The 63,651-nt window shown below is 42.6% G+C and overlaps 2 protein-coding genes across 2 annotated transcripts; one reads left to right on the forward strand and one right to left on the reverse strand.

Moving 5' to 3' along the window:
- The first annotated feature begins 3,651 nt into the window (after positions 1-3,651).
- LOC121567053 (osteocrin-like) lies at positions 3,652-29,843 on the forward strand. Its single transcript, XM_041876993.2, has 5 exons — positions 3,652-3,762; positions 24,123-24,221; positions 25,633-25,853; positions 28,859-28,980; positions 29,470-29,843. Exons 2-4 carry the CDS (start codon positions 24,123-24,125, stop codon positions 28,941-28,943), a joined length of 405 nt encoding a protein of 134 aa, XP_041732927.1. The 5' UTR covers positions 3,652-3,762; the 3' UTR covers positions 28,944-28,980; positions 29,470-29,843.
- A 4,249-nt stretch (positions 29,844-34,092) lies between these two features.
- LOC121556849 (vitamin K-dependent protein C-like) lies at positions 34,093-43,771 on the reverse strand. The gene is made up of 2 exons (XM_041870749.1): positions 43,656-43,771; positions 34,093-34,699 (listed from the first exon to the last, which is right to left on the reverse strand). The coding sequence occupies exons 1-2, from the start codon at positions 43,769-43,771 to the stop codon at positions 34,093-34,095; spliced, it is 723 nt and encodes a 240-aa protein (XP_041726683.1).
- Positions 43,772-63,651: the final 19,880 nt, after the last annotated feature.

Raw genomic sequence — 63,651 nt, forward strand, 5'->3', positions numbered from 1 at the left:
GTGAGCCGGGTGTTTCTATCTGCGATGGTGTGATCAGCTGCGATAGGGAGCATAGCTCATAAAGCATAATAGCCCGCCATCAGGAAACTAAATATAGATGGTGTTTTGATTGCGTGAAAAATGACATTTCAAAGGAGATTAGGATCAGCACCACTAAAACAACAGTGCCAAGAGCCAAGGGGCAGAGCTCTGTCACCCCTGCCCCCCTGCCCTCCCGCCCGCCCGCCAACCTGCCTGCCTCACACAGCTCTTACAGCAGGTATCCGCAATTATCCTCAGGGCCGTGTGTCACTTTTTCCAGCGCAGGGATTCTATGTGTGTGTGGGATTGTGTGTGTGTATGTGTCTTTCTGTGTGTTTGCGTGTGTGTGTGTCTCTTTGGGAGTGTTGTGGGGGGTCATAGGTCAATGGTCCGGGTTGGCTCCTTCACTTGGCTTCTTGTCGCCCCTAGTCACTGAGTGGCTGTGACCCCATGACCCTGTGACCTCATCTCCTTAGCTCCCTCAGCCCTCCTTCCATAGCAACCGCAGGTTGAGGTGCATGACATCATGAGCTGCGGTCTTCGCTAATGATGGGAGAGCGGGAGGCGGAAAGTGAACGGGAAAGGGGAGGGGGTGTAGTGGGGTGTGATCCGGAGCGCGGATAATTTTTTCCGACATTATTCGAGTATTAGCAGTGTCATTATTAACGCAGGTGTGTTTTCTCAATGACCAAATTATTCTTATGCTTCGCTGAATAGAGCCTGTCAGAATCCAGCTGGGAGATGTGAAAGGGCGTTGCTGCCGGCAATAGATGACCCCCGCGGAAACACACACACACACACACTCGCCGTCCCTGTCTAGCTGGCCACAACACCCCATATATCCCAAACACTTTCCCCCTGTAAAGCATAGCGTAGCATAGCATAGCATAGAATCCCCGCTTCATGCTTTATTTTTACAAAATCCGAACACACGCGGAGGATCAGGATATGGCCGCTTACATGATTTAATTAGCACAGGCGAAGTACTGAGAGGTCAAACTCCATTCAGAGCAGAAACTCTATCCACTCATTGATTCTATTAAAATAATGTGTGTGTGTGTGTGTGTGTGTGTGTGTGTGTGTGTGTTTGTGACAGACCCTCCTCCTTCCCCCACACACTCCTTCTCCCCACCCCCGTAAACCCCACCAGTGGGCTCTAACACTGTCAGCTGAATACAACCCTGGGGTTCAATGGCACGCTTAAAAGTAATGCAACAATACACTGTACATACTTATAGGGCACTAGTGTGTACATGCAAACACATAAAAAGACAAAAACTAAGTAAAATAAAATAAAATGTTATTTGTCACATGCTTCGTAGACAACAGGTGTAGACTAACAGTGAAATTATTTATGTGTCCATTTCCAACAATGCAAAGTAAAGATAAGATCACAATGAAATAAAATATTGAAATAGTGACACGAGCAATAAATACACAGTGAATAACAAATGAAATGTTTGTGTGTGAGGTGCAAAACGGGACGGAGTTAGTGATGTTAGTTCCTGCGTGCGTTCCTGCGTGCTTGTGTCTGACCATGCTCATGTGGATGTGGGTGTGTGTGAGGTGAATGAAGCTATGCCTGCTGTGAAAGCCATTAGGTGCAATTGAAGTGGGAGCGATCATTGAGCGTGAGCCTGCCAGCCGCGGATGTTTGGGCTTTGGTAGAATCAGTGGTCTCTGCTTAAAAGAGCATCGTCTAGGAGACGCAGTCCGGGGTTTACGACACCGTTCAGCCTCTAATGGACAGACGTCCACGCACCCAACACAGCGGTCATTCTTCGCTCTCACACACACCACACACACAGACCTACACACACACGGCCCAGGGCTTTTAATAGAATCAATGAGTTGATCGAGTTTTTGCTCTGAATGGAGTTTCAGAGCAGCACTGGGGTCATGACTGGGGTGACTGGGTTCATTCTTCACTCACACAGACCTACACACACACACGCACATTCTCTCCTCACAGTTAGACATACACATACGCCTGCAATCAGAAACTCCCTATACATGCATGGCATGCAGACATACACTTATAGCACACACACACGCACACCACACACACACACACACGTCTTACTGCACTGATGTAGGGTGGGAAGCCATACTGTGGCACAGTACTCCAGGTGAGTTGTTATCATGTTATGGTAGATTGTCAGGAGGATGTCCTTGGAGACGAAGTCCCTTGCCATTTTATAGCGCCAAGCCCAGACAGCAGTTTCACTGTGGGTCCAACTTCGTCCCCAGGTACTTTATGTTACTCTTGTGACACTTTTGCCTATGTGTCTCAGCTTTGGTGGGTTGCCAAACAGCATTGCGTTTTTACTATCCTTTGCTCCCTCTGAGGATCTTGATATAACTTGTTGGCAATAAAAAGTGGTTGGTGGTCTGTTTGTATTTAATTATAGTGTGTGATATGTCAGCTGGATTTGCTGCAGATTGCCCTCATTCTAAGGAGAGAGATCCAGAGGGGCTATAGATTGTGTCTCTCACTAGCGCTGTCTTATATAGTTCAAACCTGGGAAAACATTGATTCAGAGTTGAAACAGAAGGGATTTCAAACAGTTAGAACCGATTTTGGACCCGTTTTGGTAAAACAGGTAGAACTCTTATGGACCAGTTTTTGCAATGGTTGGGTTTTGGTTTGGTCAAGCCTGGATTTGAGTTGAGATCAACCGACATGAGATGTGAGTTTGAACTGAAGACAAGTTAAGTTGGAGGTCCAGGAGTTGGACATAAGGGGACACAGGATCCACAGGTTTAGCTCAGATAGACAGACAGACAGAGACAGAGACAGAGACAGAGACAGAGACAGAGACAGAGACAGAGACAGAGACAGAGACAGAGACAGAGACAGAGACAGACAGACAGACAGACAGACAGACAGACAGACAGACAGACAGACAGACAGACAGACAGACAGACAGACAGACAGACAGACAGACAGAGACAGAGAGACAGAGACCTACACGGTTCATCGGGCATGATATTAGGCTACACTATGTACAGTCAGTGTATAGGTCAGCAGGATCTGACTTTAGTTTAGACAAGGAGTAGCTATTATGAGTCGAATTCGGACAGGGGAGATACGAGCCTGGGCTGCAGACTGATCCCTGTGAAGTGTATGGATCTGAGAGAGATAGAGAGAAAGGGGGAGAAAACGATCTGATCATCCGCAGGCGGAATGGAAAGATAAACTGTGCCTGTCGCCTACACACTCTCCTCCTCTGATCTCTCTCTCTCTTTCTAGCGGCTACCTCCATTGCCCGCTCGCCTCTGTGGCTTTAAGGACCGTCATTCCAACAGCATGCACCTCATCGGGCAACTGGACCTGACTTTTCCCTCTGATTTCTGGGACATTGACTCTGTTGCCCAGCGGAGGGAGGGGGGCGGGGGGGGGTCAACAACCCTCACCTCCCCCGGCCGCCCAGCTACTCCCCAGAGTTCCCATTAGCAGGTAATAGCCCCAGCCCTGGGGTGATGAGGATGAAAATGTCAGAGTGAGAGGGTTTAGGGCAAGGAGCAGTGGAAAACGAGGAGAAATGATGTCAGAGGAATCGCGACCACCGATTGGAGTGGAGATTCCAGAGGAGAGCCTATAAAACGGGGAAAGTCAACACCAGGAACAAGCAAAGGGAGGGAAAAGTTGGAACGTGAGAAATTCCAAGAACTTTTCAACATCCTCTCTCTCCTCCTGTGTGTGTATATGTGTGTGTTCCAGGCTGTCTATAACTAAAGGTGAGTACAATAGAACAAACAAGTACAATAGAATGAACGGGGCTCTCTGTGCACAAATGGGTGCTCAGACATGCATGGATATATGTATGCATAAATGCATGAATGTAGTGCAGGTGTGTACACTCTTAGAAAAAGGTGCTATCTAGAACCAAAAAGGGTTCTTTGGCTGTCCCTTAGGAGAACCCTTTGAAGAACACCTTTTGGTTCCAACTAGAACCCTTTTGGTTCCAGGTAGAACCATTTTGGGTTCCATGTAGAACCCTTTCCACAGAGGGTTCTGCATGGAACCCAAACGAGTTCTACCTGGAAACAAAAAAGGGTTCTAAATGGAAGCAAAAAGGGTTCTCCTATAGGGACAGCCGCAGAACCCTATTGGAACCCTTTTTTTCTAAGAGTGTATGTTCATCACACCTATGTGTATTTGTGCAGGTGTTCTTGAGAGATGTTGTTTATGTGTGCAGTATAGAATACAGTAGAAGAATGATTAGTGAATGATGAGTGACAGTTTTGTTAAATAGTGGTTGTAGACCTTGCATAAGTTCACAATTAGTTTGAAAATGAGTTTGATCTTTGAATTGTATCTGTATTTTTGTGAATGGAAGAATTTGAGTGTCTTTGTGTGTGTGTAAAGAATGTTTGTGATGTATGCTAAAATTAGCTGATGTGGCTGGACAATACCCTTTGCCAGTCAAGTCTAAAACATACACTGTGAGAACCTTGGGGGAATTGAACACGACATGGTTTCAAACAGGACCGCTTGATTTTACAGTCTGAGAAAGGTGTTCCAAAAGGTATTCTATGGACCAATAGAGACATTTAGTTATTTTTACCAGCTTTTCAGTTGATTTACTGCTTGGTCATTTGGACCAGGATGCAAGTGCTCTCGGGGTGGACTGATAGACTGATACACTAGGTATAGATAGATATAGACTAGATAATGATGAGATATCCAGGTGTGGAACTATGTTTTTGCTTATTTTTAAAGTACATTTAATGATGGGAGTGTACAATTGCTCAAATCATGTGTATAATTGCTCAAATCCCACACATCATGTGTTATGGGTGTTTTCCATTGTTAAATTGGACCATCAAATGTTTCTCTCGTTAGCTCCAAAGGTTGGTTATGGCTATTGGAAGCCAGTGAGGGGTGTTGAAAGTTGGGACAGCAGCAGTGTGTTTGTTGTAGAGGGGTCCTACTGTTTTGGGTAGCTGTTTTGAGTAGTTTGGGGTTGTTTTGGGGTTGTTTTGGGTTGTTTTGGGGTATTAGTTGGACCCTTGTAGAGTGATAGGGATTGGAATAGTACATGTATGGTAAAAACAGTGTGAAAGGGTTTTAATACCCTATTGGTATTCGAAAATAGGAAATAGTTATTTGAATTCTACAGTGTTTTTATTTTATTTATTATTTTATTTAATCTTTATTTTGACAGGGAGTAATGCTGAGACCAAGGTCTCTTTTACAGATGAGCCCTGTATCATGCATACACATCAATACACATCAATGTACACTATACACATCAATATACATCAATATACACATCAATACACAAAAATCATATAAAACAAACACATTCTTCAATGAAAATGTCCTCAATCAGCCTTCTGAATTTCTCTGGAGGCACCAACTCTTCCAAATTTAGAGAGCTTTGGAGATTATTCCAGCTCTGCAAATTGTTTCAAATAAAGGGCGCAAAAAAACTAAAAGCAGATTTACCTAACTCAGTGGAGATCGAAAGGATCTCCAAAGTTATCCATCCCTGAGACCGGGTCTGATAGCTTGTGTTGAGTAGTAAGTGTTGGACAAAGGACGCATGTTAGCACCAGGTATAAACGGGGCTATTGTGTGGAGTATTAAGTGAGAATGGGTAGAGTAGTGTGTGTGTACATACGTGAATCTAGACAGTGTTCAGAAAGCTTGCCACTAGCAGTAGTAATAGTACATTGCCAAGTGTGTGTAGGGGAGAATGAGGATCAATAGTATACTTTTTTTATATGACAAACTATTTCTTTTTAAATACTTTTTTCAAAAGAAACATTGAATATGTAATAATAATAATAATATAATATGCCATTTAGCAGTCGCTTTTATCCAAAGCGACTTACAGTCATGCGTGCATAATTTTTTTTGTGTATGGGTGGTCCCGGGGATCGAACCAACTACCTTGGCGTTACAAGCGCCGTGCTCTACCAGTGAGCTGGTTCTCCTCTTTTTGGCCATTTTCTGTTGTTTTGAAATGGAAAACTGAGCGGGTAGAGCATAACACGTCAACCCTGTTTCCCATAACAATAGAAAAATTATTGTGAAGCTTGCATTCAATTGCCGCTTCCTGTTGCACACAACACGATTCCATTCCCACGTCAAATCAAATCAAATTTTATTTTATAGTAGACTTAACCGTGAAATGCTTACTTACGAGCCCTTTCCCAAAAATGCAGAGTTAAAAAGTAAGAAAATGAGCAAATAAAAATAGAAAATAGTAACACAATAAATAGCAATAACAAGGCTGTATACAATACCAGCACAGACAGAAGGGGTAAGTAACCCAGACACATCACAGGGGCTATAAAGCTGAAGCATCCATTTAGAACTTTTCCTCACCACCAAATGTGACCCACCACTTGGATTCGGTCCTATGTAGCAAAATTATTATTATTATTATATATTTTTTTTACATTGGATAAAAGTAGAGACTCAGAGCTAGAAAATGTTACATCATACACTGCAGTTGAGGAACAATGGGAAAGTAATTCTGCTTTGAAAGTTGATAAACTAACCCCACTTCTGAGAAATTGGCCCTTGAATGTTTTGGTACACCTCTTCATTGTCTACACCCATTTAACATTGTTCACACCCTCTTAAGCCCCACCAATCTCTTTAAGGATTCACATGTGAGGCCATGTGCTAAACAGAGTGAGTAGTGTAGTAAATAACCAAAGATTTCAAAACTAAAAGTAGTAGCCTACAATAAGAAAAATAATCCAGGTAAAAATACACTTTATCTAGTCCTTGGACTATATCCTAATCTGACTTTGGTGTAGGTCAAGTTGTTCTTCACATTAGCGTCTCTGGTAAACACACACTATATCAAATACAATCGAAGTTTTTTTGTCACATGCACAGGATACAAAAGGTGTAAACAGTACAGTGAAATGGCAGTGGTGTAAGTAAAGATACTTTAAAGTACTACTTAAGTAGTTTTTTGGGGTATCTGTACTTTACTCACATTTTTATATTTTTGACAACTTTTACTTTTACTCCACTACATTCCTAAAGCAAATAATGTACTTTTTACACCATACTTTTGCCCTATCTGTAAAAAAAGTAATTAAAAAACAATTGCCGTCTGGTTTGCTTAATATAAGGAATGTGAAATGATTTATACTTTTACTTTTGATACTTAAGTATAATTTAACAATTACATTTACTTTTGATACTTAAGTATATTCAAAACCAAATACTTTTAGACTTTTACTCAAGTAGTAATTTAGTAGGTGACCTTTACTTTTACTTGAGTCATTTTCTATTATTTTTACTTTTAATCAAGTATGACAATTGGGTACTTTTTCCACCACTGTGAAATGGTTACTTGCATAGTAGCAATATCAAAAACAGAAAGTGTCCAGATAAAAATATTTTATAAATATTTTATCATTATTAGATGACGCTTACCTGACACACCTGTCTAAATTGATGGGTCACGTGAAGAAAATGCTATAACCACCCCCAAGCCACATCTAGCTAAGTGGATGGGTCACTATTGTCTAGACATGTACACATGTTCATGAAATACAATAGATGGCCATAATCACCCCCAGACACACCTGGCTAATTTGATGGGTCATGTAATAATCTGGCCGAAGTGGAGTCTTTTGTTTAGATAGCTAAACAATGAACCAGAATAATCCCAACTCTTACTACTACCAATACAAACATTGTCATACCTGTAGTATGAATCTGCATGCAGCTAAAGCTAACAAATTAGCTAGCTAACATTAGGCTATGACTAGCAATGCAAATTGATTTCTAATTCGAATAATATTACTACACAGATCATACACGTAACGTTAGCTACCGAGCCAGCAAGCTAATGTTTGCTAACTAACTAACAGTACACTTTAACTTGCAATAAAAATGTATCTAGACCTCTTACCCGTATACATGGATGAATGCTTCATGGCAGACTGGAACCATTTAACTCTGTTTTGTTTGTAGCTACATCTTGTTTGGCCAGCGTTGTGTCAAGTCACTCCGGTTCACATATTTTCAATTTAAGCCTACTAGAAAGTGTGTGCCCCTACGCTTGGAGGGAAGCAATAGCCATTCTGCTACCTAAGAATAGTAAACCCCCCTTTACTGGCTCAAATTGCCGACCAATCAGCCTGTTACCAACCCTTAGTAAACTTTGGGAAAAATTGTGTTTGACCAGATACAATACTATTTTACAGTAAAAAAATTTGACCAGAAACTTTCAGCATGCTTACAGAGAAGGACGTTCAACAAGCACTTACACTAATGATTGATGATTGGCTGAGAGAAATTGATGATTCAAAGATTGTGGGGGCTGTTTTGTTAGACTTCAGTGTGGCTTTTGACATTATCGATCATAGTCTGCTGCTGGAAAAACGTATGACTTTACACCCCCTGCAATGTTGTGGATAAAGAGTTACATGTCTAAAAGAACACAGAGGGTGTTCTTTAATGGAAGCCTCTCCAACATAATCCAGGTAGAATCAGGAATTCCACAGGGCAGCTGTCTAGGCCCCTTACTTTTTTCAAGCTTTACTAATGATATGCCACTGGCCTTGAGTAAAGCCAGTGTGTCTATGTATGCAGATGACTCAACACTACACATGTCAGCTTCTACAGCGACTGAAATGACTGTAACACTTAACAAAGAGATGCAGTTAGTTTCAGAGTGGGTGGCAAGGAATAAGTTAGTCGTAAATATTTCTAAAACTAAAAGCATTGTATTTGGGAAAAATCATTCACTAAACCCTAAACCTCAACTAAATATTTTAATAAATAATGTGGAAATTGAGCAAGTTGAGGGGACTAAACTGCTTGGAGTAACCCTGGATTGTAAACTGTCATGGTCAAAACATATTGATACAAAAGTAGCTAAAATGGGGAGAAGTCTGCCCATAATAAAGCGCTGCTTTACCTTCTTAACAACATTATCAACAAGGCAGGTCCTACAGGCCCTAGTTTTTTCGCACCTGGACTACTGTTCAGTCGTGTGGCCAGGTGCCACAAAAAGAGACTTACAATGTTTTACATTGTATAATATAGTGAACACATCAAAACTATGAAATAACACATATAGAATTAAGTGTTAAACAAATCAAAATATATTTTATATTTCAAATAGCCACCCTTTGCCTTGATGACAGCTTTGCACACTCTTGGCATTCTCTCAACCAGCTTCATGAAGTAGTCACCTGGAATGCCTTTCAATTAACAGGTGTGCCTTCTTAAAAGTTAAGAAGTTATTAAAATATTAAGTTCTGCTTTTCTGATGTATCAAATGCTTATGTCATGCAATAAAATGCAAATTAATTACTTAAAAATCATACAATGTGATTTTCTGGATTTTTGTTTTAGATTCCGTCTCTCACAGTTGAAGTGTACCTATGATAACAATTACAGACCTCTACATGTTTTGTATGTAGGAAAACCTGCAAAATCGGCAGTGTATCAAATACTTGTTCTCCCCACTGTATACAACATACTAGGCTCATCCATACTGCAAAGGCATCATCTAATGCCCAAGTGTTTTCCCCCACAATTCAGCCTAACTAAAATCTGTGCCACTCCATTTAGTATGATATGTTACTTTACGTTAGGTTACATTTAATTGGTGTACGTAAATCCGGGACACTGAAATTATTATGATACTGTAAGTTACATTAGGCATGACTTTAAAAGTCTAAACCGGGTGGGGGGAGGACACATATTTAACCTCTTATTTTTGTTGGCACAAACTACCTCCATACTTCCATTAATTTGTATGTCTTACCTTCAGACGAGTCCCATGATACTTGTGGGGGTCGTAGAGCAAAACGGAGAATGCCATCGTGTTTGTGAGAGTTTCCCCTTTCCACAGTGGCATATTAGTTTTGTAAGCCAAACCATCAGGGTGGATGGGCAGTCGTATAACCAAACGTCTAGCATCCCAAAGGTTGCGTGTTCAAATCACATCACAGACAGTTTTAGCTAATTAGCAACTTCGCAACTACTTACTATTTTTTAGCTTAGAATGTTAGCTAACCCTTCCCCTAATCCTAACCTTAACCCTTTAACCCTTATCTTAACCCTTACCTTAACCCCTAACCTAACGTTGCATATCATACTAAAGCAGTCAAACCTAATATTTGTTTTTGTATTTATTATGGAACCCTATTAGGGATGCCAAGTCAGCAGCTACTCTTCCTGGGGTCATGCACATTAAGGCAGTTTAATACAATTTAAAAACATTACAATACATTTCACGACAGATTTCACAACACATTAAGTGGGTGCCCTCAAGCCACTACCCTACTACCACATATCTACATATCTAATCCGTATGTACGTGTGTGTATAGTGCATATGTTATCGTGCATATTTGTGTGTCTGTGCCTGTGTGTGTGTCTCTTCACAATCCACGCTGTTCCATAAGATGTATTTTTAATCTGTTTTTTAAATCTGATTTTACTGCTTGCATGAGTTACTTGATGTGGAATAGAGTTCCATATAGTCATGGCTCTATGTAGTACTGTGTGCCTCCCATAGTCTGTTCTGGACTTGGGGACAGTGAAGAAACCTTTGGTGACATGTCTTGTGGGGGTGTGCATGTGTGTCTGATCTGTGAGCTAGTAGTTTAAACAGACAGCTCGGTGCATTCAACATGTTAATACTTCTCACAAATACAAGTAGTGATGAAGTCAATCTCTCCTCCACTTTGAGTCAAGAGAGATTTATGTTAACTCTCAGTGTACATTTAAGGCCAATTGTAATTTTCCTAAGTCCCTCTTTGTGGCATCTGACCACACGACTGGACAGTAGTCCAGGTGCAACAAAACTAGGGCCTGTAGGACCTGCCTTGTTGATAGCGTGGTTAAGAAGGCAGAGCAGCGAATTATTATGGACAGACCTCTCCCCATCTTAGCTACTGTTGCATCAATATATGACTAGTTTCAGGAAAATATGCTATGTCGTGCGCCACTACTTCACAGGAGAGGCATTTGAACGTAAACTTTTTTAAAAATATAAATGCGTGTTTTGGCAGAAATGTCTTCTGGAACATATTAACTTTCATGTGACTTAATAACAAACTTGTATGCCATCTGTAAATACGAATAAAATTGTTAAATTACGAGCCTAGTTGGTTTAGCCACGGAAAAAGACAGGAACCTTCCCGCTAGCCATGATTAGCTGAGATAATGGATGGGCTAGACATGCCGAGAGAAGAGTTCGGATTGGTCTGCCATGTAGCACGCTTCTGTCTATAACATGAGCTGGTCAGTATGTGTAGGTAATCCTTTCTAACATGGCTTTTTTGAAAGATATCACGTAGTAGAATTGCAAAAATATTTCTAATTTTCTAATTTTGTCAGAAAGTCATTTTCATTTCAAGTTAAAGCGTACTGTTAGCTATCTAGCTAACGTTAGCTGGCTGGCTAGCTAACGTTAGCTGGCTGGCTCGCTAGCTAACGTGACATGTATGATCTGTGTAGTTATATTATTCATATCTCAGAGCCATTTGCATTGCTAGTTATAGCCTAATGTTAGCTAGCTAGCTAACATTAAACCTGATTGGTTAGCTATCTGCAGATTCATGCAAGGTAGTAACGTTATGAGTTGGGATTTTGGTTCATTGTTAGGGGTTATTGGTGTTAAAATACACTAGTTATACTATTTTGGACAACCAGGCTGCTGATGTCATGCAGCCTCTAGTTTTTGTGTTAATACTTTTTCATAACGACAACTACAAGTTTGATGTCGGACAACAATAGAATGCTCATGATGTCACTGCGACAACTATTGATAGACGTAGTATAAACCAGCCTTTAGTCTTGAAATTTTGGTTGTTTAGTACATGGCCACACGTGACTCCTTAAAGAGATGGGTGGGGCTAAGGCTTAAGAGGTTGTGAATGATGCTGAGTGGGTGTAGACAATTAAGAGCTCTCCAGTAGGTTTACCAAAACATTCAACTGCCATTTTCTCAAAAGTGAGTTTACAAATTTATCAACTTTCAAAGCAGAATTACTTTCCCATTGTTCCTCAATTGCAGTGTGTGATATACAATTTTCTAGCTCTGAGCCTCTACATTTATCTAATGTAAAAAACACAATTTCAAATTTAGCTACATAGGACCGAATCGAGGCGGTCGGTCACATATGTTTTGTCATGAGAGTTTACAATCCAAGGTTACTCTCTACCTCAACTTTCTCAATTTCCACATTATTCATTATAATATTTAGTTGAGGTTTAGGGTTTTGTGAATGATTTGTCCCAAATACAATGCTTTTAGTTTTTGAAATAATTAGGACTAACTAATTTCTTGCCACCCATTCTGAAATTGACTGCAGCTCCTTGTTAAGTGTTGCAGTGATTTAACTTGCAGTGGTAGCTGAAATGTATAGTGTTGAGTCATCAGCATACAGTACATATAGAGACAGGCTTTACTAAGAGCCAGTGACAGGTCATTAGTAAAAATTGAAAAAAGTAAGGGGCCTGGACAGCTGCCCTGGGGAATGCCTGATTCTACCTGGAGTATGTTGGAGAGGCTTCCATTAAAGAACACCCTCTGTGTTTTGTTACACAGAAAACTCTCGATCCACAATATAGCAGGGGATGTAAAGCCATAACACATACGTTTTTCCAGCAGCAGATTATGATTCGATAATGTCAAAAGCTGCACTGAAGTCTAACAAAACAGCTCCCACAATATTTGTATTATCAATTTCTCTCAGCCAATCATCAGTCATTTGTGTAAGTGTCGCCATACGTGTTGAATGCCCTTCCCTATAAGCGTGCTGAAAATCTGTTGATAATTTGTTTACTGTGAAATAGCATTGTATCTGGTCAAACACAACAGGCTAATTGGTTGGCTGTTTGAGCCAGTAAAGAGTGCTTTGCTATTCTTGGGCAGCGGAATAACTTTTGCTTCTCTCCAGGCCTGAGGGCACACACTTTCCCGTAGGATTGAAGAGATGGCAAATAGGAGTTACAATATCGTCTACTATCATCTTCAGTAATTTTCCATCCAAGTTGTCGGACCCAGGTGGCTTGTCATTGTTTATAGACAACAATAACGCTGCACTTGACACATTTATGAAATTGCTTATTCCAGTTACTAATAAATCAAATCAAATTTTATTTGTCACATGCGCCGAATAAAACAGGTGTAGACCTTACAGTGAAATGCTTACTTACAAACTCTTAACCAACAATGCAGTTTTAAGAAAAATAAATGTTAAGTAAAAAATAGATATGTAAAAATAACAAATAATTAAAGAGCAGCAGTAAAATAACAGTAGCGAGGCTATATACAGGGGGTACCGGTACAGACTCAATGTGTGGGGGCACAGGTTAGTTGAGGTAATTGAGGTAATATGTACATGTAGGGAATGTTAAAGTGACTATGCACAGATAACAAAGAGAGAGTTTATTAAAAGAGGGGGAGGGGGGGCTTCATCTGACACCGCCTGGTATAGAGGTCCTGGATGGCAGGAAGCTTGGCCCCAGTGATGTACTGGGCCGTACGCACTACCCTCTGTAGTGCCTTGTGGTCGGAAGCTGAGCAGTTGCCATACCAGGCGGTAATGCAGCCAGTTAGGATGCTCTCGATGGAGCAGCTGTAGAACTTATTGAGGATCTGATGACCCATGCTAAATCTTTTCAGTCTCCTGAGGGGGAATAGGCTTTGTCGTGCCTTCTTCATGACTGTCTTGGTGTGTTTGGACCATGTTAGTTTGTTGGTGACACCAAGGAACTTGAGTACAGGAGGGGACTGAGCACGCACCCCTGAGGGGCCCCTGTGTTGAGGATCAGATTGGCAGATATGTTGTTACCTACCCTTACCACCTGGGGGTGGCCCGTCAGGAAGTCCAGGATCCAGTTGCAGAGGGAGGTGTTTAGTCCCAGGGTCCTTAGCTTAGTGGTGAGCTTTGAGAGCATTATGGTATTGATCGCTGAGCTGTAGTCAATGAAAAGCATTCTCACGTAGGTGTTCATTTTGTCCAGGTGGGAAAGGACAGTGTGGAGTGCAATGGAGATTGCATCATCTGTGGATCTGTTGGGAAGGTATGCAAATTGGAGTGGGTCTAGGGTTTCTGGGATAATGGTGTTGATGTGAGCCATGACCAGCCTTTCAAAGAACTTCATGGCTACAGACGTGAGTGCTATGGGTCGGTAGTCATTTAGGCAGGTTACCTTAGTGTTCTTGGGCACAGGGACTATGGTGGTCTGCTTGACACATGCTGGTATTACAGTTTCAGTCAGGGACAGGTTGAAAATGTCAGTGAAGACACTTTCCAATTGATCAGTGCATGCTCAGAGTACACGTCCTGGTAATCCGTCTGGCCCTGCGGCCTTGTTAATGTTGACCTAATTAAAGGTCTTACTCTCATCGACTACGGAGAGCGTGATCACACAGTCGTCCGGAACAGCTGATGTGCTCATGCATGCTTCAGTGTTGCTTTTCTCGAAGCGAGCATAGATGTAATTTAGCTCGTCTGGTACGCTCGTGTCACTGGGCAGCTTGCAGCTGTGCTTCCCTTTGTAGTCTGTCATAGTTTGCAAGACCTGCCACATCCGACGAGTGTCGGAGCCGGTGTAGTACGATTCAATCTTAGTCCTGTATTGAAGTTTTTCCTGTTTGATGGTTCGTCGGAGGGCATAGCTCATTGAAGCTGCAGCTCTACCTTTTACCTCAGTGCGTATGTTGCCTGTAATCCATGGCTTCTGGTTGGGATATGTACGTATGGTCACTGTGGGGACGACGTCATCAATGCACTTATTGATGAAGCCAGTGACTGATGTGGTGTACTCCTCAATGCCATCGGAAGAATCCCGGACCATATTCCAGTCTGTGCTTGCAAAATAGTCCTGTAGCTTAGCATCTGCGTCATCTGACCACTTCTTTATTGACCGAGTCATCGGTGCTTCCTGCTTTAGTTTTTGCTTGTAAGCAGGAATCAGGAGGATAGAGTTATGGTCAGATTTGGCAAATGGAGGGTGAGGGAGAGCTTTGTACACTTCTCTGTGTGTGGCGTAAAAGTGGTCTAGAGTTTTTTCTCCCTCTGGATGCACATTTAACATGCTGGTAGAAATGAGGTAAAACAGATTTAAGTTTCCCTGCATTAAAGTCCCCGGCCACTAGGAACGCCGCCTCTGGATGAGCGTTTTCCTGTTTGCTTATGGCCTTATACAGCTCATTGAGTGCGGCCTTAGTGCCAGCATCGGTTTGTGATGGTAAATAGACAGCTACAAAAAATATAGATGAAAACTCTCTTGGTAAATAGTGTGTTCTACAGCTTATCAAGAGATACTCTACCTCAGGCGAGCAAAACCTAGAGACTTTCTTAATATTAGATTTCATGCACAAGCTGTTGTTTACAAAAATACACAGACCGCCACCCCTTGTCTTACCGAAGGCAGCTGTTCTATCTTGCCGATGCAGCGTATATCCCGTCAGATGTATGTTATCTATGTCGTCATTCAGCCACGACTCGGTGAAACATAAGATATTACAGTTTTTAATATCCCGTTGGTAGGATATCCGTGATCGTAGTTACTTTATTTTGTTATCATATGATTGTACGTTGGCTAATAGGACTGATGGAAGAGGAAGATTACCCACTCGCCATCGGATCCTTACAAGCCACCCCGACCTACAGTACGTCCCCGATATCTCTGTCTCTTTCTCATGCGAATGACGGGGATTTGGGCCTTGTCGGATGTCTGAAGAAAATCCTTTGCGTCCGACTCTTAAAATCTTCGTCCAGTATGAGGTGAGTAATTGCTGTCCTGATATCCAGAAGCTCTTTTCGGTCATAAGAGAAGGTGGAAGAAACATTATGTACAAAATAAGTGACAAACAACACATAAAAAAACACACCATCTCCTCCGGCAACATTCCAATTAGCATGCACCCATTAAGAAAATGACTGTAAAAACGGATTAATCCCCTTCGATTGATGAGGAATTCAAAAATTGTATGGTTGAGAGGGATGAGGCAAAAGGTATGGCAAATGGGTCTGGCAGCACAACCGATTGGCAAACATACTGCAAATTGAGAAATCATGTGACTAAACTAAATAAAATGAAGAAGAAACTATACTATGAAACAAAAATAAATGATATAAAGACTGTAGGTAAAAAGCTTTGGAGCACCTTAAATGAAATTCTGGACAAAAAGGCACACTTTGCTCCATCATTCATTGAATCAGATGGCTCATTCATCACAAAACCCACTGATTTTGCCAACTACTTTAATTATTTTGTTCATTGGCAAGATTAGCAAACTTAGGCATGACATGCCGGCAACAAACGCTGACACTACACATCCAACTATATTTGACCAAATTATGAAATACTTGTAATTTTGAATTCCGTAAAGTGAATGTGGAAGAGGTGAAAAAATCATTGTTGTCTATCAACAATGACAAGCCACCGGGGTCTGACAACTTGGATGGAAAATTACTGAGGACAATAGCAGACGATATTGCCACTCCTATTTGCCATATCTTCAATTTAAGCCTACTAGAAAGTGTGTGTCCTCAGGCCTGGAGGGAAGCAAAAGTAATTCCGCTACCTAAGAATAGTAATGCCCCCTTTACTGGCTCAAATAGCCAACCAATCAGCCTGTTACCAGCCCTTCGTAAACTTGGTGTTAGACCAGATGCAATGCTATATTACAGTAAACAAATTGACAACAGTCTTTCAGCACGCTTATAGGGAAGAACATTCAACAAGTACAGCACTTACACAAATTACTGATGATTGGCTGAGAGAAATTGATGATAAAAACATTGTAAAACGTATGTGTTATGGCTTTACACCCCCTGCTATATTGTGGAGGGTGTTCTTTAATGGAAGCCTCTCAAACATATTCCAGGTAGAGTCAGGAATTCCCCAGGGCAGCTGTCTTGGTGCCTTACTTTTTTCAATCTTTACTAATGACATTCCACTGGCTTTGAGTAAAGCCAGTGTGTCTATGTATGCAAAGAGCTGCAGTTAGTTTCAGAATGGGTGGCAAGAAATAAGTTAGTCCTAAATATTTCAAAAACTAAAAGCATTGTATTTGGGACGAATCATTCACTAAACCCTAAACCTCAACTAAATATTGTAATGAATAATGTGGAAATTGAGCAAGTTCAGGTGTCTAAACTGATTGGAGTAGCCCTGGATTGTAAACTGTCATGGTCAAAACATATTGATAAAACAGTAGCTAAGATGGGGAGAAGTCTGTCCATAATAACGCGCTGCTCTGCCTTTTTAACAACACTATCAACAAGGCAGGTCCTACAGGCCCTAGTTTTGTCGTAACCTGGACTACTGTTCCTGTGGTCAGGTGCCACAAAGAGGGACTTTACAATTGGCTCAGAGCAGGGCAGAATGGCTGGCCCTTAAAAGTACACAGGAAGCTAAAATTAATGATATGCATGTCAATCTCTCATGGCTCAAAGTGGAGGAGAGATTGACTTCATCACTAATTGTTTTTGTAAGAAGTGTTGACAAGCTGAATTTACCGAGTTGTCTGTTTAAATTACTAGCACACAGCTCGGATACCCATGCATACCCCACAAGACATGCAACCAGAGGTCTCTTCACAATCCCCAAGTCCAGAACAGACTATGGGAGGCACACAGTACTACATAGAGTCATGGAACTCTATTCCACATCAGGTAACTAATGCAAGCAGTATAATCATATTTTTAAAACAGGTAGAAATACACCTTATGGAACAGCGGGGACTGTTAAGAGACACACACACAGGCACAAACACATGCATACAAACACACAATAACATACGCACTATACAAAATATATAATATGTATAACTGCCTTAATTTTGCTGGACACCAGGAAGAGTAACTGCTGCCTTGGCAGCAGCTAATGGGGATCCATAATAAATACAAATACAAATACACTTTGTATTGCAGATATGTAGTAGTGTAATAATGTTACAGTGCATTCGGAAAGTATTCAGATCCCTTCATTTTTCCAACATTTGTTACGTTACAGCCTTATTCTAAAATTGATAAAATACTTATTTTCCACATCAATCTACATAACCCATTATGACAAAGCAAAAACAGGTTTTTGGAAATTTGGGGAAATGTATTAAAAATGTAAAACAGAAATACCTTATTTACATAAGTATTCAGACCTTTTGCTATGAGACTCGAAATTGACCTCAGGTGCATCCTGTTTCCATTGATTATCCTTGAGATGTTTCTACAACTTGATTGGAGTCCACCTGTGGTAAATTCAATTGATTGGACATGACATGGAAAGGCACTCACCTGACTATATAGAAGAATGGCGCCGGAGAAGTTGGCTGCCGTTTTACAGCCCTCTAACCAATTCTACTATTATGTGTGTTTTTCCGTGTTATTTGTAATTTATTTTGTACATAATGTTTCTGCCATCATCTCTTATAACCAAAAAGAGCTTCTGGATATCAGGACAGCGATTACTCACCTCGTATTGGACGAAGATTTTTTTTCAACGAGGCGGCCGCAAAGGATATCCTACAGACACCCGACAAGGCCCAAATCCCCGTCATTTGCATGAGAAAGAGACGGAGATATCGTGGACGTAGGTCGGGGTGCCTTGTAAGGATCCGACGGCGAGCGAGTAAACTGCCTCTCCCATTAATCCTATTAGCCAATCTTCAATAATTTGAGAATAAATTGGATGACCTAAGATTACGGTTATCCTACCAACGGGACATAAAAAACTGTAATATCTTATGTTTCACCGAGTCGTGGCTGAACGACGACATGGACAACATACAGCTAGTGGGCTATACGCTACATCGGCAGGATAGAACGGCTGACTCCGGTAAGACAAGGGGTGGCGGTCTGTGTATATTTGTAAACAACAGCTGGTGCACAAAATCAAATACTAAGGAAGTCTCGAGGTTTTGCTCGCCTGAGGTAGAGCATCTTATGATAAGCTGTAGACCACACTATTTACCAAGAGAGTTTTCATCTATATTTTTCATAGCTGTCTATTTACCACCACAAACCAATGCTGGCATTAAGATTGCACTGAATGAGCTGTATAAGGCCATAAGTGAACAGGAAAACGCTCATCCAGAGGCAGCGCTCCTAGTGGCCGGGGACTTTAATGCAGGGAAACTTAAATCCGTTCTACCTCATTTCTACCAGCATGTTAAATGTGCAACCAGAGGGAAAAAAACTCTAGACCACCTTTACTCCACACACAGAGACACACACAAAGCTCTCCCTCGCCCTCCATTAGGCAAATCTGACCATAACTCTATCCTCCTGATTCCTGCTTATAAGCAAAAACTAAAGCAGGAAGCACCAGTGACTCGGTTAATAAAAAAGTGGTCAGATGACGCAGATGCTAAGCTACAGGACTGTTTTGCTAGCACAGACTGGAACATGTTCCGGGATTCTTCAGATAGCATTGAGGAGTACACCACATCAGTCACTGGCTTCATCAATAAGTGCATTGATGATGTCGTCCCCACAGTGACCGTACGTACATACCCCAACCAGAAGCCATGGATTACAGGAAACATCCGCACTGAGCTAAAGGGTAGAGCTGCCGCTTTCAAGGAGCGGGACTCTAACCCGGACGCTTATAAGAAATCCCGCTATGCCCTCCGACGAACCATCAAACAGGCAAAGAGTCAATACAGGACTAAGATTGAATCGTACTACACTGGCTCTGACGCTCGTCGGATGTGGCAGGGCTTGAAAACTATTACAGACTACAAAGGGAAGCACAGCCGCGAGCTTCCCAGTGACACAAGCCTACCAGACGAGCTAAACCACTTCTATGCTCGCTTCGAGGCAAGCAACACTGAAGCATACATGAGAGCACCAGCTGTTCCGGATGACTATGTGATCACGCTCTCCGTAGCCGATGTGAGTAAGACTTTTAAGCAGGTCAACATTCACAAGGCAGCAGGGCCAGACGGATTACCAGGACGTGTACTCCGAGCATGTGCTGACCAACTGGCAAGTGTCTTCACTGACATTTTCAACATGTCCCTGACTGAGTCTGTAATACCAACATGTTTCCAGCAGACCACCATAGTCCCTGTGCCCAAGGACACTAAGATAACCTGCCTAAATGACTACCGACCCGTAGCACTGACGTCTGTAGCCATGAAGTGTTTGAAAGCCTGGTCATGGCTCACATCAACAGCATAATCCCAGAAACCCTAGACCCACTCCAATTTGCATACCGCCCCAACAGATCCACAGATGATGCAATCTCTATTGCACTCCACACTGCCCTTTCCCACCTGGACAAGAGGAACACCTACGTGAGAATGCTATTCATTGACTACAGCTCAGCATTCAACACCATAGTGCCCTCAAAGCTCATCACTAAGCTAAGGATCGTTGGACTAAACACCTCCCTCTGCAACTGGATCCTGGACTTCCTGACGGGCCGCCCCCAGGTGGTAAGGGTAGGTAACAACACATCTGCCACACTGATCCTCAACACGGGGGCCCCTCAGGGGTGCGTGCTCAGTCCCCTCCTGTACTCTCTGTTCACCCATGACTGCATGGCCAGGCACGACTCCAACACCATCATTAAGTTTTGCCGACGACACAACAGTGGTAGGCCTGATCACCGACAACGATGAGACAGCCTATAGGGAGGAGGTCAGAGATCTGGCCGTGTGGTGCCAGGACAACAACCTCTCCCTCAACGTGACCAAGACAAAGGAGATGATTGTGGACTACAGGAAAAAAAAGAGGACTGAGCACGCCCCATTCTCATCGACGGGGCTGTAGTGGAACAGGTTGAGAGCTTCAAGTTCCTTGGTGTCCACATCACCAACGAACTATCATGGTCCAAACACACCAAGACAGTCGTGAAGAGGGCACGACAAAGCCTATTCCCCCTCAGGAGACTAAAAAGGTTTGGCATGGGTCCTCAGATCCTCAAAAAATTCTACAGCTGCACCATCGAGAGCATCCTGACTGGTTGCATCACCGCCTGGTATGGCAACTGCTTGGCCTCTGACCGCAAGGCACTACAGAGGGTAGTGCGTACGGCCCAGTACATCACTGGGGCAAAGCTCCCTGCCATCCAGGACCTCTATACCAGGCGGTGTCAGAGGAAGGCCCTCAAAATTGTCAAAGACTCCAGCCACCCTAGTCATAGACTGTTCTCTCTGCTACCGCACGGCAAGCGGTACCCGGAGTGCCAAGTCTAGGTCCAAAAGACTTCTCAACAGCTTCTACCCCCAAGCCATAAGACTCCTGAACAGCTAATCATGGCTACCCGGACTATTTGCACTGCCCCCCACCCCATCCTTTTTACGCTGCTGCTACTCTGTTAAGTAAGTATTTATGCATAGTCACTTTAACTCTATCCACATGTACATATTACCTCAACTACCTCAATTAGCCGGTGCCCCCGCACATTGACTCTGCAACGGTACCCCCCTGTATATATAGCCTCCCTACTGTCACTTTATTTTACTGTATATATAGCCTCCCTACTGTCACTTTATTTTACTTCTGCTCTTTTTTTCTCAACACTTTTTTTGTTGTTGTTTTATTCTTACTTTTTTTGTTTAAAATAAATGCACTGTTGGTTAAGGGCTGTAAGTAAGCATTTCACTGTAATGTCTGCACCTGTTGTATTCGGCGCATGTGACCAATAAAATTTGATTTGATTTGATTCGATTTGATTTGATTTGAAAGGTCGCTGGTTCAAATCCCCGAGCCGACTAGGTGAAAATCTGGCGATGTGCCCTTGAGCAAGGCACTTAACCCTAATTGCTCCTGTAAGTCGCTCTGGATAAGAGCGTCTGCTAAATGACTAAAATTGTATGTATCAGGCTTGTGGTCAGTTCTATCTCAAGTCAGTCAATTCACAAAGTAAACTGAAATTCCAATTCTAATAAAAAATTATCTTCATCATTACAATAGGAATTTCAGTTCTTGAATTGATTTAATTAAGATGAAATTGACACCACACCCTGGTAAGTATGTAGAACTATTCTAAAATTCACAACAGGAGCACACATGCGTTGTCATGGTTCTAGTGTTATTACACATAGTAACCAGAAGGGGGCAGGATAGACCAAACTGGCCTATGATGGAACCACCTCCACGCAATTCCCAGGAGACACCACCCCTGTGTGATCCAGTAGCTGAAGAGATCAGTGATACCGGATAGGTGAGACACAGACAGACAGTTGGCATGTGTATATTGAACTAAGTCCCATGTTGCTCAGTTGGTAGAGCATGGTGTTTGCAACGCCAGGGTTGTGGGTTTGATTCCCACGGGGGAATAGGATTTTTTTTTACATACCCTGTTACAGAGGTCCCTTGTTACTTTTGTCCCCACTCTCCCCTATAGTCCCAACAAGATGTGCTTCTTTCCATAGCAGAGTCAGCTGAGGGACTAGCCCGGTCACTGATCCAGGCTAGGGTTAGGGGAGACTGGGGTTGGCTGTTACATCCTGTGGTCATGTGTTTGTGTAAAGGGAGGGGATGAGGTGTGTCCGGGTCCACGTCCACCCCGTTCTCACATTCAGGGCGGCGAGCCGTGCCGAGCTCCCAGTATTTTCACAGATGGAGGCTGGGTAAAGGTAAATACCCGGGCCCTATATCGCAGTAACCCAAAACGCCCAGTGTGTCTGCGTCTGACATCGTGGAGAGGGGTACACACAGACAGTACACGCACGCACGCACACACACACACACAGAGAGAGAAACACTACTGACTTCATAATTAGTGTATCCTGGTGTGTGAATGTGTTAGTTTTTTTAATCGCTTTGGTACTATTTTCACAAGTATGTGGGGAATTTCAAAAACTTAGTGCAAAACTCCAAACTGGTAACACTTGTAATGTAGCATTCAAAACCTTTGCATGCAAAAATCATTGCATGCCTCATCCATGGCCTGAAGGAGGGTGGTAAGCTAATGGGGATGACAATCACACATCTTCCACATATATTGTAATTGTGTATTGCAGGGATCTGTAGCTCAATTGGTAGAGCATGGCACTTGTAACGCCAGGGTAGTGGGTTTGATCCCCGGGACCACCCACACGTAAAAATGTATGCACACGTGACTGTAAGTTGCTTTGGATAAAAGCGTCTGCTAAATGGCATATTATTATCAACTACATTCCGTTTTTTGATGGTCGGGGGGGGGGGGGGGACATAATTACAAATAATTTGTAGACTGCAAATTGATCGCAAGAAGCACAAACAGATTTAACATTTGACTAAAGCGTAATAATTTCAAACCTTGCTTACATTTGTAAATGATCACGTCTCTCTATTATGTGTGAGAATACCTTGGAACAGATTTCCCAAATTAAAATCACTTGGAGCTGATTTCCTGGTGTTTTTACAGTGTTGCATGTCCAACAATAAAACATATATATATGTTTTTACTTGGGGGGCCAAATAAAACCACATTTGGCCCTTGGGCCACCAGTTGGGGAACCCTGGTGTATTTTACAGTATTGTATTGTAGTTATGTATTGTAGTGGTCCTGTATGAGGTTCAGTTCATAAGAGCATGGCACTAGCAACTTCATTTTGGACCCATGTTTACTGTACAGGGGATGCATTTCTTGCTTGTTTTGGGCTTTCTGAATTCTATAGGTTTACCAAACATTTAAGTGATCATCAATTAAGAGCAGTCGGATTAAGTAATAGTAAAATGTATTTTAACAAAAGAGAAAATAATCATATCTAAAGTATCGTGAACATTGTATTGTGAAAGGCAATTATTTTATATGAACATGTATTGCAATGTGAAAGATGTATTTCTAGATACGTTTGGTGAAAAAGTGACTGTATGATTTTGTGATTGTTTTGAAACAAGAAAACTTCCTTTTTGATGATCGGTTTTGAGTTTTGTACTAAGATTTGTGAAAATGTAACACATACTTTAGCAAATTGCACCAAAGCGATAAAAAAACTAAGTGAGAACTATGTATGGGACATACTGCTTAAATGTGTATAAAGTGTGTATTGTATGCTTGTGTTGGAGTTAATGAAATTGTATGTGACAACTATTATTGTTATTTGTGAATATGTTACAACGTTATAGCTTTTATTTCATGTTCTGTACACTGTAAAGTGCAGATGTGTATGTCTGATGCTGATCTGTGTGTGTGTGTTTCAGATGCTGGGGTGCGGTTGTGTGCTTCTCTCCTGTCTCCTGACGGTGACTCTGTTCCACTACAGTGTAGACAGCCTTCACCTCACCCAGGAGAGCCCAGAGGTGAGATCAGGATACTGTGTGTGTGTGTGTTATATGGGTTCACCTGGTCACACATCAGTTCCATGTATCAATAACTACTGTATAACTGGGGGCAAGTGACCTGACCAGGAACAACCCCTGACCCTGACCCTGAACATAATAATATAATAGAATTGTAGAACTCTCCTAGCGCCTGCGTGGTCTAGACTTGGGTTCAAATAGTATCAAGCTGTGCTTCATTGAGCTTGCGTGGTGCAATGACACGCATGGAATAGTCCCAAAAGTGCAAACTAAGTCCATCTGGCATGCAGGCTTAAGCAAAACACTCAAGGTATTTGAAAGAAGGCAAATTCTATTGGAACCCAGGTGTGGTGTGCTCCTCGTTCCCACCCCAGGATAGTAAACTGGCTGAGGGGAGGAGCTCCCCCCTTCCCCTTAGCCCTTGATCTTCGTTGTTTGCAGATCTGTAAGGTAGAAGTAATATGGTGGAAGCGCCATCATTACACTGCTTATAACTATCCAGACCGTTCCGATCTACAAACACTGAAGGGGTGAAGGGTTAGGGCCAAGGGGAAGGTGCAGGGAGCAACCTTGATCCAGCTGAGTAAGTGCTGTTAGTGAGTGAGTGAGTGAGTGAGTGAGTGAGTGAGTGAGTGAGTGAGTGAGTGAGTGAGTGAGTGAGTGAGTGAGTGAGTGAGTGGGGTCACTCACGCACGCAGAGTGAGGGAGGTCCAGGCTGAAGAGTTGGGGAAGGTATCTGCATGGCCACGGCCGGTGGTGGCTGTGTTTATTCTGGCTTTCCTCGGGATGGTCAGAAATGCTTCTCTCCCTGATCTGATTATGTGGAACGAAATGGCGAGATGACGGTCTGTCATCGCCGCTGTGGCGCTGCCTGGGCTGAGCTATAAATACCACCCGCCGCTGTTCCCAGGAGAGGCAGAAACAACAGCCACGTCAGAGAGGGACAAGGGAGGGGGAACACTGGGACATTCTGTCTGTCTATATATCTGTCTGTCTGCCTTCTTGGCTCCCTGTCTGTCTGTCTGTTTGCCTGCTTAGCTATCTGTCTGTCAACATGCTAGCATATACTATAGACTTCCAGTCATTGCGCTAATTCTAGTTAGCAATTGCGCTAGCGCTAGTTGGCAACTTACTTCAAACTGCACACAGAGACATAAACATGGTATCCACAAGTTCATCTGACTCTGGGGAAGTAGATAAAATCCTTAAGTATCCCTTTAAGTATACCACAAAGAAAAAAATTGTGTGACAGCTAACGCTAATGAGAGCATTATCTTGGCTAACCATCCACTTTGACCTTGTGGTAGAAGTTCCTTTAGACCTCATTATGTTCTCCCATTGTTGACTTCCAACCTAGTATTAGAAGTTCCTATTGACTTTCTGTGTTTTCCCGTTGTTGTTTTTGTTGTAGTACCTGGACCCGGTGGTTCAGGAGGAGTCAGGCCTGCAGGCCCGGTCCAGTGAGCAAAAAGCAGCAGGGGCTTTGACGGCCAAGTTGCTACTACTTGACCACCTGGACCGCCTGGAGAATGACGTCATCGAGACCAAGATGAAGAGGAGCTTCCCAGGGTCCAACACTCCACTGGACCGCCTCTCCATCAGCACCATGGACCCTAAGGGCTCCAAGCAGAGGTAGGTACTAACCACTTAGAGAGAGAGACTACTTTTGATGCTATTTATTGAGACATCATCAGTGAAGCACTTCCATACTCCACCCTGATGCACACACATGAACAGTCATACACACATATACTTATTGGGGCAGTTTCCCGGGACACAGAATATTAATGGGGCATTCACATGCTTGTGGGAAGTTGGAAACTGGGAAGATGGAAGTCATGATTCTGCTCAAGTGGTTTTGAAGTCGGAACAATTCTTCAACCAATAACATTTTAGCTAGCTTGCTTAAAATTGACAATAGTCAAACTAGATACATGATCCATATTGATTTGATTTGTTGTCATCTTTTGGTTGAAAAGATGAAAGGTCACTGGTGAAACGTCAAAGCGCGGCAACTCAGGTAAAAGCATTTTCTCTGAGTTTCCCACCTGTAATTATGACTTGGAGGGTCGTTCAAGTGAAACTTTCCAGTCGGAACTACAAACCTCTGATGACTCCGATAGCATGTGAACGCTCCATTAGCCTAATCCTGGAAAGCATTTTCAATAGAGATTCTCCATTGAACCTGCTTTTTAGTCCAGGGCTAGGCTTAATCTGTGTCTAGGAAACTGCCCCTTGACTGCTATGAGGGATAATGCCATCCTATCGTGGCGTTTTTGTAACATACTAAGTGCACCGCAGACAGAGAAAAACAACATGAATGTCAACCTATCTGAATCAACTTTAAGTGAATTACATCATCAAGTCAGCCGGTCCACAATGGCCCAAAATCTCATTAGCAAGATGCATAAATAGAACATTAACAGTTCATTGTCTTGGATCTCTCTGTTAGAAGGTCTGCTTTTCCTAAATGAGGAAAGACATATACATTTCTTCTCAACTCTTACTTATTACTTAACAACATTACATCTATCATACCTTATCTTTCTATCGTAGCCCAAACACTGGCCATTTTGATTGGCCGAGGGTCAAAACACTGGCCACTTTTTTAATTGGCTGTAGCCTACACACAGGCAGCTTTGATTGATTGAAGGTCAAACAATTTGGGATTTTCAACACATTAATGTTTCTTATAAAAAGAAGAAGTGATGCAGTCAGTCTCTCCTCAACTCTTAGCCAAGAGAGACTGGCATGCATAGTATTTATATCAGCCCTCTGATTACAATGAAGAGCAAGACGTGCCGCTCTGTTTTGGGCCAGCTGCAGCTTAACTAGGTCTTTCCTTGCAGCACTGGACCACACGACTGGGCAATAATCAAGATGAGACAAAACTAGAGCCTGTAGAACTTGCTTTTTGGAGTGTGGTGTCAAAAAAGCAGAGCATCTCTTTATTACGGACAGACCTCTCCCCATCTTTACAACCATTTAATCTATATGTTTTGACCATGATAGTTTACAATCTAAGGTAACGCCAAGTCATTTAGTCTCCTCAACTTGTTCAACAGCCACACCATTCATTACCAGATTCAGCTGAGGTCTAGAACTTAGGGAATGATTTGTACCAAATACAATGTTCTTAGTTTTAGAGATGTTCAGGACCAGTTTATTAGTGGCCACCCATTCCAAAACAGACTGCAACTCTTTGTTAAGGGTTTCGGTGACTTCATTAGCTGTGGTTGCTGATGCGTATATGGTTCAATCATCAGCATACATGGACACACATGCTTTGTTTAATGCCAGTGGCAGGTCATTGGTAAAAATAGAAAAGAGTAGAGGGCCTAGAGAGCTGCCCTGTGGTACACCACACTTTGGCATTAGAGAAGCTTCCATTAAAGAAAGCTCTTTGAGTTATATTAGATAGATAGCTCTGAATCCACGATATGGTAGAGGTTGAAAAGCCATAACACATACGTTTTTTCAACAACAGGTTATGGTCAATAATATCAAAGGCTGCACAGAAATATAACAGTACAGCTCCTAAAATCTTATTATTATCAATTTCTTTCACAGAGAAATAGCATTGTATTTGGTCAAACACCATTTTTTCCAACAGTTTGCTAAGAGCTGGCAGCAAGCTTATAGGTCTACTGTTAGAACCAGTAAAGGCCGCTTCACCATTCTTGGGTAGCGGAATTACTTTGGCTTCCCTCCAGTCCTGAGGACAAAGACTTTCCTCTAGGCTCAGACTAAAGATATGACAGAGAGGAGTGGCTACAGAGTCAGCTACCATCCTCAGTAGTTTTCCATCTAAGTTGTTAATGCCAGGAGGTTTGTCTTTATTGATCGATAACAAACAATTTTCCACCTCTCCCACACTAACTTTACAAAATTCTAACTTGCAATGCTTTTCTTTCATTATTTGTTTTTTTTATGCATGAATACGATGGCTCACTGTTCATTGTTGGTATTTCCTGCCTAAGTTTGCCATCAGGTGCTCATGTCAGATGACAACCGTTGTCATAACAGAGGTAGCAGGTTGCATTATGACTGTACTGATGTAAGTAGCAGGTTGCATTATGACTGCAACCTTCCTATTTCAGTGCATGGTAGACTAAATGTCAAAGGGAAACAACACTGTCATATGCATTTAATAGTGAAGTATTCAATTAGAATGAAAAAACAACGTCATTTGTCCACTCAATGTGAACATTTGGCTTCAGCTTCACCACATAAAAATAGACATAAATCTTTTTTATTTACCAGGTCATGCAATGTAATGTAATCACATTTTTTGCCAAGAGTGTGATTCAGTAAACACAAATAAAGCTGATTTGAAATCCATTTTCAATTTGCAAGTTTATTCAAATTAGATTGACGATAAATTTAAATAATGTTCTAAATGGAATATTCATATGTAAAATATCCACTAGGATTAGACTGTTACACATACAGCCAGTTTCCCAGACACAGATTAAGTTCAGTCCAGGACTGAAAAGCATTCTCAATGGAGATTCTCCATTCAAAGAGCTTTTTAGTCTAGGACCAGGTTTAGTTAATCTGTATCTGGGAAACACCCTGCCCATAGGATAAGTGAAAGGTAAATGGTGACGGTTTATTTCCTCCATCTCCCCCAACAGGAAAGTTGTTGAACTGCCACGGAGGCGAGTGAGTGTTCCTATTGACCGGATCGGAGTGGGCCGTCTACCTAGCGGCCGAGGGTAAACCCTCCCCCCATCCACCCATCCCCTTACCTGGACAGGTAAAGGACAAACCCACAGAGGTGTACACAGGGTCATGTTCATTAGGGCATGCAACAGTTTTAAAATGTAAATGTAAATGTAAATGTAAATGTAAATGTATTGCAACAGAAAAAATAGGGTTTCTTAATGGACAAGCCTTGGTAGTCCCTCCCTGTTTCAATCTGTTTCCTTCCGTTTGGTGCCTAATGAACACGACCCAGTTTTACCGCACACCATTATATACTGTACACTACAGTGTAATGTGAATGACTTACAACATAGGGCCATGTGACCTGACCAGGAACAACTCTGGGCCCTAATAATGGGCTATAAGGAGGAGCAGGTCACAAGGTCAGGAAAAACATGGCCATTCTTATAAATAGTGTAGCTACAAATAACTCTACAGTGGATCAGATCAGAAATAACTTATTCCTACAACAATTTTTTAGAAGACATGACATTGAAGACCACCCAAGGTAATCTGTGTCTATTTTCTCAATTTCTCACAGGGGATTCCACCACAGGTAGAAGATGCATGGAAAGCACATCAACACCCCACGACCACTCCTCTTGACCTACCAACCCCCACCTCACCCCCATCAACCTACATACATACACTATGGCACAAATCACTTCCTCGTTATAGTTCTAATGTAATGTAAGCTACCCCCCTTCCTCCCCACTTCTGTTCCCCATACAGTGTGGGAACGTCCTACAAAAAGCACATCACTACCATAGAAACACACTTATTTACCCATAATGCCTGTGGGCGCTTTTGCCTTTTTTGCTCGTTTGTAGTACACGCACACATGGTCTGTCTGTTCACTTTGACTGAAGGCTGACTGGGTGGCAATGGCCTTGACATTAAAAACAGATTATAAGACAACTGACTCAAGTGTTTTACTCTCATGGTATAGGTTTGCATTGGTGTTGTGATTGCTAATTGCTGACAGTACAGTTTACACACATACTTAAAGAAGACAGAGTAGAGTTGAATTGATTCTATTTGAATTCACAATTGATTAGATTTGAATTCACATTGTTGAAAGCACATGGACATTGTTAAATAGTCAATTCCACCGCTAAAAAATGTAATATGACACCAATACCAGTAGCTATGGTCTGAGAGGGATCAAGAAGAACAGAACCTCATTAACAGCGTTACAATGCCTTCTCCAAAAAAGTGTTTCTTTCGTTGTCAGTTGTATCATTCATGATAATGTCAAGGAAATACAAAATAATAATCCAATCAAATCAAATCCAATTTTATTGGTCACATGCGCCGAATACAACAGGTGCAGACATTACATTGAAATGCTTACTTACAGCCCTTAACCAACAGTGCATTTATTTTTAACAAAAAAAGTAAAAATAAAACAACAACAAAAAAAGTGTTGAGAAAAAAAAGAGCAGAAGTAAAATAAAATAACAGTAGGGAGGCTATATATACAGGGGGGTACCGGTGCAGAGTCAATGTGCGGGGGCACCGGCTAGTTGAGGTAGTTGAAGTAATATGTACATGTGGGTAGAGTTAAAGTGACTATGCATAAATAATTAACAGAGTAGCAGCAGCGTAAAAAGGATGGGGTGGGAGGCAGTGCAAATAGTCCGGGTAGCCATGATTAGCTGTTCAGGAGTCTTATGGCTTGGGGGTAGAAGCTGTTGAGAAGTCTTTTGGACCTAGACTTGGCACTCCGGTACCGCTTGCCGTGCTGTAGCAGAGAGAACAGTCTATGACTAGGGTGGCTGGAGTCTTTGACAATTTTGAGGGCCTTCCTCTGACACCGCCTGGTATAGAGGTCCTGGATGGCAGGAAGCTTGGCCCCAGTGATGTACTGGGCCGTACGCACTACCCTCTGTAGTGCCTTGCGGTCGGAGGCCAAGCAGTTGCCATACCAGGCGGTGATGCAACCAGTCAGGATGCTCTCGATGGTGCAGCTGTATAATTTTCTGAGGATCTGAGGACCCATGCCAAATCTTTTCAGTCTCCTGAGGGGGAATAGGCTTTGTCGTGCCCTCTTCACGACTGTCTTGGTGTGTTTGGACCATGATGGTTCGTTGGTGATGTGGACACCAAGGAACTTGAAGCTCTCAACCTGTTCCACTACAGCCCCGTCGATGAGAATGGGGGCGTGCTCAGTCCTTTTTTTTTCCTGTAGTCCACAATAATCTCCTTTGTCTTGGTCACGTTGAGGGAGAGGTTGTCGTCCTGGCACCACACGGCCAGGTCTCTGACCTCCTCCCTATAGGCTGTCTCATCGTTGTCGGTGATCAGGCCTACCACTGTTGTGTCGTCGGCAAACTTAATGATGGTGTTGGAGTCGTGCCTGGCCATGCAGTCATGGGTCAACAGAGAGTACAGGAGGGGACTGAGCACGCACCCCTGAGGGGCCCCCGTGTTGAGGATCAGTGTGGCAGATGTGTTGTTACCTACCCTTACCACCTGGGGGCGTTCCGTCAGGAAGTCCAGGATCCAGTTGCAGAGGGAGGTGTTTAGTCCCAGGATCCTTAGCTTAGTGATGAGCTTTGAGGGCACTATGGTGTTGAATGCTGAGCTGTAGTCAATGAATAGCATTCTCACGTAGGTGTTCCTCTTGTCCAGGTGGGAAAGGGCAGTGTGGAGTGCAATAGAGATTGCATCATCTGTGGATTTGTTGGGGCGGTATGCAAATTGGAGTGGGTCTAGGGTTTCTGGGATAATGCTGTTGATGTGAGCCATGACCAGCCTTTCAAAGCACTTCATGGCTACAGACGTCAGTGCTACGGGTCGGTAGTCATTTAGGCAGGTTATCTTAGAGTCCTTGGGCACAGGGACTATGGTGGTCTGCTTGAAACATGTTGGTATTACAGACTCAGTCAGGGACATGTTGAAAATGTCAGTGAAGACACTTGCCAGTTGGTCAGCACATGCTCGGAGTACACGTCCTGGTAATCCGTCTGGCCCTGCTGCCTTGTGAATGTTGACCTGCTTAAAAGTCTTACTCACATCGGCTACGGAGAGCGTGATCACATAGTCATCCGGAACAGCTGGTGCTCTCATGCATGCTTCAGTGTTGCTTGCCTCGAAGCGAGCATAGAAGTGGTTTAGCTCGTCTGGTAGGCTTGTTTCACTGGGCAGCTCGCGGCTGTGCTTCCCTTTGTAATCTGTAATAGTTTTCAAGCCCTGCCACATCCGACGAGCGTCAGAGCCAGTGTAGTACGATTCAATCTTAGTCCTGTATTGACTCTTTGCCTGTTTGATGGTTCGTCGGAGGGCATAGCGGGATTTCTTATAAGCGTCCGGGTTAAAGTCCCGTTCCTTGAAAGCGGCAGCTCTACCCTTTAGCTCAGTGCGGATGTTTCCTGTAATCCATGGCTTCTGGTTGGGGTATGTACGTACGGTCACTGTGGGGACGACATCATCGATGCACTTATTGATGAAGCCAGTGACTGATGTGGTGTACTCCTCAATGCTGTCTGAAGAATCCCGGAACATGTTCCAGTCTGTGCTAGCAAAACAGTCCTGTAGCTTAGCATCTGCGTCATCTGACCACTTTGTTATTAACCGAGTCACTGGTGCTTCGTGCTTTAGTTTTTGCTTATAAGCAGGAATCAGGAGGATAGAGTTATGGTCAGATTTGCCAAATGGAGGGCGAGGGAGAGCTTTGTATGCGTCTCTGTGTGTGGAATAAAGGTGGTCTAGAGTTTTTTTTCCTCTGGTTGCACATTTAACATGCTGGTAGAAATTAGGTAGAACGGATTTAAGTTTCCCTGCATTAAAGTCCCCGGCCACTCGGAGCGCTGCATCTGGATGAGCATTTTCATGTTGATTTATGGCCTTATACAACTCATTCAGTGCAATCTTAATGCCAGCATTGGTTTGTGGTGGTAAATAGACAGCTATGAAAAATATAGATGAAAACTCTCTTGGTAAATAGTGTGGTCTACAGCTTATCATAAGATGCTCTACCTCAGGCGACCAAAACCTCGAGACTTCCTTAGTATTTGATTTTGTGCACCAGATGTTGTTTACAAATATACACAGACCGCCACTCCTTGTCTTACCGGAGTCAGCCGTTCTATCCTGCCGATGTAGCGTATAGCCCGCTAGCTGTATGTTATCCATGTCGTCGTTCAGCCACGACTCGGTGAAACATAAGACATTACAGTTTTTAATGTCCCGTTGGTAGGATAACCGTAATCTTAGGTCATCCAATTTGTTATCCAATGATTGAAGATTGGCTAATAGGATTGATGGAAGAGGCAGTTTACTCGCTCGCCGTCGAATCCTTACAAGGCACCCCGATCTACGTCCACGATATCTCTGTCTCTTCCCTACGCGAATGACGGGGATTTGGGCCTTGTCGGGTGTCTGTATAATACTGGCCAATGCCAAGTTCAAATTCTAAAATAATTTGATGACATGTACAGTATGTTCCTAATCTTATACGTTAGCGGTAACTTGTCACATATAAATGACTACAGCATAATATGAGTTTGGGAGTGCAGTTTGTATCTGAGGGCATATGAATGATACATTGGAGTTCATCATATAATAATGCACAGGGAGTTCGAGTTGAGTTTGACATGGAAATCGTTCGTCATCGGGACGTAATTGATATGATCATATCAAATATAAGGGCTGGTGAGTGTGATAAGATGAGGTTGGAGTGCATTGTTGGAGTACAATAATACATTATCAGCTTTTCTAAAATCATGTGGGGACTGAGTTGGAGATAATCTTTCGAATTCACAATAGAAAATAAATATATAAGGTTGGGTGAGGTCAATGAATTGAAAAGTTATCCTTACATTGGAATGCCAACTCATCTCCTAAATAAAGTTGCATTTAAATGGACTTGACCCCCAACCCTAGAGAGAGGAGTTATGAAGGGGAAAGGGGACGAGAGTGCACAAGGGACCGAGGACATGAGACGTGGATAGGGGACAGGTTGAACAGAGGGGACCCACCCCTCATTCCCTCCCCCCACCACATCACCACCACGGCCCCGTCCCCAGGTGGCTCTGCAACCAAACAGCTTAGTTGACCATCCAGGTGTAGACCCCGTAAACCCTCTGGCTCCCACACTCGTCCGAGCCCCCCCATGACACCAGGCCTTGGGCCACCCAGGGCCCGCTTCCGGGCTCCTCCATCACAAAGGCCTCCCGCTGTCCCCCAGGCACGTGTCGTGCCTGCCCTCGTAGAAGCCGGCACAGAACATGTTGTCAGTGATGTTGTAGTTGATGGAGCATGAGGGGTAGCTGGCCTTGCACTCCTCCTGCGCCACCACGGGCAGCTTGACATACTGCATCACGTCCGACACCATGCCCAGGTCGGAGGAGAGCATGGCAGTGTCAGCGGCCGCGGAGGCGTTGCGGTTGGAGATGCCCCAGCCGGCCACCAGGCCCAAGGTGTTGAGCTGGGAGCTCTGGGGGCTGTCTGGGGGCAGGCAGACAGGCCGCACCAGCTCCCCCACAGGCACCGCCTGACTCAGCTTGACCAGGGCGATGTCGTTGTTGTAGTTGCAAGGGTCGAAGTAAGGGTGGAGGATGACTTGCTCCACTGAGCGGTTGGTGGCGTGTTGCTTGGCGCTGACGTCGTGCAGGCCCAGGTAGACGCGGACGTGTTCGGGTGACACAGGCACCACAGTGGCTTCCACGGTGAAGAGGACCTGCCAGGGGAAGAGACCTGGCACAGCACTACGCCCCCCGACGATACGCTTCATCTGCGCTGGAAAGGGCTGGGACGGCTCCCCCTTGCTGAAACACACAGACACAGACACAGAGTGTGAGTTGGACTCATGCTCTCCTGATGAGGTAACCCTGTGTGCGACTTAAAACCAGTGGCACCCTCGGTCCAAGAGAGAATTTTGAAATAGTTAAGATGGTCATCAAGGCAAAGGGTGGCTATTTGAAGAATCTCAACACTTCTTTGGGTTACAACATGATTCCATATGTGTTATTTCATAGTTTTGATGTCTTCACTATTATTCTACAATGTAGAAAATAGTAAAAATAAAGAAAATCTCTTGAATAAGTAGGTGTGTCCAAACTTTTGACTAGTACTGTATGTAAAAATAAAAAATAAAGAGTTTAAAAGCCACACACAATGTGTAAACGTATTACAACTGGAGCAGGCCAACCCTGCTGGGTGTGCAGGCTTCTGTTCCAGCCTAGCACTAACACACCTGATTAAATGTATCAAACCTAATTAGTTGATAATGAAGTGTGCTGTTGCTGGGATTGAATAGAAGTCTGCTCACCCAGTAGACCAGGGATCAGTTGAGCAAGGTTGGCCACCTCTGGTATGGACTTTTTGTTTTTCCACCTGAAATTATGCTTTAGTAATAATAGCCTACTTGTTACTAAGATGTCTAACCTTTAGATATGAGTTAGCTTACTTGTACTCTTTGAAATTATATGAAAGTGTTGATTCTTTGTGAAGTGTTTAAACTTGTTTTAATTGCTAACTTAAACTATTATTGAAGATGAACTAGTGTCAATGTTGTTTAATCACAGGTCACAATCCTGCAATAAAGAGGGGAAGGGAACATGTCTCTAATTTGTCTGTTTCTTTGTTGTATTCTCAAATGAACACTATCTTTTTGTTCAGTTGTAAGCTCTCCAATTACTTTTGATTGTCACTCTTTTTTTCAGGATATCAGGCATGTGAATCCATTTTGCAGCTGATAATGGCATACAACGCCAATGCAGCCATAGGCCTACAGCAGTGGTTCCGAACTCCAGTCCTTGAGTACACCCAACAGCACACATTTCTTTTGTAGCCCCGGACAAACATACCTGATTCAACTTATTGAGGGCCTGATGATTAGTTGACAAGTTGAATCAGGTGTGCTTGCCCGGGGCTACAATAAAAATGTGTACTGTTGGGGGTACTCGTGGACCAGAGTTGGCAACCACTGGCCTACAGTATGAAGGCATTTGCCTTATGGCCATTTGCAATGCACCCCATGATATTGTGCATCTGAAGCAGAGAATAACTTAACTGACACATTGTTTACATAGCGTTGAGCTATATGTTCTCAATTTAAAAACGATACCAGTAGACAATGTACAGTGCATTCGGAAAGTATTCAGACCCCTTCCCTTTTTCCACATTTTGTTACGTTACAGCCTTATTCTAAAATTGATTAAATCGTTTTTTTTTCCACATCAATCTACACACAATACCCCAAAACGAAAAGTGAAAACAGGTTTAGACATTTCTGCACATTTACTAAAAATAAAAAACAGACATACCTTATTTACATAGGTAGTCAGACCCTTTGCTATGAGACTCAAAATTGAGCTCAGGTGCATCCTGTTTCCATTGATGATCCTTAATTCAATTGATTGGACATGACTTAGAAAGGCACACACCTGTCTATATAAGGTCCCACAGTTGACAGTGCATGTCAGAGCAAAAACCAAGCCATGAGGTTGAAGGAATTGTCCGTAGAGCTCCGAGACAAAATTGTGTCGAAGCATAGATCTGGGGAAGGATACCAAAATATTTCTGCAGCATTGAAGGTCCCCAAGAACACAGTGGCCTCCATCATTCTTAAATGGAAGAAGTTTGAAACAACCAACACTCTTCCTAGAGCTGTCCGCCCGGCCAAACTGAGCAATCGGGGGATGAGGTGACCAAGAACCCGATGGTCACTCTGACAGAGCTCCAGAGTTCCTCTGTGGAGATGGGAGAACCTTCCAGAATGATGACCATCTCTGCAGCACTCCACCAATCAGGCTTTTATGGTAGAGTTGCCAGACAGAAGCCACTCCTCAGTAAAAGGCACATGGCAGCCCGCTTGGAGTTTGCCAAAAGTCACCTAAAGGACTCTCAGACCATAAGAAACAAGATTCTCTGGTCCGATGAAACCAAGATTGAACTCTTTAGCCTGAATGCCAAGCGTCACGTCTGGAGGAAACCTGACACCATCCCTACGGTTAAGCATGGTGGTGGCAGCATCATGCTGTGGGGATGTTTTTCAGCGGCAGGGACTGGGAGACTAGTCAAGATCGAGGGAAAGATGAACGGAACAAAGTACAGAGAGATCCTTGATGAAAAGAGCTCAGGAACCTCAGACTGGGGCAAATGTTCACCTTCCAACAGGACAACGACCCTAACTACACAGCCAAGGCAACGCAGGAGTGGCTTCGGGACAAGTCTCTGAATGACCTTGAGTGGCCCAGTCAGAGCCCGGACTTGAAACTGATCGAACGTCTCTGGAGAGACCTGAAAATAGCTGTGCAGCGACGCTCCCCATCCAACCTGCCAGAGTTTGAGAGGATCTGCAGAGGAGAATGGGAGAAACTCCCAAAATTCACGCTTGTAGCATCATACCCAAGAAGACTTGAGGCTTTTGGTTGATACATTTGCAAAAATGTCTAAAAACCTGTTTTTGCTTTGTCATTATGGTATTGTGTGTAGATTAATGAGGAAAAAAATAAATTTAATCAATTTTAGAATAAGGCTGTAGCGTAACAAAATTTGGAAAAAGTCAAGGGGTCTGAATACTTTCCGAATGCACTGTATATGAGGCTAATCATTATACTAGATTTTGTACATGCCTTGTGTTGTTTAGTGCAAATCCAACCCTTGTAATCTAGGAAGTGAAATGTCTGAAAGCACGAGATGATGGGATCCTTAGTTTATAACATACACAAATACTACTACCAAGTTCAATACCAGATACTTTTCTCCCAGAAGGTCTCAGTGGCACTTAGATGTGCCAATGTGATAATGAAGATGGTTTTCCTAAGACAACAATTACATTGTCTATGCTAAATGTGTTTAAATTGTAAATAAAGAATAGTTGGGCTATAAGAAATACAGTACATTTTATTCAATGGGGCAAGGAAAAGCAGCGATGACACACAAAATATTTTTCTCCCCAACTGGTAGTTAGTCTTGTCCCATCGCAGCAACTTCCCTATGGCCTCGGGAGAGGCAAAGGTCGAGAGCCATGAGTCCTCCGAAACACAACCCTGCCAAGCCGCACTGCTTCCTGAGACACTGCACGCTTAACCCGGAAGCCAGCCGCACCAATGTGTTGGAGGAAACGCCATACTGGCCCCGTGTAGCTCAGTTGGTAGAGCATGGCACTTGCAACACAAGGGTTGTGGGTTCGTTTCAATGGTGAGGGTGGTGCTCAGGGAAGAAGGCAAGATGGCGGATGGCGAGATGACGTGAGGCAGAAAGAAGGGTGTGAGGTTCAAACCCAAACCGACATCTGCAAAATACAAGCTGAGTACTTTCTCCTTTGAGTCAAGTACAGGAGGGATACAGTAATTACATGTTCCTCTCCTGAAAAGCCTGAGCAGTCAACAGATAGTGACCTCTTAGAAATTGAACCTGACAGAAGTGAAGAGGAAGAACCTGCGCCAAAAATGTGAGGGGAAGGCTTCCGAGCCTCACCCCAATGATCAGGAAAATGCCAGAGATGACTTCGGTCCAGTGGGAGTACGATTCTTGGAGAACGTAGATCCATGCCTTTTGGACGATCCATTTCTGGTATCAGTCTGGGTGAAGAAGCAGTTGGGTTCTGTCAATTCGGTCAAAGTATCCAGAGGTGGACTTGTGTTGATGTTTTGTGTGTCTGTTGCCCAGAGGGTGCTGCGCATTTTGTGACTTGGGACGAGAACTGCGTCCTGCTTTGCTCTCCGGAGCAGAGCATCACTGAACAGAGTGATAACTGAGTTTGGTGTTGAGTGTTGAGGTGGATCAACTGAGGATCCCCGGTGTCTGTGATGCACGTTGTTTGGTTCAATGCAGAACCCTGTCTGTCTTCCTGAGAGGATCCCTGTGAGTAGTAGGCCAGTACAGAGTGACCCAAACAGTTTGTGTTTTAGTAAGGTTGGCTTCTTGGCATTTATTGCATTAACTGTACCGCACAGATGGAAAGAAAAATCCCAGAAGACTAAATTGGCGGTAGCAGCAGCAGAGACATTTTTGGGTGTCAGAGATTTTAGTAAAAAAGAACTACAGAGGGTTTAGAGAGAAGGGTTTACAGCCTCCCAGGCCGACGGCCTGGTGTAGGATCTGTTAGGGACAAAGTAGTGGAAAGGGTTGGTGGGGTGTGTTGGGGATAGTGGTATATACAGTGACTTCAGAAACTATTCACACCCCTTGACTTTTTCAACATTTGGTTGTGTTACAGTCTGAATTCAAAATTGATTAAAGAAAAAAAAATGCACCCATCTACACACAATACCCCATAATGACAATTGAAAACATGTTTTTAGCAAATGTATTTAAAAGGAAATATCAAAATCTCATTTATAAACACTACTAAAGTTTGGACACACCTACTCATTCAAGGGCTTTTCTTTATTTTTGTAGAATAATACTGAAGACATCAAAACTATGAAATAACACATATGGAATCATGTAGTAACCAAAAAAATGTTAAACAAATAAAAATACAGTTTGTATTTGAGATTCTTCAAATAGCCACCCTTTGCCTTGATGACAGACTTTACACACTCTTGGCATTCTCTTAACCAGGTTCATGAGGTAGTCACCTGGAATGCATTTAAATTAACAGGTGTGCCTTCTTAAAAGTTAATTTGTGGAATTTCTTTCCTTCTTAATGCATTTGAGCCAATCAGTTGTGTTGTGACAAGGTAGGGGGGGTATACAGAAGAGAGCCCTATTTGGTAAAAGACCAATTCCATATTATGGCAAGAACAGCTCAAATAAGAAAAGAGAAACGACAGTCCATCATTACTTTAAGACATGAAGGTCAGTCAATACTGAACATTTCAAGAACTTTGAAAGTTTCTTCAAGTGAGGTCGCAAAAACTATTAAGCACTATAATGAAACTGGCTCTCATGAGGACCGCCACAGAAATGGAAGACCCAGAGTTACCTCTGCTGCAGAGGATAAGTTCATTAAAGTTACCAGCCTCAGAAATTGCAGCCCAATGTCACGCCCTGACCTGGAGAGACTGTTATTCTCTAGGTAGTTTGGTCAGGGTGTGAAACTCTATGTTAGAATTTCTATGTTTAGGATCTAGAATTGTATTTCTAGGTTTGGCCGGGTGTGATTCCCAATCAGAGGCAGCTGTCGCTCATTGTCTCTGATTGGGGATCATACTTAGGTACCCTGTTTGCGTACCTTAGTGGTGGGATCTTGTTTATGTTCTGTGTTAGGCTTGTATGTGTATAGCCTGAGGACTTCACGTTACGGTGTTTCTTGTTTTGTTTATGTTTATTGAGTTAAATAAACATGTACGCTTTTCACGCTGCACCTTGGTCTGACCCGTCTCTCAATGTTCGTGACACCCAAATAAATGCTTCACAGAGTTCAAGTAACAGACACATCTCAACATCAACTGTTCAGAGGGGATTTTGTGAATCAGGCCTTCATGGTCCAATTGTTGCAAAGAAACCACTACTAAAGGACCCCAATAAGAAGAAGAGACCTGCTTGGGCCAAGAAACACGAGCAATAGACATTAGCCCGGTGGAAATGTGTCCTTTGGTCTGGAGTCCAAATTGGAGATTTTTGGTTCAAACCAGCGTGTCATTGTGAGACCCGGTGTGGGTGAACGGATGATCTACTTATGTGTAGTTCCCACCGTAAATCATGGAGGAGGAGGTGTTTTGGTGTGGGGCTGCTTTGCTGGTGACACTGTCTATGATTTCTTTAGAATTTAAGGCACACTTAACCAGCATGGCTACCACAGCATTCTGCAGCGATACGTCATCCGATCTGGTTTGGGCTTAGTGGGACTATCATTTGTTTTTCAACAGGACAATGACCCAAGACACCTCCAGGCTGTGTAACGGCTATTTTACCAAGAAGGAGAGTGATGGAGTGCTGCGTCAGATGACCTGGCCTCCACAATCCCCGACTTCAACCCAATTGAGATGGTTTGGGATGAGTCGGACGGCAGAGTGAAGGAAAAGCAGTCAACAAGTGCTCAGTGTGCAACTCCTTCAAGACTGTTGGAAAAGCATTCCAGGTGAAGCTGGTTGAGAGAATGCCAAGAGTGTGCAAAGCTGTCATCAAGGCAAAGGGTGGCTATTTGATGAATCTCAAATATAATATAATATATATATATATATATATATATATATATATATATTTCATAGTTTTGATGTCTTCACTATAATTCTACAATGTAAAAATAAAGAAAACCCTTGAATGAGTATATGTGTCCAAACTTTTAACTGGTACTGTAAGTATTCACACCCTTTGCTATGACACTCCAAATTGAGCTCAGGTGCATCCAATGATTTATACCCTTTCCCCCGCCTCATCACAATTCTATCTCGGATATCTACAGACAGTTCCTTGGACTCCTAGTCAGAGCAGGTGTGTTTCTTTGTAAATAGTGTCCAAACAATTGAATTGGCCACAGGTGGACTCCAATCAATGAGGAGATAAAAATGTAATTCTTTGGCCTGGATGCAAAGCGCAATGTCTGGAGAAATCCAGGCACAGCTCATCACCTGTCTAACACCATCCCTACCATGAAGGATGGTGGTGGCAGCATCATGCTATGGGGATGCTTTTCAGAGGCAGGGACTAGGAGACTGATTAGCATGGAGGGAACAATGAATGGAGCCAAATACAGGCAAATCCTTGATGATAACCTGCTTCAGAGTGCAAACAACCTTAGACTGTGAGCGAAGATTTACGTTCCAACAGCACAACGACCCCAAGCATACAGCCAAAGCAATGCTGGAATGGCTTCAGAACAAGAATGTGAAAGTCCTTGAGTGGACCAGCCAAAGCCCAGACTTGAATCCCATTGAAAATCTGTGGAAAGACTTGAAGATGGCTGTTCACCACCACTCCCCATCTAACTTAACAGAGCTTGAGAAAATCTGTAAGGAAGAATGGGAGAAAATCCCCAAATCCAGATGTGCAAAGCTGATACAGACATACCCAAGACGACTCAAAGCTGTAATCGCCGCCAAAGGTGCTTCGAAAAAGTATTGACTGAGGGTTGTGAATATTTCTGTATTTCATTTTCAATACATTTACTAAAATGTCCAAACATGTTTACAATGTGTCATTATGGGGTATTGTGTGTAGATGGGTGAGAAAACAATCTATTTAAGAATGTTTTAATTCAGGCTGTAACACAACAGAATGTGGAATAAGTCAAGGGTTATGAATATTTTCTGAGGCGCTAGGGCACATAGGGTTAGATGGTGGTGCAATTTCATTATTTCTCCATTTCCCTTTTCTTTGTGAACAAATGTGTAATGCACTTTCCGAACTGTGAAAGGCAGCAATCCACAACAAAGCCTCTAGTCTGCCGGAAAACCACATGAAGAAGAAGAAGTGGTCCCATGTAGCTCAGTTGGTAGAGCATGGCGCTTGCAACGCCAGGGTTGTGGGTTCGATTCCCACGGGGGGCAAGTATGAAAAAATTTATGCACTCACTGACTAAAATGGAAGATATACACTACTGTTCAAAAGTTTGGGGTCACTTAGAAATGTCCTTGTTTTCGAAAGAAAAGCAATAATTTTGTCCATTCAAATAACATCAAATTGATCAGAAATACAGTGTAGACATTGTTCATGTTGTAAATGGCTATTGTTGCTGGAAACGGCTGATTTTTAATGGAATATCTACATAGGCGTACAGAGTCCTATTATCAGCAACCATCAGTCCTGTGTTCCAATGGCACGTTGTGTTTGCTAATCCAAGTTGATCATTTTAAAAGGCTAATTGATCATTAGAAAACCATTTAGCAATTATGTTAGCACAGCTGAAAACTGTTGTGCTGATTAAAGAAGCAATAAAACTGGCCTTGAGACTAGTTGAGTATCAGCAATTGTGGGTTCGATTACAGGCTCAAAATGGCCAGAAACAAATAACTTTTTTCTGAAACTCGTCAGTCTATTCTTGTTCTGAGAAATGAAGGCTATTCCATGCGAGAAATTGTCAAGAAACTGAAGATCTCGTACAACGTTGTGTACTACTCCCTTCACAGAACAGCGCAAATGGGCTCTAACCAGAATAGAAAGAGGAGTGGGAGGCCCCGGTGCACAACGGAGCAAGAGGACAAATACATTATAGTGTCTAGTTTGAGAAACAGGTGCCTCACATGTCCTCAACTGGCAGCTTCATTAAATAGTACCCGCAAAACACCAGTCTCAACATCAACAGTGAAGAGGCGACTCCGGGATCCTGACCTTCTAGGCAAAGTTGCAAAAAAAAAAGCCATATCTCAGACTGGCCAATAAAAAGAAAAGATTAAGATGGGCAGTCTGAGATATGGCTTTTTCTTTGCAACTTTGCCTAGAAGGTCAGCATCCCGGAGTCGCCTCTTCACTGTTGACGGGTACTATTTAATGAAGCTGCCAGTTGAGGACCTGTGAGGCGCCTGTTTCTCAAACTAGACACTCTAATGTATTTGTCCTCTTGCTCAGTTGTGCACCGGGTCCATTGGAACACAGGACTGATGGTTGCTGATAATGGGCCTCTGTACGCCTATGTAGATATTCCATAACAAATCAGCCGTTTCCAGCTACAATAGCCATGTACAACATTAACAATGTCTACACTGTATTTCTGATCAATTTGATGTTATTTTAATGGACAAAAAAAAAGCTTTTCTTTCGAAAACAAGGACATTTCTAAGTGACCCCAAACTTTTGAACGGTAGTGTATATTGATGAATCAGAATACAACAACAGTCACGTCTACTCCTGCTCCCTCCATCCGGTGCTTGATGTCGCCTGTCTACTAACCACCGGTCCTGACAACCCACATTGAGGAGAGAAAGCACCAGGAAAGCCTTCCCATCCTCATCATCACCGCACCCACACACAAAGTCATCCTCGGCCTCCCGTGGCTCCAACTTCATAACCCCACCATCTCCTGGTCAAAGATGAGAATCACCACCTGGGAACCAGGATGCCAGAGGACCTGTTTTCCCTCACCCTGTGGTTCCACGTCGGTGGAGGGCCCTGTGAGTGTCCTCCAGCCCATTAATCGGTCCTCCCATATCGTTGGCCCCGTGTTTTGGGATGTAGATGTGGACATCCGCCAGCGCAACTATGTCCCCACGGGGGTAAGAGATCAGCTGTTGACCTGGGCACACACATCTCTCGCCGCTGGACACCCCGGTATCACCCGCACCATCTAATCACTTTCCAATAAACACTGGTGGCCCATTTTGGAGCAGGACGTCACCCACTATGTCAACTCATGTTCGGTATGTACTCAATCCAAAACTACTTCCCCTTCTCGTGTCTCAGCGGCCTTGGTCACATCTGTCCATAGACTTTGTAACAGGTCTCCCTCTTTCTGATGGTTTTACCACTATTCTGGTTGTTGTTGACAGATTCTCTAAATCCTTCAGTTTTATCCCTCTCTCTGGTCTACCTACCGCTCTCCAGGTCGCTGAGGCACTATTCCATCAGGTCTTCTGGCACTATGGCCTTCCAGAGGACATAGTTTCCGACCGTGGTCCCCAATTCACATCGCGGGTCTGGAAAGCCTTTATGGAGAAGCTGTGGGCCATGGTCAGCCTCACATCCGGGTACCGGCCTCAGTCTAACGGGCAGATGGAGAGGACCAATCAGGATCTGGGGAGGTTCCTAAGGAGTCACTGCCAGGACCGGCAGGGGGAGTGGGCCCGGTTCCTTCCCTAGACGGAATACGTCCAGAACTCACTTTGTCACTTTGCCACCGGGCTGACCCCCTTCCAGTGCGTCCTGGGATATCAGCCGGCCCTGGCTCCATGGACTCCGAGCCAGACGAGGCCCCTGCAGTGGACAAGACGTTCCAGTGTGCGCCGTCAGAAGGATCAGGTGGACCGCCTCCCATGTTCCATCCTGGTGATTGCGTCGGGCTCTCCACCAGGAACCTTCCGCACCGCCTGCCCTGCCGGAAGCTGAGTCCCCGGTTTGTGGGGCCCTTCAAGGTCCTCCGGAGAGTCAATGAGGTAACCTATCATTTAGAACTCCCCACCAACTACCGGTTCTCACCCTTCTTTCATGTTTCCCTCCTCAGGCCGGTGGTTCCTCGTCCCCTGGCTGAGGCCATCCCCTGTGACAACCCTCCGCCTCCCCTGGACATCGAGGGGACCCCCGCCTATGATGTTAAGTCCCTCCTGGACTCCCGATGTTGTGGGGGTTGGCTCCAGTACCTGGTAGACTGGGAGGGGCACCCCAACATCATCCGGGATTTCCATCTCCGTCTTCCTGGCCAGCGTCGTCATGCGGCTGGAGCCGTGAATCGGGGGAGGGGTACTGTCACGCCTATCCCTGCTCCCTCCGGCGCTCGACATCGCTGGCCTACTAACCACCGGTCCTGGCAACCCACATTGCGCACACCTGGAAACCATCATTGCGCACACCCGCTCCCCATCGCTAAGCACACCTGGACTTCATCACCACCCTGATTACTCTCCTTTCATACAGCCCTCAGTAAGCCTCAGTCATCAGGCAGTATTCACGTTTTCTAGCTAACAAGGCTATTGAAATTAACTTAGCTAGCTATCTTAACCACCACCACCAGCTAGCTTGCTATTTTGTTATTTAGTTGTTTAGTGAACAAGATATAAAACTGAACATTACTTTATTTGTGAGATTAGCATAGAAACAACTTTCAAATTAGAAATATAGTTATCTACAAAAACAGAATCATTCAATAAATCACAAAAAAATGCTCACTCACCATAATAGCAGACTGGTCAACTGTCCTCTCAGAGCATGCAGCACGTTTGAAATATAAGCTCCTAGTAAGAGTTAGCTAAACTGTTTTAGCCATTGCATTTAGAAACCATTTTGCTAACATAGCCACATCATTAGCTGGCAAGCTAGCTGCACTAGCCAAATCGGGAATCCACATTTAACAAAGCTCTGTTTAGCAAGAAAAGGGTAACTATCATTTTTTCCCCTCTTTTTTAATTTCTTTAAATTGCTAATTGAATCAGACTATTAATTGCGTTGTAAAGCTAGCATGAGCTAATGGCCCAAGATGCCTTTCTGTCATAGTGTTCCCCCTGCAGGCAGAAGAGTAAAACGGACCTTACTCACTTCAACCTTATCCCTTCTGAGGCAGCAAAACCAACAGTATCAACTCCTTCTGCCATAGGTCCTCTGAGGCAGAAAAACAATTGCATTACTCCTCTCCCTATGAACCTTCCTCTGAGGCAACAAAAATAAAAAAGTATATTCCATTCTATAACATTGCCTTCCTCAGAGGCAGCAGTGTTTTTAAGGTAGCTATTCTACGCTAGTAACCTCCACTGAGGCATCAGTAACTGTACTAGATTACTTCCATAGCCGCGGGAAGTAGGGGTGCTGAGGGTGCTGCAGTACCCCCTGAAAAGGAGATTGTAAAAAATAATATATACAAAAAATATAGATACAAATATATATGTTTTTTTTCACAAAAGTAGTGCACTGGGTCTTTACTAGTATTAGGGGACCAATATAGATGTCTGTAGCGGGGCAAAACATTTTTGTTTTGCATCTCTGCTTTGGCAAAAAAGGTAGTTGTATAATTAAGAACAGTAGACCAAGTCCATATTATGGAAAGAACACTTCAAATAAACAAAGAGAAACTTTGAAAGTTTTATCAAGTGCAGTCACAAAATTAAGCGCTATGATGGAACTGGCTCTAATGAGGACCGCCACAGGAATGGAAGACCCAGAGTTACCTCTGCTGAGTTACCACCACTCTGGACTACAGAGAATTAAACCACCTTGGATTATGTGACCGTTGGCAAGCTAACTAACATTAGCTAATTTATTAGCTGCTACTGTAGTACTTTAGCTAGCATTACAGTTAAGTGAATAATATGGCGAGCTAGCCCACTCAAAGTTTCCTTATATTATTTGTGGTCTGTATATGCTCATCAGTTAGCTCAGTTTCTTCTATATGACAGGCGAGATAGCTGTCCATTGAACGTTGGACATCATGCTTAAGTTGAACTTTGTTATGTTGATCATTCTCTTTCATTGGATTACATAAAACACTGTAAAATGCCTGTGAAGATGTTTAGCCCCATGTCAACGGACTCGAAATGGCTAACGTTACCTCACTTATTTAGCCAGTGTGCCAGCCTTAACACAGCGGGACCTTATTAATTCATCCTGCAACACCGAGAAGCATCAGGACTACTTTATATGAAGACTTAAGTTTCGATCATATCCTTGGACTAAAATGATCCTTGGACAATCCTGACATCAACATCATGTGCAAAGGGCCTTTGGGTAATGTAGCACATATTCAATGGTATCTCTTTTTCTCACATATCCTGTTCATTTCTGACCTTTGGTAGTTTTTTTGGTTTATAAACTTACCATGGTATACCACGTTAACGCTATATGTATGGGCCATTTTGTTACTTGGTAGCTACTAGCAGCAGACCCTATATTGTGGATAATCTACAACTATTTTGGACAGTCCATACTGTAACGTTAACGTTAGTCAGGCTTCACTAACTAGCGATACTATTTAGGTGGAGCTATTCTTTGCTACTTTTCAAACAAATACTACGTACATATCATCTTGCTAGATATGTCTTTTGTTGTGATATTTCACATAACACCATGCAAGACATGCCTTTTGTTTTGTTCGTGAGGAGTAATGGCCAAGAGAAGGCAGGAGACACTTTGTTTTGTTTAGCGTCACTTAGGTTAGACTGTTCCCTTTAATGGATCAGTCGTCCACCAGGCTACACTCTACGATTAGGGGGAGGTGGGACAGGAAGCATTGGGTGTCTCGGTTAGGGAGACAAGGGAATGGCGTTCAGTGTTTGATAGATTTATGTTTGTTTGTTCCAACAGATCTTTATATATTTTCCTCACTACAAAATATTCATGCGGTCCTTGTGGTTACTAACATATTTTAGATATGCCTTTATGCTATAGCTTATTCCATGTTTACAGCTTTGGTTAAATTACTTCAAATGTAAAATTGAAATTGACTTAGTGGAATGTCCGTGGAGTTTGTAAACTATCCAAGCTTAAACAGGTTATTTCTAGGCTTAAACAACTTCACTCATCTATTGTGTTCCTACAAGAAACTCACTTGTTGAAGGATGAGCTACTGAAAGTATGCAGGAGATGACAAGGGCAAGAAATAGCATCCTATTTCTCCTCTTATTCTCATGGTGTTATGGTTTTAATTCACAAATCTGTTCCATTTCAAGTGGACAATATTATAACAGATACAGTTGGTAGATACATTTTGATACAGGGAACTCTTTTGAATGAGCATGTTAATCTGGTTAATGTTTATGGTCCTAATGATGATAATCCCAAATTCTTTGATAATTTATTTATATTGATGACAGCCTCCCTTCCTGGTAAAGTCCTAATGGCAGGGGATTTTAATTGCACTCTTGATCCTCATCTAGATCGCTCCTCTGGTTTAGACACTTCCCACTCACAGAGTAGAAAGAAATTACAGCATTTCATTAAGGACCTAAATCTATGTGAACCTTGGAGGACTCAGAACCAGAGTAAAAGTGAGTATTCATGTTACTCGTCGACATTGAAATCATATTCTCGTATAGACTGCTTTTTAGAGTGACCATTCCCCTGTGTCATTATTCTATAGGGATATAAAACTAGTAAAATGATCATCTATATCAGGGGTGTCAAACTCATTTTAGCTCAGGGGCCACATGGAGGAAAATCTATTCCCAAGTGGGCCGGACCGGTAAAATCATGGTATATATAACTTAAAAACAACAACTTCAGATTGTTTTCTTTGTTTTAATACTATCAACATAAAACATAAAGCTGGAGCCTGAGGACAGTGTGTCCAAAATAGTACAAGCACAACATCACTATTAATCATAAAACACCTCAAGTTTATTTGAAAATTCTAAAGAAAAAGAACACACAAACACACAATGCCTCAGTGATTCACAGAACTGTTTCACAGATCACAGAACTATATCAGGGTGTCATTTCTCAGGCAGAAATGTAGATACAAATAATGAAATCCTGTTCCCCAAACAAGTGCAAGAACCACAGAGTCAAGAATAGGTTAAATATACAAATAAAATAAAATCAATTAAAAACAATAGCACATCAACATAAAAACATATAAACATAAAGCTGGAGCCTGAGGACAGTGTGTCCAAAAGCACAACATCACTATTAATCATAAAACACCTCAAGCTATTTGAAATTCTGAGGACAAACAACACACAAACACACAATGCCTCAGTGATTCACAGAAGTATATCACAGATCACAGAACTATATCAGGGTGTCTCATGCAGCACTTTAAGTGGGGTTGCATAGTTTATTTGACTCCTGATACCTGGCATCTTTTAGCTTTCACCAGCGCATCAATATCAGGCGTCACATCCTGAGTGGCAGCCAATTTCAGGATGTGATTCAAGTGCTTGTGCGTGAGCCTTGAGCGCAGCTTTGTTTTATTTATGCTCATTACAGAGAACTTGCTCACAAAGATATGTGGTTCCAAACATGCACAACAGTTTTGCAGCGAGGGCTGTCAAGTTGGGGTAACCTGGCAAGAACTTTCTGATAAAATGTGTCCAAGCCAGCTGCGGCAAATTTGCCCTTCAAATCCGAGTCACACTGCAAGTATATTATTTCAAGTTGGATGCTGACGGGCAGATCAGAGGGATTCACAGTTAATGGCGAACAAAAAACGTTGAAGTCTTTCTCCAGTTCACCAAAAATCTGAAAGCGTTGCTCAAACTCCCTTAACAGTCCCGTTATTTTATCTTTGAACCGCTTCATGTCTGCCACATGTTGGGTCGCGCACACATTTTTCAGACAGGGGAAGTGAGCTGCATCACCACCGGCGAGTTGCGTCTCCCACAATGACAGCTTCAACTTGAAAGAACGTATGCTGTCATAATACTGCGTGGCAACTTTGTTGCACCCTTGCAGCTGTTTGTTCAAGTTATTCAGGTGCTCTGTAACATCCATCATAAATGCAAGGTCCTGCATCCATTCTGCGGAATGAAATTCTAACACTGGTTTGCCCTTTTCTGCCATGAACTGTTCAATTTCTTCTCGTAAATCAAAGAAACGCCTCAGCACAGCACCTCGGCTTAACCATCTTACCTCAGTGTGGTATGGCAGGCCATAGATGTGGTCTTTCTCTCTGAGAAGGCTGTCAAACTGACGTTGATTCAGGCTTCTGGATCGGATGAAATTAACCGTTTGGATAATATAATAATAATAATATAATAATAATATAATATAATAATATAATAATAATATAATAAAAATAATAACCACCTTCATGACGTTATCCATCTTTAATGACTTGCAACACAAAGCCTCCTGGTGCAAAATACAGTGAAAAGTCCAAAATCACGTCCTCCATTTGCAGATTGCACTTTCTCTCTGAACTTTGTCACAACGCCTGCTTTTTTCCCGATCATTGAGGGCGCACCATCTGTAGCCAGGCTGACAGCGCGGGACCAGTCCACTCCGACCCTGTCCAGCGCGCTGACGAGTGCAGTGAAAATATCAGCTGCTGTCGTTGTATCTGTCATCGGCACCAACTCCACGAACTCCTCGGTGACGGTCAATGTGTCATCAACTCTGCGGATGAAAATGGCCAGTTGTGCAACATCTGTAATGTCCGTGCTTTCATCAATTGCAACCGAAAACGCAATAAATTACTTTACTTTTTGCTTCAACTGGCTGTCCAAATCCACTGAAAGATCGGAAATCCTGTCTGCAACTGTGTTTCTTGTCAGGCTGATATTTGCAAAAGCCTGGTGCTTTTCAGGGCACACAATCTCCGCTGCCTTCATCATGCATGTTTTCACAAATTCACCCTCACTAAATGGTTTTGAAGACACTGCGATTTCATTAGCAATGAGGTAGCTAGCTTTCACTGCAGCGTCACTGATGTCTCGGCTGTGAGTAAACACAGACTGCTGTTTCTTCAGACCCGCCAACAGTTCATTCACCTTCTCTCTTCTCCGCTGTCCTTGAAAGTTGTCATATTTGTCGGCATGAAGACTCAGATAGTGGCGACGAAGGTTATATTCTTTCAGCACTGCAACATGCTGTGAACACACCAAACATACAGCTTTCCCATTCAATTCCGTGAATAAATAGAAGGATGACAATTTTTCTTGGAACACTCTGCACTCTGCGTCCACTTTTCTCTTTTTTGACAGAGACATATTGGGGCAATGAGGGTGCCAAAGCACATAATGTTAAAAGTAGAAGCCGTAATAAATATTGCGGGCAAAACAAAGTAGCTCATCCAGACTGGCTGCACTTGCTTGACCTATTTGCTCTGCCCCGGTATAAACAGTTTGCTTGCTTAACACAATTGCTATTACGCCATCCAGTGGACACAATTGGAACAGCAGTTTATTTTATTGAAAAATGGCAGCTCATTTTTATACTTTACAAAATAATCTCGCGGGCCGGATTAAACCCGTTTGCGGGCCTGATCCGGCCCGTGGGCCGGACGTTTGACACCCCTGCTCTAGATGGTGTTTGCATCCCAGATGGTTACAGGACCCATATAGATGCATATAGATGTTTATTTTACATTGAACACTGACCAAACGTCAGCGAGTACCAGATGGGAGGCTTTCAAAGCATATACAGTGGGGAAAAAAAGTATTTAGTCAGCCACCAATTGTGCAAGTTCTCCCACTTAAAAAGATGAGAGAGGACTGTAATTTTCATCATAGGTACACGTCAACTATGACAGACAAATTGAGATTGTTTTTCTCCAGAAAATCACATTGTAGGATTTTTAATGAATTTATTTGCAAATTATGGTGGAAAATAAGTATTTGGTCACCTACAAACAAGCAAGATTTCTGGCTCTCACAGACCTGTAACTTCTTCTTTAAGAGGCTCCTCTGTCCTCCACTCGTTACCTGTATTAATGGCACCTGTTTGAACTTGTTATCAGTATAAAAGACACCTGTCCACAACCTCAAACAGTCACACTCCAAACTCCACTATGGCCAAGACCAAAGAGCTGTCAAAGGACACCAGAAACAAAATTGTACACCTGCACCAGGCTGTGAAGACTGAATCTCCCATAGGTAAGCGGCTTGGTTTGAAGAAATCAACTGTGGGAGCAATTATTAGGAAATGGAAGACATACAAGACCACTGATAATCTCCCTCGATCTGGGGCTCCACGCAAGATCTCACCCCCCGTAGGGTCAAAATGATCACAAGAACGGTGAGCAAAAATCCCAGAACCACACGGGGGGACCTAGTGAATGACCTGCAGAGAGCTGGGACCAAAGTAACAAAGCCTACCATCAGTAACACACTACGCCGCCAGGGACTCAAATCCTGCAGTGCCAGACGTGTCCCCCTGCTTAAGCCAGTACATGTCCAGGCCCGTCTGAAGTCTGCTAGAGTGCATTTGGATGATCCAGAAGAGGATTGGGAGAATGTTATATGGTCAGATGAAACCAAAATAGAACTTTTTGGTAAAAACTCAACTCGTCGTGTTTGGAGGACAAAGAATGCTGAGTTGCATCCAAAGAACACCATACCTACTGTGAAGCATGGGGGTGGAAACATCATGCTTTGGGGCTGTTTTTCTGCAAAGGGACCAGGACGTCTGATCCGTGTAAAGGAAAGAATGAATGGGGCCATGTATCGTGAGATTTTGAGTGAAAACCTCCTTCCATCAGCAAGGGCATTGAAGATGAAACGTGGCTGGGTCTTTCAGCATGACAATGATCCCAAACACACCGCCCGGGCAACGAAGGAGTTGCTTCGTAAGAAGCATTTCAAGGTCCTGGAGTGGCCTAGCCAGTCTCCAGATCTCAACCCCATAGAAAATCTTTGGAGGGAGTTGAAAGTCCGTGTTGCCCAGCAACAGCCCCAAAACATCACTGCTCTAGAGGAGATCTGCATGGAGGAATGGGCCAAAATACCAGCAACAGTGTGTGAAAACCTTGTGAAGACTTATAGAAAACGTTTGACCTGTGTCATTGCCAACAAAGGGTATATAACAAAGTATTGAGAAACTTTTGTTATTGACCAAATACTTATTTTCCACCATAATTTGCAAATAAATTCATTAAAAGTCCTACAATGTGATTTTCTGGATTATTTTTTCTCATTTTGTCTGTCATAGTTGACGTGTACCTATGATGAAAATTACAGGCCTCTCTCATCTTTTTAAGTGGGAGAACTTGCACAATTGGTGGCTGACTAAATACTTTTTTCCCCCACTGTATTAGGGGGCAAATGATACGTTTTACCATTCAAATCAAATCAATTAAATCTGAAAATGAGAGAGATGGACAGCAAAAGCAGAGAATTGGAGAGGGAAGCTTTTTTGGATAACTCAGTAGAAGTAAACAAGGAATGATTTGCTCTTAAAGCTCAGAATGAAGAACTTTCCACCTCAAAGGCTGCAAACAGCTTAACGAGGCTGAAACAGTCCTTCTATGATCAAGGTGAAAAACCTGGTAAATTGCTGGCCTGGCGCATTAAGAAGTTACATTCAGACAGAGACATAATTTACAAGGACAAATATCAATGGATCCTGTAGAAATTAACCAAACATGTGCTTCCTACTACAACACACTTTACAACTCTGAATCTCCTGAGAACTAATCAGACATCATTTTTGGATGGTCTTGATTTTCCCTCTATTTCAGAAGACACAAAATTGGATCTGGAAAAGAAATTGGATGGTGTTGAAATATCTGATGCTCTTTCCAATATGAAGGGAGGTAAAGCGACAGGTCAAGATGGGCTTCCAATAGATATTTATAAGATATTTAAGGAAACACTTCTAGGTCCATTTTTGGATATGTATCGCGAGATCTTGGCCAACAACCTCCTTCCCTCAGTAAGAGCATTGAAGATGGGTCGTGGCTGGGTATTCCAGCATGACAACGACCCGAAACACACAGCCAGGGCAACTAAGGAGTGGCTCCGTAAGAAGCATCTCAAGGTCCTGGAGTGGCCTAGCCAGTCTCCAGACCTGAAGCCAATAGAAAATCTTTGGAGGGAGCTGAAAGTCCGTATTGCCCAGCGACAGCCCCGAAACCTGAAGGATCTGGAGAAGGTCTGTATGGAGGAGTGGGCCAAAATCCCTGCTGCAGTGTGTGCAAACCTGGTCAAGACCTACAGGAAACGTATGATCTCTGTAATTGCAAACAAAGGTTTCTTTACCAAATATTAAGTTCTGCTTTTCTGATGTATCAAATACTTATGTCATGCAATAAAATGCAAATGAATCACTTAAAAATTGATTTTTGTTTTAGATTCCGTCTCTCACAGTTGTACCTATGATAAAAATTACAGACCTCTACATGCTTTGTAAGTAGGAAAACCTGCAAAATTGGCAGTGTATCAAATACTTGTTCTCCCCACTGTATGTGCTCCACATTATCCCAATGCGTCCTACATGTGTCAATATAGCCCACTTATCACTACTTTCTTTCACCCTCTTACGAAATCATATCATTAGTAAATTGTCTCCACAAAGCAATACTACCTAATAACATATTTTCATTCACATAAATAGAAAGAATTATTTTAATACCAGTCTTATTAAACAATCCATGTCAACAATTCACATCTCCCAATAAACCTACTTAACCTTCTTCAAACAATTCAATTCAACATTTCACATCTCCCAATTAACCTACTTACTTTGTAACATAGAAAACCCTCTACAATATCTATTATTCTCTATCGCTGACTTTCCATCTAACGGTACTTCAACAGATAACAAATTATTTGTAAGTTATAGTCAGAACAAATAAAACATCTATTCACCGATATGCAACTTTAATTACTATGTTATACTATTCGCTATGTGTTGGTAAGACAATCCCTTTCACATAATGTTATCAATTCACCTAGTGATCTAGGTCAATAGCATCAATGTAAAAGTTTTGCTTTCTGTTCCTTGAACCAGGAACCCTCTACACATATCGACAACATTCACCATCGAAATACCGTTACCCGTCGCTCCACAAAATCCGCGGACCTTCCAAAGCAAGTTAAACAACTACTTCCACGTCGCATAGCAAGTTACGTCACCACTCCAAACATCACAAGTTCTCCCCACTAACTAGCTAGCCCTTTCACACCAAACATTCAACCCCCTATGACTTCCTTCTCCACAGCAACCACTGATCCTTGTACACCTAATGTAACCCATAATGTCCCTTACAGCTTTCTCACGTTTCAGCGAGCCCCAATGGTTAACACCCGCAGACAAAAAACATGGAAGTTCTTCCATTTTTTTACTAGTAGACAAAATAACACATTCTCAAACAGCGTTCTGCATTTCCCTCTATCATAGGGTTTAAAAACTAACGTAACAACATTAACCATCCTAAATTGCTGTAGTAATGTCATGTTTGGTTCAGTTTATCTATTACGATAGTATGTGCATAATTCTTCTGTATTGACCTCAACCAAAAGTTGCCATAGTCCTCAGTCAATGTTATATTTCCTTTTATTCTCCGAATTCCCCCGCTTCACTTCCCATAAAAATAAGACATTTGCTTCTCTGTGCGTCCTAAACTACATTCTATTTCCCCTGTAATCAACTAAGATCATAGCCACAGCTCATATGAAGCCACCAATCCGCCATTATCAGAATACAATTCTACTGAATTAGGTACTGATTAGGTGATCACATGAACCAAATCTTGTGGTCATCACTATCCTCTTGCAATAGGAACAGCTGGATGGCAAAAACAGTGCTAATAGTACCTCAAAAGTAATATTAATCAAAAAATAACTATTGACCATGCCAAAAGAGTTGAAAATGAAAGTTTTGAGTGAGGAAAAGAAGGGTTCAATTCTGGCTTTACTGGCAGAGGGATACAGTGAGCGTCAGGTTGCTTCCATCCTTAAAATTTCAAAGACGGCGGTTCATAAGAGCAAGGTCAAGCTACAGACCGGCAGAGGGTGAAAACGACTCTCTACTGACCGGGATGACCGCCAACTCATTTGAATGTCACTCAACAACCGTAGGATGACATCAAGTGACCTACAAAAATAATGGCAAACGGCAGCTGGGGTGAAGTGCACAGCAAGGATGGTTCGAAACAGGCTCCTAGGGGCAGGGCTGAAGTCGTGCAAAGCTAGAAAAAAGCCCTTCATCAATGAGAAGCAAAGAAGAGCCAGGCTGAGGTTTGCAAAAGACCATAAGGATTGGACCGTAGAGGACTGGAGTAAGGTCATCTTCTCTGATGAGTCCAATTTTCAGCTTTGCCCAACACCTGGTCATTTAATGGTTAGACGGAGACCTGGAGAGGCCTACAAGCCACAGTGTCTCGCACCCACTGTGAAATTTGGTGGAGCATCGGTGATGATCTGGGGGTGCTTCAGCAAGGCTGGAATCGGGCAGATTTGTATTTGTGAAGGACACATTAATCAAGCCACGTACAAGGTTGTCCTGGAAGAAAAATTGCTTCCTTTTGCTCTGACATTGTTCCCCAACTCTGAGGATTGGTTTTCCCAGCAGGACAATGCGCCATGCCACACAGCCAGGTCAATCAAGGTGTGGATGGAGGACCACCAGATCAAGACCCTGTCATGGCCAGCCCAATCTCCAGACCTGAACCCCATTGAAAACTTCTGGAATGTGATCAAGAGGAAGATAGATTTTTGCGCCAGGAGTGGCATAAAGTCACCCAACATCAATGTGAAAGACTGGTGGAGAGCATGCCAAGACGCATGAAAGCTGTGATTGAAAATCAGGGTTATTCCACCAAATATTGATTTCTGAACTCTTCCTAAGTTAAAACATTACTATTGTGTTGTTTAAAAATGAACATGAACTTATTTTCTTTACATTATTCAAGGTCTGACAACACTGCATTTTTTGTTATTTTGACCAGTTGTCATTTTCTGTAAATAAATGCTCTAAATGACAATATTTTTATTTGGAATTTGGGAGAAATTTTGTCAGTAGTTTATAGAATAAAACTAAAATGTTATTTTTACCCAAACACATACCTATAAATAGTAAAACCAGAGAAACTGATAATTTTGCAGTGGTCTCTTAATTCTTTCCGCAGCTGTATATTGAATTTATATTGTTAATGGAGGACCATGCTTGCTTCTTAAATTGATTGTAGTATTGTATGCTTTTATTACATTGTATGTTTGAATGTTCTACATTTTATCAATTGTGTTCATGCAGGGCTCCCTTGTAAAAGATGCCTTGGTCTCAATGGGAATCCCTGCTAAAATAAAGGTTAAATAAATAAAAAATCTGAGTTCGGTTTCATGTGACTACCTCTCTAAAAACATAGGGCTCAGGACTACAAAGCAGGAGTGCTAATCGGCTCATTAACACATATTTACTCTGTCATGCTGAGACTAAACTAAAAGAGTCTGGGTAGGTAAATAGCTCAGTACTGAGGCTGGGGCTATGTCCCAATTATTATCTCTCCTTCCTCCTAAACTGTGCACTTGTTAATAAAAATGTATTGAACTACTATAGCGCTCTTCATTACAATGGGTGTAACTTTTGTTGACAATTTCGATACCTTTAGGAAACAAAACATGTTTTATAAGGAGGATGGGATCCACCTAAATCAATTGGGTTCCTGGATCCTTTCACAGCATTATAAAGCTGTGTTGAGACAATGACTTATCAATGACCCAAGCCCAGCTCAGCTAATCCCTACCATTGTGACGCAGAGTTGTCAAAATGCTTCAGCAAATGTACATTACAACAGGGGCGTCGGTAGACACAATATAAGTAACCTAATGTATGTCCCTCTAACTGCCCTGAATGCCTCTGCTGATCCTACAGCTATTGTAAGCAGTAATCATGTGCCCTAGGAGGAAGTCCACTGTGTGCAGCTCACCCTGCACTAACATAAAAAACATGAGCACATCTACTGCTGCTAAGCTTCCCAGTAAAGCAATAAAAACAAGTAAGCATCCCAGAAGAAAAGTGCTCAAACTAGCCCACGTTAACATATGTAGCTTAAGAAACAAGGTTCATGAAATCAATGACATTCATATTCTGACTCTCTAAAACTCACTTAGACAATACCTTTGATGAAACAGTGGTAGCAATACAAGGTTATAACATTTACAGAAAATATAGAAATTCCAACGGTCAGAACCACATTCCTGTGAAGATTAGTGAGGATCTCATGTTAAATACTGTTGAAGTAATATGGCTACAGGTGTTGTGGAAAATAACCACTATACTTTATTACAAATAAGGTCTTACAGAATTTTTATTGCATCAAGAAATGACTTTATTAAAGTTTCAACAAAGCCGATACCAGTCTGCAGAATAACACACCCTCTTCTTCCCTTCCTCCATCTTATATAGTGTCCTCCACACACCCTAGCTTTAAATCCCTCCCTCCTCCGTTTCCCGCTCTTTTATTGCTCCACCCACTCCCTTTGTCTATGGTGGCGGCTACATTCGACTTTCATTCAGTTCAGAATCAATAGTAATACACTCAATCAATCCCTTATCTTGCAAAAACACTAATGTTTAGGTTAAACTCTGTTCAACCCTAGCACCGCTCTTTATCACTTCGTGTGAGGAGAGAGACAAAAGGCCACAAGCTAGTTTCAGTCTCTCATCAGATAAGACAGCCATGGATTTAAGTAAGAGCAAGCAATTTGACCCTAGGGCAGATTCCCTCTCTACTCACCCACACAGTGAAATTAAATGACCCAATACAATTCCTGGCCCAGTAACAAAGAATTCTAACTTTATGCTCTTGATTAACCCAGTTCTACCTCATAGTCCATTAAACTCTACAGTTCATTAATAATAATTCACCACACAGGTTAATCTGCCTCACCTAAAGCCCATTCTGGTGGGAAGCTGCTATAGACCACCAAGTGCTAACAGTCAGTATCTGGAAAAATTTTGTGAAATGCTTGATAATGTATGTGATATCAATAGAGAGGTATAATTTCTGGGTGATTTTAAATATTGACTGGCTTTCATCATGCTGCCCACTCAAGAGAAAGCTTCAAACTGTACCCAGTGCCTGCAATCTGGTTCAGGTTATCAGTCAACCTACCAGGGTAGTTACAAACAGTACAGGAATTAAACCATCAACATGTATGGATCATATTTTTACTAATGCTGCAGAAATTAGCTTTAAAGCAGTATCCAAATCCATCGGATGTAATGATCAAAATATGGTAGCTATATCAAGGAAAACCAAAGTTCCAAAGGCTGGGCCTAATATTGTGTGTAAGAGGTCATACAATAAGTTTCGTAGTGATTCCTATGTTGTTTATGTAAAGAATATATGTTAGTCCGTGGTGTGTAATGAGGAGAAAACAGACACTGCACTTGACATATATATGAAATTGCTTATTCCAGTTACTAATAAGCATGCACCCATTAAGAAAATGACTGTAAAAACATAAATCCCCGTGGATTGATAAGGAATTGAAAAAACGGTATGGTTGAGAGGGATGAGGCAAAAGTCTGGCTGCACAACCGATTGGCAAACGTATTGCAAATTGAGAAATCATGTGACAAAACGAAATATAATGAAGAAGAAACTATACTATGAAACAAAGATAAATGACAAAGAATTATAGTAAAAAGCTTTGGAGCACCTTAAATGACAGTTTGGGAAAAAAGGCAAACTCCACTCCTTCAGTCATTGAATCAGATGGCTCATTCATCACAAAACCAACTGGTATTGCCAAATACTTTAATTATTTTTTCATCGGCAAGATTAGCAAACTGAGGCATGACATGCCAGCAACAATTGCTGACACTACACATCCAAGTACTGCGCCTTGCAAAAGTATTCATCCCCCTTGGCGTCTTTCCTATTTTGTTGCATTACAACCTTTATTTCACGTAATGGACATACACAAAATAGTCCAAATTGGTGAAGTGAAATGAAAAAAATAACGGAAAAGTGGTGCGTCATATGTATTCACCCCCTTTGCTATGAAGCCCCTAAATAAGATATGGTGCAACCAATTACCTTCAGAAGTCACATCATTAGTTAAATAAAGTCCAACTGTGTGCAATCTAAGTGTCACATGATCTGTCACATGATCTCAGTATATGTACACCTGTTCTGAAAGGCCCCAGAGTCTGCAACACCACTAATCAAGGGGAACCACCAAGCAAGCGGCACCATGAAGACCAAGGAGCTCTCCAGACAGGTCAGGGACAAAGTTGTGGAGAAGTACAGATCAGGATTGGGTTATAAGAAAAATATCAGAAACTTTGAACATCCCACGGAGCACCATTACATCCATTATTAAAAAATGGAAAGAATATGGCACCACAACAAACCTGCCAAGAGAGGTCTGCCCACCAAAACTCACGACCAGGCAAGGAGGGCATTAATCAGAGAGGCAACAAAGAGACCAAAGATAACACTGAAGAAGCTACAAAGCTCCACAGTGGAGATTGGAATATCTGTCCATAGGACCACTTTAAGCCGTACACTCCACAGAGCTGGGCTTTACGGAAGAGTGGGCAGAAAAAAGCCATTGCTTAAAGAAAAAAATAAGCTAACACGTTTGGTGTTCGCCAAAAGCCATGTGGTAGACTCCCCAGACATATGGAAGAAGGTACTCTGGTCAGATGAGACAAAAATTGACCATTTTAGCCATCAAGGAAAACGCTATGTCTGGCACAAACCCAACACCACTTATCACGCCGAGAACCCCATTCCCACAGTGAAGCATGGTGGTGGCAGCATCATGCTGTTGGGATGTTTTTAATCGGCAGGGACTGGGAAACTGGTCAGAATTGAAGAAATGATGGATGGTGCTAAATACAGGGACATTCTTGAGGGAAACCTGTTTCAGTCTTCAAGAGATTTGAGACTGGGATGGAGGTTCACCTTCCAGCAGGACAATGACCCTAAGCATACTGCTAAAGCAACACTCAAGTGGTTTAAGGGGAAACATTTAAATGTCTTGGAATGGCCTAGTCAAAGCCCAGACCTCAATCCAATTGAGAATCTGTGGTAAGACTTAAAGATTGCTGTACACCAGCGGAACCCATCCAACTTGAAGGAGCTGGAGCAGTTTTTACTTGAAGAATGTCCAAAAATCCCAGTGGCTAGATGTGCCAAGCTTATAGAGACATACCCCAAGAGAATTGCAGCTGTAAATCTGCAAAAGGTGGCTCTACAAAGTATTGACTTTGGGGGGTGAATAGTTATGCACGCTCAAGTTCTGTTTTGTTGTCGTATTTATTGTTTGTTTCTCAATAAAAAAAATATTTTGCATCTTCAAGTTGGTAGACATGTTGTGTAAATCAGACGATACAAACCTCCAAAAAATCCATTTTAATTCCAGGTTGTAAGGCAACAAAATAGGAAAAATGCCAAGGGTGGTGAATACTTTCGCAAGCCACTGTATATCTGACCCAATTATGAAAGACAAGCGTTGTAATTTGGAATTCCATAAAGTGAGTGTGGAAGAGGTGAAAAACGTATCGCTGTCTATCAACAATGACAAGCCACCGGGGTCTGACAACTTAGACGGAAAATTACTGAGGATAATAGCGGACGATATTGCCACTCCTATTTGCCATATTTTCAATTTAAGCCTACTACAATGTGTGTGCCCCCGGGCTTGGAGGGAAGTAAAAGTCTTTCCGCTACCTAAGAATAGTAAAGCCTGGCTCAAATAGCCGACCAATTAGCCTGTTACCAACCCTTACTAAACTATTGGAAAAAATGGTGTTTGACCATATACAATGCTATTTTACAGTAAACAAACTGACAACAAACTTTCAGCATGCTTATAAAGAAGGACATTCAACAAGCACAGCACTTACACATATGACTGATGATTGGCTGAGAGAAATTGATGATAAAAAGATTGTGGGGTCTGTGTTAGACTGCAGTGCGGCTTTGGACATTATCAATCATACTCTGATGCTGGAAAAACGTATTTGTTATGGCTTTACTCCACCTGCTATATTGTGGATACAGAGTTACCTGTCTAACAGAACACAGAGGGTGTTCTTTAATGGAAGCCTCTCCAACATAATCCAGGTAGAATCAGGAATTCCCCAGGGCAGCTGTCTAGACCCATTACTTTTTTCAATCTTTACTAATGACATGCCACTGGCTTTGAGTAAAGCCATAGTGTCTATGTATGCAGATGACTCAACACTATACATGTCAGCTACTACAGCAACCGAAATTACTGCAACACTTAACAAAGAGTTGCAGTTCGTTTCAGAGTGGGTAGCAAGGAATAAGTTAGTCCTACATTTTTCTAAAACTAAAAGCATTGTATTTGGGACAAATCATTCACTAAACTCTTAACCTCAACTAAATCTTGTAATAAATAATGTGGAAATTGAGCAAGTTGAGGTGACTAAACTGCTTGGTGTAACACTGGATTGTAAACTGTCATGGTCAAAACATATTGATACAACAGTAGCTAAGATGGGGAGCAGTATGTCCATAATAATGCGCTACTCTACCTTTTTAACAGCACTATCAACAAGGCAGGTCCTACAGGCCCTAGTTTTGTCAAACCTGGACTACTGTTCAGTCGATTGGTCAGGTGCCACAAAGAGGGAATTAAGAACATTGCAATTGGCTCAGAACAGGGCAGCACGGCTGGCCCTTCGATGTACACGGAGAGCTAATATTAATAATATGCATGTCAATCTCTCCTGGCTCAAAGTTTAGGAGAGATTGATTTCATCACTACCTGTATTTATGAGAGGTATTGACATGTTGGATGCACCGAGCTGTCTGTATGAACTACTGGCGCACAGCTCAGACACCCATGCATACCCCACAAGACATGCCACCAGAGGTCTCTTCACAGTCCCCTAGTCCAGAACAGACTATGGGAAGCGCACAGTACTACATAGAGCCATGACTACATTAAACTCTATTCCACATTACATTTACATTTTAGTCATTTAGCAGACGCTCTTATCCAGAGCGACTTATAGTTAGTGAGTGCATACTTTTTCTTTTTGTTTTTCATACTGGCCCCGCGTGGGAATCAAACCCACAACCCTGGCGTTGCAAGCGCCATCCTCTACCAACTGAGCTACACGGGGCCCAAGTAACTGATGCAAGTAGTAAAATTAGATTTTAAAAACAGATTTTAAAAACACCTTATGGAACAGCGTGGACTGTGAAGCAACACATAGGCACTGACACATGCATACACACATGATAACGTACGCACTATACACACACGTACACATGGATTTTGTACTGTAGATATGTGGTAGTGGTGGAGTAGGTGCCTGAGGGCATGCAGTGTGTTGTGAAATCTGTGAATGCATTGTAATGTTTTTAAAATAGTATGAACTGCCTTAATTTTGCTAGACCCCAGGAAGAGTAGCTGCTACCTTGGCAGCAGTTAATGGGGATCCATAATAAATACAAATTACATAAAGTATCTCAAAGCGCTGTAAAGCAACAATAACAAAAAACAAGCGATTTAAAAACAACATCATTATTAGTCATGAGTAGATCTACGTTCAAGATACTGAAGGTTGAGAAAGGTCATGGCTTGATTGAAGTCAGCAGAGGGAGGAGAAGGTCAAAGGGGTGAGCTCTGAGCAGGCAGGCAGCACGTTGTCATCACGGTGTCTCGCCATCCACACCGTCTGTGGCTTCGTAGTAGGACTCAGTCAGATGACGTTAGAGTTCTGGACTAGCTAGCTAGCTACTCTTAACAACTACCAAAATGCAGCACCCACTTGGGTGATGCTACGTAAGTCATGAGGCGCCACAAAGCACACCAGACTTCTATAGTAATTCAGGAGTAGCCTTATTACTTAGTCCTCCATACAGTCATGGTCATAT

Source organism: Coregonus clupeaformis, chromosome 19 (genome assembly GCF_020615455.1).
Source record: "Coregonus clupeaformis isolate EN_2021a chromosome 19, ASM2061545v1, whole genome shotgun sequence".
NCBI lineage: Eukaryota > Metazoa > Chordata > Actinopteri > Salmoniformes > Salmonidae > Coregonus > Coregonus clupeaformis.

What these genes read in the sequence shown, in the direction of transcription:
- LOC121567053 (XM_041876993.2), top strand. Translation starts at nt 24,123, where the DNA reads ATGCTGGGGTGCGGTTGTGTGCTTCTCTCCTGTCTCCTGACGGTGACT. An exon ending in TCACCCAGGAGAGCCCAGAG is followed by an intron (nt 24,222 to 25,632) that starts GTGAGATCAGGA and finishes TTTTTGTTGTAG; the next exon opens with TACCTGGACCCGGTGGTTCA. An exon ending in CCTAAGGGCTCCAAGCAGAG is followed by an intron (nt 25,854 to 28,858) that starts GTAGGTACTAAC and finishes CTCCCCCAACAG; the next exon opens with GAAAGTTGTTGAACTGCCAC.
- LOC121556849 (XM_041870749.1), bottom strand. Translation starts at nt 43,771, where the DNA reads ATGAAGTTGGAGCCACGGGAGGCCGAGGATGACTTTGTGTGTGGGTGC. An exon ending in GTGGGTTGTCAGGACCGGTG is followed by an intron (nt 34,700 to 43,655) that starts GTTAGTAGACAG and finishes TGTGTGTTTCAG; the next exon opens with CAAGGGGGAGCCGTCCCAGC.